The following is a 72,089-nucleotide window of genomic DNA, read 5'->3' on the forward strand; positions in this document are numbered from 1 at the left end:
CATCTTTACATATGTCTGCAGTCTCAGTGGCACCAACCCAACCCACTCTGTAGTGGTGGTCAATCACAGCACACACACACACACACACACACACACACACACACACACACACACACACACACACACACACACACACACACCATAGCTACAGCCAACCTGCTGCAGACAGGTTTAGGGCAAACATCACCACCCTGGATTACCATCAGTATAGGTGAATATGCACAGCACATGCACCCCTCCCCTCATCATCATGGATCAGATGCAAGCTGCCTAATCAAAGTTAACAAAAGCAAGGCCCCTTGGGACCTGATAACATTCCTGCCTGCATCCTACATGAACTCAGGCATATGCTTCCAGCTCTATTACACACTGCATGCAAGCAAAGCCTGAGTGCCACTGACATCCCATCTGCAAGGAACACGGCCACTGTCATCCCTCTACACAAACGTGAATGATGAATGTTGGTTTATGCAATGTACTGGCCCTCATTGGGGGGCACATGACACATCAGGACCAGGAGTACAATGCATGTTCATACAGTGCTGCCAGGTACAGGGGTATGACGTGTTTGTAAGTGGTGGCTAATGATAGTCCATATGCATGTGCTGGCTCTGTAAAGAACGCTGGGCAATGTCTGAGGTCCTATGATGTGTTTCCCTGTCTATTCCAGGTGCCATGCAGCGGCAACTGCCTTACACCGATGTGGAGACAGCAGCCATCACAGAAGCTGTAATCTTAAAGTATGTCATCCTTTCTGGACATAGCTGGCAAAATTTGCAGGAGAGGACTGCCCTGTCGGATGAGATTGTCCATAGAGTGAATATGTTGGGTCACCATGGACACTCATGCAATCAGGTCAGTCATAGAGCAACTGACCTGATACGTCATGCCCGGCAAAGGGCTGCTGCTGTAGAGAGGGACTGTACTGCTACTGGTGGGGGGCCAGACACACTGGCCCCACTTACAGTGACAGAGGAGCTCCTTGCCAACCTTGGGATACCCGCCACACAAACTCAAACATGAGAAACAGCAGTTGTGTAGGTGGGCGGCACCCAGGCAACAGGCGAGTAGCATCCAGGTAAAGCCAAAGTGCACATCAATGTAATGAGGTAGCATTCAAACTGTCTTTTACAGAGTCCCTAGATGCATATGTCAGTGCTAAATGGATTAGTGGGTGGGGTGTAGTAATGCACACAAGTGCACGTCTATGGTGAAGGACACCAAATTGTGTAATATCATAGTGTGTACTGTACCTGTGCAGAAACATAGCGTTCATCTTGTACCAATGTCTAATGTGAATCTGCTGACAATACCTCTCCATCGCAACTACATAGGTCCCTCTGGTCTGCACATTGGACAGCAGCCTGAATCCAGTAAGTATAGGGTTTCCCTGTTGTGTCTCACCAGTACCTCAGGCATGCTAAAGTTAATGCATATGACCATGCATACAACTGTTACACTCAGCCATTTGGCAATATCTGCATGTTTGCCTGTGGTATTGTTTACTGCATTGCGTCATGGTGGTTATGACAGAGGCCTATTTGCAGGAGATGTCACAAATTTGTAGCATTAAATCCAACAAACAAAACCTCCATTCGGACGGCAGGTGCAAAGGCTCAAAAAGGCAATCAAATTGTCAAAACAGCACTCAGCACACAAATAGGGGGAAAAAAGACTTTTAATAAGTCTCCACAGTTACTGACCAGTTTCGACCAAAGCCTTTTATCAATGTATAAGTACAACTGTGATCAATGATCTATTTATAGGCAATTATAAAGCTACCACCACCAATCAGATTGGACCCACAAAAATAAAAATGAAAATATTTTAACAGAACATAAAAATATATTACTAATATTATCACAAATGATCATTGAGACTGGGTGGGAATAATCCCCCAATCTCACTATCCAGGCCTTCTCTTTTTTATTAAGTGTATTATGCTAACCTGCCTTAGAGAATTTGGGACCACACACCTTGTCAATTATAATAAATTGAAATTCAGCAGTGACATGGCCAATGGCGTGTTTATATAATGCATTAGTAAGAACTTTGTTCCTGACACCATTGGTCGTGTCACTGCTAAATTTCAATTTATTATAATTGACAAGGTGTGTGGTCCCAAATTCTCTAAGGTTGGTTGGCATGATGTATTTAATAAAAAAGAGAAGGTTTGGATAGTGAGACTGGGGAGATCATTCTCACCTGGTCTCAATGATCATTTATGATAATATTAGTAATAAATTTTTATGTTTTGTTAAAATATTTTCATTTTTATTTTTGGGGGTGCAATCTGATTGGTGGTGGTAGCTTTGTAATTGTCTATAAATAGACCAATGATCACAGTTGTACTTGTACATTGATAAAGGCCTTTGGCTGAAACCATTCTGTAACTGTGGAGACAATCTGACATAGTTGGAGGTGTTTTGCAAGGGAGAGTGTGCAAACATTGGCAAGTCAAGATGTGCCATGCTGATAGACACCTTCCCACGTGGACTGCATGCTGTGATTAAATCAAAGGTTGCTTTAACAGAATATTGCTTTAAGGGTGTGCACACTCATGCAACCAGCCTAGTGTACCTATTTCAGTTACCAGATGTTACCTGTAACTGATGTGTATGTTCTTCAGTAGGATTGCGCAGGTTATATGTCATATAATGCCAGGCTGTGTACTACATGAACAACAAAATAAACTGGCACCTCACCTAAGTGTCATGTTTAATCATAGCCTCACCTCAGGCTTCATGCCCACTGAGTGGCGCACAGCTACAGTTATCCCGCTCCACAAGGGAGGATCCGCCTTGCATCCCGGGAACTATCGTCCCATCAGTCTGACAAGCCTGATCTGCAAGGGCATGGAACGCATTATCATGGAACTTATAAACAAAGACATTGGCAACCTTCAAACACTGGACCCCACCCAGTTTGGGTTTGTGAAGGGCTGATCTTGTCTCCTGAATCTGATTGACTTCTTCAGATCATTCTCCAGAGCTGTGGACGAGGGTAAGGTGGTCCACACAGCCTATCTGTACCTCGCCAAGGCCTTCAACACCATCCCCCACTCTGGAATCATAGATAAACTTACTAAGCTGGGCATAAATCCCTACGTCACTCGATGGGTTGCCAACTGGCTTACTGACAGAACCCAGACTGTAAAAGTAGCCGACTCCAAATCCAGCTCCAGACAAGTAACAAGTGGAGTACTTCAGGGTGCAGTCCTGGGACCACTCTTGTTTGGCATCTACTTCTCTGAAGTACAGGCCAACACTATGGGACTCTGGCTAACAAAGTTTGCAGATGACTGCAAACTGGGAGCCATTACTGAATCCCCAAATTATGTGGATATTCTACTAAAGGGCCTTACAGAAACAGATGCCTGGTGCCAGAGCCATGGGCTCAAGCATAATGCTAAGAAATGTATAGTTATCCCCTTTGGAAAAAAAAATGTACCCATGAATTACCACATAGGTGGCAGGACACTAAACATCGAAATTGTGATGAGAGACTTAGGGACACAGGTGGACAGTGGTCTCACTTTCGATAACATCGCCACAACAGTGAGGAAATCCTTCTATGTGGCACACCGCATCACTAAGGGCTTTTCATCCAGAAAAAGGAGGTCATTGTCCCACTGTACTCGTCCCTCATTAGACCCATTATAGAGTATAATGCCCCATTTGATATGTACCTCACAAGACATCTGCAACAGCTGGAAAGCGACAGAAATACCTCACTAAAAGAATCACAGTCCTAAAGCAGATGCCATATGCTGACCATCTAAAAAAACTCCAGCTATACTCTGTGGCATATCGTCTACTCAGAGGTGATCTCTGCTTAACATACAAGGCCATGTCAAACCCTGAGCTGTTGGACATGCTGCACTTAAAGAAATCCGAATCCCTCAGAGCCACACGCTCCAGGGATCTAAACCTTGTCATCACAATGAACAAAACATGCTGGAGGGATAGGTTCCTGACCCAGAGACTCCCCATACTCTGGAATAGACTGCCCATACATGTCAAGCAGAGTGCCTCAATGGCCCTCTTCAGAAGGAACCTTGATGATTGGATGGGAGATAGGAAATTCACCCCGGGGATCATGTCAGTTGCCCTGCTAGACAGGGGCCCAGAGAAGTAAATTTTGTGGGAAGAAATATCCAGGGAATTGTTATGGCTAGGCTTGCATAGGCCCTAGGGCCGATAGCCTAGTACCAACCTATCAACCTGTGAAATGATGGCAATGTTATGACCATATTTCTGAGGTCTCATGTGATATATCACAAAAACCTGGCATGTTAACAGGTGTGTGTACACTTATTATATCCACTGTAAGCTTGGGAAGTTGTTTGAGTAAACGGCTTTGTTTTAAAATACATGTACTGCAGGTTATGCAGTCTGCACCTCCAATTAGGACATTACGTAGTGGCCCCAATTCACAGGCCAACCCAGTAATGTAGCAGACAAACACGGGAGTTATGAGGAACAGACCAAATATATGAGCCACACGTAGACATTCAGCAAAACCCTGTACAGTTGGGGGTATGTTCTGTAAGAGTTGCCACAGTGCTATACAGGTGAACAGCAATAATTTACATAGGTGCAGTATGTGCTAGGTGAAGGGCTATCACTTGCTAACACCACTCACATATCCCAGAGGTGTATATCATTAGTAGTAACAGTAATTGGAAAGGGCTGCACTGCATGATGCTGAAGGTCCATCCAGGGTGTGTATGTTATTGTCTGACTGTGTGTCATGAATGCCCCCAGTCAGCTAATGTGAGGTCTGTGTAATGCCTTCGAGGTACTTCACGTGTGTGTGTGTGTGTGTGTGTGTGTGTGTGTGTGTGTGTGTGTGTGTGTGTGTGTATATACCAGCAAACCTTATAGTGCTAGTAGTAACTTACATATGTTGCTTTTCCCTCAAGGTGGACAAGGCGGCTGCAGTCCCTCCTGCTCTGATACTGATGCCAGTGTCTCTGCAGAATCTGACCATGATGATACTTCTATTGAGATACAAGTGGGGTTGTCAGGGGCCGATACTGTGCCATTGGTTGGCATCCCACTGTTGTCAACCCCATCCTCGCACACAGTCAGAATGCCCACACATACTCCATCACTAGTGGCCACAGATAATGGACAGTTGACGGGTGGTGGCATGGAAAAGGCTAGTGACGTGACTATGGCAAGTGAGGGTGCAGGCACTAGCAATAGCCAGAGCGCTGGCAAGGTCCCACACATGCAGATGGGCAGGGGTACTCAGAGGAGGATTGCAGCCTGTCATGCCCCTGTTGCAAGTACCATGGCAGCAGTCACCAGATGCATGTTTCAGGCTGTCATGGGGGCACAGACATGTAATGAACGTAATACCAGACATATACGCAGGGTTGTGGATGAGCACGTCCCTGATGTCCGTGGCAATATGAACTCACTGCAGCCATCTGTGATCATACTGGGGTCATGGATTGATGGTGGGGAGAGACCTTGGCACTCCTCGACAGTGTAATATCTGTGCTTGAGCGTTTGGCGGATGCTGGCCAGCAGACATGTGACTGTAGGGCAGCACCACGATCAGCTGAGAGTCTACGTGGCCATGCACCATCACATTCTCATGCTGGCAATACCACCAGCACTACTGAATGGGGTTTGCTGTCCACCCCACAATGCAGCAGGTCATGGGCATGTGATCCTGGCCTGTCCCAACAGGTACACTGATCCAGCAGGCAGCAGTCACCAGTGGGGAATATTACTGCATCTGGACTCGGCCCTGGTGGTGCCGCTGATACCCTTGGCAGGCCCAGTTCCCATGTCTGTGACCATTGATGGTGATCTCTACACTCTGCCATGTATTGCCCACAGCTACCCAAAATACCCCTGTGTAGGGAACCCACATGGCGTGACTGTGTGCATACAAACACACAGACATCACCATCAGAAAAGTCACCTCCACACATCACACTCACACCACTCCTGCACTGCTCATTTAATGAACACCCCCCCGAACACACATAACCTGAATCAGGTGCCATGGGTACTGATAATGATGACATCTGTGTAATGGCACAGGAAGGTATGCCAGGGTCCGCCATTGGTCAGCCGATTGACAGTACACAGCTGTCGACCCCATCAATGCGCACAGTTATCCAGCCAATACACCCTTTGTCACCAATGTCCCTAGGTGATGGACAGCATACAGTGGGCATTGACCAGGGTAATGTGGTATCTGTGGCACATGCCTCCCCACACAGCAGCCATGGGCATGGCCCAGAGATGGTACCACACAGACAGATGTCCAGGGGTTCTCGTGGGAGCATCCGTGGGCGTACTGCCCCTGTCAGACGTGCCCACAGAGGTCTTACAACCTCAGCTATGTTTCGGGCTGTCATGCAGGCACAGTCACGTATGGAACAGTACACCAGACAGGGTCTGAGGGAGCTGACAGCATGTCGCACAGCCATGACTAACAGTATGCGTGACATTGCGGCTGCCATCCGTGATTTCACCGATGTCATAGACAGACGTTGTGGGGACATATTAGACCGGTTCCACAACTACATGTCCATGAGCCAGGGCGATGGTGGGCGGTTGAGGCGTTGACGTGGCCGTATGCCAGCAACAGCAGCAGCTGGCAGTCGTCGCAGATGAAAACAGGGCCGTGGCCGCCCCCGTAGTGCCAGCAGCAGCCCCAGCAATGCTGGGTCTGTGCTGTCATCAGACCGCCCCAGGAGACCACGTGCACGTGGCTCTGGCCAGGCCCAACAGGGATCTGTGTCCAGTCAACGAACACCTGCTTCTGATGACAGTACCCAGTCTGGGTTGGTACCGGATACGGTCCGTAGCACCCCTGCAAGGCACAGGTACCATGTCCGTGGCCAGAGACAGTGATCTGTATGACATGGCAGGTACAGTCTGTGGCTGTCCACATACACCAGTATATGGCAGCCATGAGGTGGAACTGTGTGCATCCATACACACATGCAAATTGACAACACCTAGGGCTACCGCATACATGCACACACTGCATCAACATTGCCCCACCTTCTACTGCTGTCCCTCACCAACACACATACACATACATGTCAGTCGGTGGTATCGGTGGCTGACTCAGGCATACCAAGTTCACACCCTGTGCATATGATGAAACTGTGCCACCTCCTGCAATCTGTAACAACTCTGCAGGTACAGGTTAACATGTTGCTGATGCACAGGGTGACCACATAGATGTGTAGTAATCGTATCATGTTGTTAACAGTACTGTGTGCTGAATTAATTGTGGGTATATCACAGCATGCCTAATGCAGTAAGTGTGTGATTGTCATGTACTGTTGTCTACACCCATGGTAATTACTATAGTGTATCATCTGCACATGTTGGCATACTGGTGGTAATGATGTCAACAGAAGGCTACATACATAGGTAGCACAGGGGATAAGGTAATGAATGTAGTAATACGCAATAATGGACATGTAAATTGCAAGTGGCATGTTGCCCACACTGGACTCTGCAATGCAGATGTTTGAGGATGTTGATATGTGTGCAGTACTACATGACTGGTACAGGACACACAGGAGCACCCTAGCACTGCATGCTCACATCTCATAACATGCTAGACAGCCCCAACACACAAAACTAACTGTCACAGGAGGGAGAGTCCCCATATATGTCAGGGATACTGTGGTGGCAGGCCAGGTAGCATACATCCTACTAAGTATGGAACCACTGAGTGAAGGCTCAGTGTCTGTTATCTGACATGGGTTTCCATCCAGTTATTGTACATCCTGACAGTACATGGTGTGTACACTTGTGTGTGCTGAGACTGGACCCTAGCCATCTGACCCGTGTATTTCCATGTACATGTGCATAGTGCCTGCATATTTGCAGTGTTACCTACTGGAAGTGGTACAGCTTGTTTGTTGTACAATGGACTACATGCAGCCCTGTTTACTGTAGCTTTGTTTGCATGCATGTTTGCTTGCAATTACCCTGGAATACTGATCACACCTGCAATGCATAGTTATAGAGCTTCTGTGGACTCCTAGTGCCATCTGCTTAGCTTACTATATGTATGTCCATGTCCCACTTGACAGGATGTCACTGTTTGTCCTGTTCACATGTACATTGCCTGTGACACAGTGCATATGACTTACCTGGCATGTGTCCACGTGAGCAGTCATGTATGCTACTGCTAACTAATCACAGGCACTACACCTTCACATATTCATCTTCTGTTGAACTACCTGCTTCGCTAGGGATGGCCTGCACCTGTCACCCCTGGGCTTTCAGATATTGGCAAACGCTCTTGCTGCCCCCATAGTGCCTATGTTAGGCAAGGCTCAAATGACAAACCCACCTTCATAGGTATCACAAGGGATAAGAAACTAAGAGTAATGCTACTCAGTGCCAGAAGTCTAAACCTCCAGATGCATGCACCCGAAACTCTCCTTGGCATGGAGAACATTGATATCTGTGCAGTAACAGATGCCTGGTTCAGGGCTACTGAGAGCACACCAGCACTACCAGGTTTAACCTGGTTGATTTCTTTGAAACAGTCACCAAGGCCATTGACGAGGGGAAGGTGGTTCACACAGCCTACCTGGACCTTCAAAAGCCTTCACAACAATACCCCACTTGGGCATTCTAGAGAAGCTCACCAGCTTAAATATAAGCCCCTATGTCACTAGATGGATTGCACAGTGGCTCAAGGACAGAACCCACATGGTTAGAATTGCTGGAGCCATGCCAGACTCCAAACCAATTACGAGTTGTGTCCCACAAGGCTCAATCCTGGGACCTCTCTTGTTTGGTATATATTTATTGGAGGTACAGGCCAACACGGACGGACTGTGGCTGACCAAATATGTAGATGACTGCGAACTGGCCACCATAATCGACTCTCCAGCCGACACAAGCATCTTCCAAAGGGGCATCATAGAAACAGACAACTTGTGCCAGAGCCATGGCCTTCAGCTGAACACTGTTTAGAAAGGGAAATGTGCATCCTGTAGTCTGTTCACCTAGTTGCCAAAAGGGACATTTTCCTCACACACACTAACCCCCCTGTACTTATAGGGTGCTGACATCATCGGTGTTTAGAAAGGGGAATGTGCATCCTGTGGGGAGGCAGACGCCAAGCACACTCTGGCTAAGCTGTCATTCCCTAGGGCAAACAGCCTAGTGTTGTCCTCTACACCCATATGTTTAATTGTCAAATGCACATTATTTGTTGCTGATAGACTGTTTGCACATCTTTATTGCCATAGCATTCCCTGTTTGTATGAACAACTTGTGCATCTGTGGAAGATGTTTGCATGTGGGAGGGATCCACTATATCACGTATGTCTCTGTAGTCATTTAACTGTGTGCACTGGGCAGACTGCTGTAATGTGGTTGGTTCCTGGAATAACACATAAAAATACCAGATATGTGTGTCCAACTGCTAAACTGAGATTTGGCCTAAGTGTGTGAGCATGCCCAGTTCAGCCTTCCCATGGCATGTTGTCTGACATATGTCTCATTTATCAAAGTGTGTGAGCATGCCCAGTGTGAGCATTCCATATGTTGAACTCTGCAGCCCACCACATTTGTGGATGAGTGTGAACTTCAACAAATATCACCCGTTTATGGTTGTGTGTTGTGTGTCATGTTGTGTAGTTACTGTACAACTGCTTTGTGTGTGAACACAACAGGATTATACTGTGCCTGCAGTGTTTGCATGGGATACTTTGCATACAGTTGTCAACATCCTTTCACACTGACCTAACACTGTAGTACTGTATAGTGTACTGGTAGTACTTTGACTGTGGTGGACAGTATCCTGGGCTTTAGTGCTATCACTGCTTTACATTTGGATAGTGAGCACAACAGCCTGGTTAGGGGCCAGTTGTGTACATCTGACCATGTTGCATTCTGTTCAGATATGAACTACTTAAACCAGGCTTGTCCAACATTGGTAGTGTATTCCACAACATAAGTGTACATTTGCAAACACTAGCGATGTGCCCTAGTCCATGTCTAATGCTAGTTGGAGAGTGTGTTTGTCCTTCAACACACATTGTAAGTGGAGTTTGCCATGACATATGTCATGGTTAGTATACTGTGCCTCTGTCTACCTGTGACATGACAGTGATACCCAGGATAAAGCTACCATCTCCCATCCACTCATCAAGATTCCTATTGAGGAAAATTGATAAGTGACTCTATGGGTAGCCTGTACTGGGAGTTCACTCATGGGTGCGGGTGACTTCTGTGTTATGGATCATGCAGTACAGCTTGTCCTATGTAAGTCAGTGCTGGGGTTCAGGTCTCTCATGTGCATAGCTCACTGCCATTCAGATTGTACAAGGTGCAGCATGTTTATTGATACCAGCAACACAGGCAACACATGGCATCTGTGCAAGCTCTTTGATACTCCTGGTGAGGTACTGTTGGGGACTTTACAGTTGATGGAGGTGTCTGCTGAGGTACATCCCACAGGGGCTATTGTAGTCAATTGTACCGCTGATGAAGGATGACTGCAGAGCCACAATGACCTCCCCTTATCTAGATCTGACAACCTTCATGATTAGGTGGGTATATTTCTGTAAACACTACAGCACATGTTTGTCCAATGCAGGATATCTATCACCTTGTGTCCCCAGGTCTCTCATTGCATGTTAACTACATAATGGGTTAACACCTATGTGGTAATTGGTGGGCACTTACTGTATATCCACGGGAGTTGACTATACACTTTTCTGCAATTAGCTTGCTGACATGGCTATGGCACCAGTTGTCTGTTTCTATGTGGCCCTTTTGTGGGATGCTTGTGTCAGCTGGTGGATCATATATGGTGAGCAGTTTGTAGTCCTCTGCAAACATGTTCAGACACAGTCCTTCCATGTTTGCCTGTACCTATGGGACATATATACCAGACGAGGGAGATCCCAGGACCAAGCCTTGTGGGATGCCAGTTATATCTGGTTTGTAGTCTGACATGGCTGCAGCATGTCTGACCATGTCTGTTCTGTCCTTGGTTTGGTTTGCAACCCCTCTACTGACATAGGGGTTTATATTTAAGCTGGTGAGCTTATCTATAATGAACACGTAGGGTATTGTATAGAAGCCTTTGCAAGGTCCAGCTACGCTGTGTGGACCACATTGCCCTCATCAATTACCTTAATGACTGTTTCAATTGAGTCAAACATGTTTAGGGGCAGGATCTGCACTTAAGAAAGCCACACTGGGTAGGGTCCGGTGTCAGTAGGTCCCCAATATCTTTATGTCTGTGGTACATGCTGATCCTTTCCATAGCTTTGCAGACCGAGCTTCTCAGGATTCTGGGGTAGTAGTTTTCAGTATCCATTCAGGCAACACCTTTGTTGAGAAGGACCACTGTTGTTGTACACTGCTCTTTGGGTACATATTCTGTGGTAAGGCTGACATTGAGCAGTAGTGTGATTTGGCATTCCATTCATCTTGGAGTCCATGTTGCACTCAGCCCAGGACACCATCTCATACCATTGCTGCTGTGTTTTTTGCTTTGTAGATGCTGGCTGTTACCTCAGCATCTGCAATGTCAGGGGGCTAGCAGTCTGCTGGGATAGATATTCTGCATTCTGGGGGGGGGGGGGTTTGCACTGCACCTGTCAGGATGTATGTTGGCAGTATGTGTGTGTTTGTGATATTTGTGTGATTCAGAGCATATCTGTGAATTCCCAACACCATTCCTACCATCAGTTGTGAAAGCCTTGGGATTATCCTTAGTGTCCTGTACAATTTGTATCATCATAGGTTCATAGGTTCATACTAGGCTATCCACCCTAGGGCATTTGTTAGCCTAGCCTGAGTGTGTGTGGCTTTTGCCACCCCTTGCTATGTGAATATTATGGCCATTTATGATTTGCTTTGCTGTGCCTCTGTCTGGACATGACACAGTGAAGACCCCCAGTGTAACTCTACAATCATCCATCCACTTGGCAAGATTCCTGTTGAAGAGTGTCAGTGAGGGGCTCTGCCTAACATGGAGTGGGATTCTGGTCCAGGGTGTGGGGAGCCTCTGGATTATGTATCTGTCCCACCAGCACATCCTATTTTATTATTTGTTGAGGTTGACATCTCTCACTCTCACAGCTCCGATGGCTTTGAGTTTTCTGGGGTGGAGCATGTCCATTACTCCTGTGTTGGGCATGGCCTTCTACAACAGGCATGCAATGCCTCTGTGTAGTTAGTATGTGACTGCATTCAGCTGGGGTGCCTACAGCCAGGCAGCATACAACATATATTTGAGACCCTTTATCCTCTTGGTGAGGTACCTTTGAGGTCTTTCTAACTGCTGCAGGTGTCAGGTAAGATACATCCCATATGAGGCATTGTACTAGATTATGGGTGTGATAAGAGAACAGTATAGGGGCACAATGACCTCTGTTGACATAGATGTGAATCCTTTCCTGATACGCTGTCAAATGTAGACAGTCTTCCTAGCCACATTGGCAATGTGAGTGTCACATAACAGGTTACTGTCCACTTGTGTCCCTAGGTCCCTGATTACTCCTTCCATACATAATGGTTTACCACCTATGTGGTAATTTGTGGTACCTTGTTTGGTATTTGGTGGGACATTCATACTGTCCAGTGTCTTCAGGATGGCTGGGTGGGGTTCCTGTGTGTGAGAGTGTTGTCTGTAGCATGCTACAGACTGTACAGCAGTCTTGCCTACAGTTAGTTGCACATGGGTGGACTCCAATGCCTTGTGCATTGTCAGTTACCTGGACGTATGGGTGTCTGTGCTGAATATGGATACTCACCCTCCTTTTATGTTTTGTTCCAGGTTTTGGGGCCATGACACATGATATGTGGTATAACCTGGTAGTGCTGGGGTTCTGTCAGGAGGCTTGCATCAGGTTTCTGTCACCGCACAGACATTGATGTTCTCCATACTGGGGATGGCCTTGGGAGCATGCATATTGGGGTTTACACATCTGGCATTGGTCAGCATTACCCTTATGTTTCTTTCCACTTATGTTTTCTAGGGTGGTGGGTTAGTCTTTTCAGCCTTGACTACAAAAGGCTCTATGGAGGTGGCAAAGGCCTTATCCAATATCCAGACGCCCAGGGGTAACAGGTGCAAGCCATCCCAAGAACAGCTGCGTGGCTTGTCAAGCATGACATCCCAAGCAGACAGACATTGGATCCCATTGGAATGACACCAGTAAGTGTGCCACTTGCTATGACTGATCATTCCGTGTTTGTACTGTGGCATTATTCTTGGTAAGGGTAGGATGCTGCAAACGGTGAGTGTCATACCGGCCTGGACTACATAATCAGAGAGCTCATCTATGTCTCTTTTCATGTAGTCTAGGGAGGTACATCTCAGGTCATTCACACCAGCATGGACTATGACTGCATCATATTTCTACTTGCTTTGGACTGACCTGCATACTTCTGTTATGTGGCGTATTGTGGCAGCCTACAGGCAGCTTACTGTACCCTTTCCCTTGTTCAGTCTGGTGTGCGAGACAGCAGTGTGTCTGACTATGGAGTCACCTATTACAACTGTATCAGGCATGTTGTTTCTCCTTCTGGCCTGTGACTGTTTGGCACACCAGCTTTGTGTACCTTGTGTTGCATGTGCTATGTTTGGAGGTTGTTTGATTGGGTGTCTGCTTTAGAGGCCTCTGTTGGTGTGCTGTGTTTGTAATTTGTGCCTCCGGGAATGTTTTTCTGTGTTTATGTGTTTGGTTTGCAGTTGTGATAGGTCTATGTGGGACTGTGTTTGTGGTGTGTGTGGTTACCTTCTCCTCCTGACTAGTTTTGGGAGTACTGAGTTGAGGGAGCTGAGCCTCCAGTTTGGATAGATGGTTGCATCTCTCACATATATGTGTATTTCTTGGGTGTAGTTGGGGGTTGTCTGTGTACTTTGGGGCAGGTGTAACATTGCCTCAGGATTCACAGATTCAACTTGTTGTGGCTGGCCTTAGTGGATTGTATGTGTGGACATATTTTATTGCCATACTACTGATCAGTGATTACTTCATTTTTTATGTTTGCTCTATCATGTAGTAGCTTCCTCATTCTCTTGCATGGTTTGGTTATGGCTGGTGTCCACCATGCCAGATGCCTGCGTGTATGGCATTGTGTATTGTTTTAATTTAGGATTGCATAATCCAAGCATTCCTGGCAGTGTTCATGGAATGGCTGTATTACAGGTTCTGAGGTGTGGCCCATATTTTGCACCTGCACAGGACCTTTAATGGATTCCACATCAGTTTGGAGGAGTGCAAATATTGCTTTACACATGTTTTCCACTGTGGTTTTCTGTCCAGGGACTGTGGTCAGGATTTGTATATCCAGTGTGATTACTCTATGGTCTGGTTTTACCAGTGAGCAATACACTTCTCGTCTTGCCATCCAGTACCCATGTTGCTGATTATCACATCCAGTATGCTTACCCCTCTTTGTGGGAGTGGTACGTTGTTCCTGGGCCTTTTGGTTTATGGATTCTATGAACTTTTATCCTACACTGTTGGTGCTAGTATAATGCTCCCAGTCTATGTCTGGGTATTTTCAGTCACCCAATATAATGTGGTTTGGAGGACTTGATATATTCATGTATTCCAGCATAGGCCAGGTGCAGTTCCTGGTGTCGGGACAGTAGTCTGTAGCAGGCTATAAACTGGGGGGCAGTTTTAGCCACTGTTACTTGACCATGGCTAGTCCATGCTGCTTCTTGTTGTGGTACCAACATGGGGGTGTGGTTATCCTTGACAATTCTTGCTAGTCACCCTCCTTTTGTAGCTTGTTCCATGTTTTGAGGCTGTACAGCACAGTATGAGTTGTAACCTGGAAGTGTTAGGGTGCTGTTGTGAGCCTTGACTCAGTTTTTTGTTGCAGCACAGATATCAACATTCTCCATACTGGGTGAGTTTAGACTGCATGCATCTTGCTGTTTCGACTTATCCCTTATCTTATTCTTATCCCTTTTGATACCTATGGAGATAGGTTTGTGTGTTTGAGCCTTACCTATTCAGGGCACACTGTGGGTAACAACAGCCTTTGCCAGTATCCATACGGCCTGCACTGATAGGTGCATGCCAGTCCTAGCAGGTGGAGCATCATGTCATGCTCAGCATGTCATCCCAGACTGGCACACATTGGATCCCCTTTGACTAACTGCGATACTTCAGTCAATTATTGCACTTGATCATCTCATTGTCATATTGTGACATGATGCTTGGTGAGGGTAGGATGTTAGTCAGGGTCCTCAGGTGTGCATATAGTACATGGTGTTACATTACTTAACACATGGCATTCATGCCTCAGGTGGTGCTGCAGGGCTGCCTCTGTCGGATGCGCATATTACACTTCCCTGTACATGTTTGTGAGCAGGTCATGTCATTGTAGGCATCCATGTTATTATTTGAGTGAGTCAGAGGGGGTATCATTACCAGGGTTCCTACTGAGCCAGTGTATGTGCTATGCGTTGCCTCTTTGCCAAGGCCAGGGCATACTGGGCACGCCTCCTTCTGCCTACTGGGGCAGGCTCAGGTTGTTCCTCCTCTGAGTCACGCTCTGCCTGTGATGGCCTTGGCAATGGTGGGGGCTTTTTGGCCCGGCCCTATGCTGGTCCTGCTGCAGCTGTTTTCCCAAGATCATATTATGTAGCATAGCACATACCATGACAATTTGGGTACATGTAGTTGGTGTGTACTGCAAGGCTCCACCAGATGTGTCCAGACACCGGAACCGTGACTTGAGCAGCCCAAACACACGCTCTATTACATTACGTGTTTGTGCGTGTGCCTCATTATGGCATTCCTGTTCAGGTGTGTGTGCGTTTCTGATGGGTGTCATCAGCCACGGCTCCAGTGCATAACCTGCATCCCCCACTAGGTGTCCGTGCGGGATGTCCCCATTGGCAAATGTCTGGTACAGCTGCGTCAAATGCCAGATGTGGGAATCATGGTAGCTCCCAGGACAGCCAGCACACACATTCATTATTATGCTTTGGGCATCACACACGACCTGGCATTTGATGGAGGGGAAGCCCTTGCGGTTGATGTATGCCCTACCCCGCTCACCGGCTGGTGCTTTGATGCGTATGTGCGTGCAGTCTATTGCACCCACTACCTCAGGGTATTCTGCTATTTGCTGGAAGAGACGCATATTGCTGGCCAATACCTCACGGGCATTGGGGAAATATATATGATCACCGACATGTGCTGACATGGCATCCAGGAACTGGTGCAGTACCCTGGAGGCTGATGCCTGTGATATCCCATCATATCACCAGTTGGTCTCTGGAAGGTACCTGTTGCTAGTATTCTTAGGCCAACACATACCTTGGTTTCCACTAGGATGGGTTCCCCTCTGTTGGTTCTGTGTGTGAGGCGTGGCCTGCACAGCTCCACTATTTGCTGCAGGAGGTCTCTGTCCGCTCTATAGCGCTCTACTATCTCCAGCTCATGTAACCCGTGGTAGGTGACCCTGAGCCTGTACACTCTTCTCCGTCTCCTCACTGTGGGTTGTCTGGCACCATCTGCATTGTCACCACCCTCAGCAAGTCGCCTATGTCTCATTATGACAGCTATGGCAGCCCCTAACATTTCTGCTCTGAGTTCAGCTTTTTCAGTTTTCACTTCTAATAACTTACTCCTGTCTTGCAGTGTCTCTTGAGAGAAACATCCTGCACTGCTGTTTGCAGAGTTTTAAGTGCTGGGCTGGGCTACTATTCTGCCTGTGTAATTGCCTGCTTCTAATTGTTTTCACCTGCTAGCTCCAGCAGTATTCCTTGCTAGCTTCCTACTAGATCTGTTGCTTCCTTTTTCCTCTCTGTTTCCTCAGGGAGGAGCCGTGTGTAAACCAGCAGAAACATACTCACAGTGGCTTACACGTGCGCACACATGCTTACACGGTTCAGAATCTGCTTATTCAGATTAAAACGCATGCACACCCGCACAAACAGTGTTAAACATCTCCCAACACGCTCCCACATGCTCAGTCTGCCTTACACGCATGCACACTGCCTTACTCGCACTTCATGGCGCGCACACGTGCACATGCACACCCAGCAAGAAACTTCGGTGTAGGCAATAGTGTACACCTTCCATTTCTTGACTTTCTCATGCTTATCTAGTGGCACACCTCTTTCCATGATATCTGTCTGGCATCTGTCATGTAACTCTGACCTCCAATGAACTGCATTTCTTTCTACTATTCCCCCCTGTGATGTCACCTATCTCCTACTCTGTTCCTCCCCCTTCTGTAACTCTTACACTACTCAGACTGTGCTCATTTGCTATGTGACAGTGGAACTCAGTATCCTAACACTCATTTGCATCAGATTGCCTACTAATGCTTAGTTACATGTCTTAGACTCAGCTTCCCCCCTTAGCAACCACTACACGGTGGCCATGTTGGTTTTGGTCTGCTGGTCCCTGCATTGACATTCCATGTATTGCATAAAACCCACATTTGTGGGTTTATAACCTTCATTTTTATGTTTTATACAGCGCAGCTCGTTTGCGCGGGGCTGCGCTGGGTTTAAACATCGGGCTTCCTGGATCGCTAATCATCCTCATTTGCATGCTATTCGGCTGCAAGTGAGGTGATTAGCTTATCCACGCCCACTCCGTGTAAGAGACGTATTAGCTTGTCTGTTACACGGACTTTGGGCTGTTCCTGGATCGCGAAGGCTGCATGGAGTCTTACACTACTCTTAGACTCCGTGCAAGCCTTCGTGAATCCTGCCCGATGTCTTTGACCCAACTAAGTTTTTTAGTCGGCTTCCTGGTTTTGTTGCTTTAAAAGCAATCACTACAGTAACAGTCTTGGCAAGCACAACAGAAACTCAGATGGAAAAGAATATACCAGAGGCTGGTTGTCTGAAAATGCATGTTTCATTTTTGGGGGGACCAATAAATATTAAAGCAGTCAGCAAACATAACAGGTTGCTTATAAGGAGAAAGTAGGTGACTTTTCAGTTATTTGCTTTGATGACTGGCGTATCATGCTGTTTGATGAAGATGCAGAGAATGCTCACTACCATCAGAGAGAACACAACAGCAACAGCAGCAAGTGATGTACCCAAGGGATCCTCATAGGAAAAATATTCGACATATTTTGGAATGCAGAGATCCTTCTTGGCGTTTGACCAGTAATCTTCTGGGCATTTTATACAAATACCTGTAATGATACAAAATTATTAGTGAAAAGCAGAACCCACAGTGTGATGCAGTAGTCAGCCATCTTTACAAGGGTATTCTATATAATTCTGAATTAAATCATTAGGATGGAATATCTAGGTAGAGCATTGAACGTATTAAGGAAATTGTTTCAGGTGAAACTGAAGTCATGAAAAATGACATTATTAAAACTTGCATGAATTGTGGATGGCTTATAAATTAACATTCCAAAAAGGCAAATTAGTTCTAATTATACACAGACCTCTCAATTGTCCCTAATTTTTGGAATGTTCCTTTTTTATTTTTTTAGGCCTTATTTATCCGTGTGCATGATGTACCAATTTTTAGAGGCATGTCCCTATTTTATGATTTGATTTACCCCTTCACATAATTTTCCGAATCTCCACTCATCAGACATGATTGTTTAAGCTAGTACACAGAAAACTACACTACAAGACCAAAATAATAATAGCCTGTTTGTTAACCAGGTAGGCCCACTGGACACAGAGTCCCCTTCAGGGGTGACACTTATAGGCTCAAGCACCGAGAAATTTGTTTTTTCCCTATAAGAACTATCTCTGAAATTTCTCACAGTCCAGCACTGCTCAAGGAGCAACTGGTTTGCATGCTGAGCAGAATCGCCACATTTAGTTAGCTTTAAATAACACTAAAGCACCCAAACTTATAAGTACCCTCTTTACAATTTCCACAGTCACTCGCTGCTCAAGGAGCAACTGGTTTGTATGCTGAGCAGCACTGCTGCATCAGGTAGCTCAAGATTACACTACTTTAAGCAGGCAAACCTCCTCCATTTGCAAACACCCCTCATTTTTTTGTTTGTTTTGTTTTATGTTGTAAAACACATATTAAGGACCGGCAACCATAGATAGGCACTTTTCTGCTATATTTGTAGCCAGCCTGGTGGACGTGCACATCCTGAGCAAGTAGCAGTTGCCTCATGTTTACTGATGAGCACTTAATTCTGTAATAGATGAATAGAGTATGTGAGACATCTAGTTACACAATGTCACTGGAGGCGAGTCTCACAGACGCAAAAAACAAATAGGTTGTCAGTGAGACACACACACACACACACACACACACACACGCACACACGCACACACACACACACACACACACACACACACACACACACACACACACACACACACACACAGCACACTAAGAATCAGACACATAGATCCATATATGCAGAGGTGCTCAAATGTAACTTACCCAAGCCTCAAAGGTCTCCCAAACACAGTCCTCAGCAAGTCCACGTGCACAGAAGCAAGACAGCTCCCACCACAAGACATAAAACTATTCCATATAGCGTCTCATCTGTTGAGTCCATAAGAGATAAAACCACACAACCCAATATTTTGGTCATAAGAGGCTCCATTATGAGAAACACTGATGTCCCTCTTACCAGACAGAATAAGGAGATGGTCACAGTTAGTGGTTTATCAGAGGCCAGGATTCACCAGATTATGCAACCACTCAGATCACTAAAAATAAGTACCAGTATGACCTGAGACGTACCTCCCTGGAATATAACAAAAGAGAGGGATTTTTGAGCTCTCAGCATATGCGTTTCAGGTGGGTATGAGCCTAACATTGATCAGCATTCTGCCTTCTTCAAGGATGATGCCAGAATACCAACATAACGTTGTCTTTAATAAATTGATATCAAAGGTTCATAGGTTCATACTAGGCTATCTGCCCTAGGGCATTTATAAGCCTAGCCAGAGTGTGTTTGGCTTTCGCCACCCATTTTAAATTAATTTTGCTATGCCCTTTTTCGAGGTTAGTATACTGTGCCTCTGTCTAACAGTGACACAGAAGTGATACCCAGGGTAAACCTACGATCCCCTATCCACTCATCAAGATTCCTCTTGAAGAGAATCAGTGAGGGACTCTGCCTAACCTGGACTGGGATTTTATTCCAGAGTGAAGGGAGCCTCTGGGTTATGAATCTGTCCCTCCAGCATGTCCTATTTATTTCAGTGCTGAGGTTCAAGTCTCTCGAGCGCGTAGCTCGATGAGATTTGGATTTTCTGAGGGGCAGCATGTCCATTAATTCCGGGTTGGACATGGCTTTATACATCAGGCACAGATTGCCTCTGAGCAGGCGGTATGCCACTGAGTAGAGCTGGAGTTTCTTTAACCGGGCAGTATATGGCATCTGTTTGAGCCCTTTGATCCTCTTGATGAGGTACTTTTGGGGTCTTTCAAGTTGCTGCAGGTGTCTGGTAAGGTACATCCCAAAAGGGGCATTGTACTCAATTATGGGCCTGATGAGGGATGAGTAAAGAGGCACGATGATCTCCCCTGATTTAGATGTGAATCCCTTCATGATTAGGTGGGCTATATAAGATGTTTTTCTAACCACTTTGGCCACGTGGTTGTCAAATGAGAGATTGCTATCAACTTGGGTCCCCAGGGCCCTAATTACTACTTCCGTACTTAATGGATTACCATCTATGTGGTAATTTGTGGGCACTTTGTTTTCCCTAAAGGGATGACTATACACTTTTTGGCGTTTAGCTTGAGGCCATGGCTCTGGCACCAGTTGTCTGTTTCTATGAGGCCCTTTTGGAGGATGCTTGTGTCGGCTGGAGAGTCGATTATGGCGCCCAGTTTGCAGTCATCTGCAAACTTGGTCAGCCACAGTCCTTCTGTGTTGGCCTGTACCTCCGAGAAATATATACCGAACAAGAGAGGTCCCAGGACTGAGCCTTGTGGGACGCCACTTGTAACTGGTTTGGAGTCTGACATGGCTCCAGCAATTCTAACCATGTGGGTTCTGTCCTTGAGCCAGTTTGCAGCCCATCTAGTGACATAGGGGTTTATATTTAAGCTGGTGAGCTTATCTATAATGCCAGTGGGGTATTGTATCGAAGGCTTTTGCGAGGTCCAGGTAGGCTGTGTGGACCACCTTCCCCTCGTCAATGGCCTTGGTGACTTTTTCAAAGAAATCGACCAGGTTTAAGAGGCAGGATCTGCCCTTAACAAAGCCGAACTGGGTAGGATCCAGTGTCTGTAGGTCCCCAATATCTTTATTTATGAGGTCCATGATGATCCTTTCCATAGCTTTGCAGACCAAGCTAGTCAGGCTTATGGGGTGATAGTTTCCATGATCCGTTGAGGCACCACCTTTGTGGAGAGGGACCACTGTTGCTGTACGCCACTCTTTGGGTACATATCCTGTGGTAAGGCTGAGATTGAACAGTAGTTTTATGTTTGGGTTTAGCTCTTCTTGGAGTTCATGTAGGCAGCCGGGACACCGTCTGGTCCCATTGATGCAGTGTTTTTGCTTTGGAGAGGCTCTTACCTGAGCATCTGAGATGTCAGGGGGGCAGCACTCTGCTGGGATAGATATTTGCCCTTTTGGTGGGGAGGGGGGGGAGTTTGCTCTGAACCTGTCAGCTAGGATGTTGGCAATGTCTGTGGGTTCGGTGTATTTTTTGTAATTTTGGACTAATTCTGAGCATATCTGGGAATTCCCACCCAGGTTCCTAACATAACTAAAGAAAGCGTTGTGACTATCCTTAGTGTCCTGTGCAGTTTTTCTCTCGAAGCTGGCCTTAGACAATTTTATGAGTGCCCATTGTTTTTTGCTAACACTGATCAGAGATGCCTTCCCTTTTTGAGATTTTGCTCTATCGTGTAGTAGCTTCTTCCTTCTATTGTATAGTTTGTTTATGGCTGGGGTCCACCAGACAGGACGTCTGCCTTTGGAGGATTGGGTCTTGGTTTTATTTGAGATTGCATGATCCGTGCATTCCTGAAGGTGCTCATAGAATGCTTATATAAAGGATTCTGCGGTCTGGGCTGTATTTTCCACAGGCCCGGGGGCTTTGAAGGATTCCACCTCGGTTTTGAGGAGTGTAAAATTTGCTTTAGAGAAGTTTTTTACTGTGGTTTTCTGGGCAGGGGGTGGGGTCGGGATGTGAATATCCAGTGAGATTAGTTTATGGTCTGATCTTACCAGTGAGGGATACACTTCTGGTCTGGAGCATAGAGTCCCCATGTTGGTGATGATCAGGTCCAGTATGTTTTCCCCTCTTGTGGGAGTGGCAACAAGTTGTTCCATAGCATTTGAGTTTATAAATTCTAGGAACCTTTGAGCTAGGTTGTTGGAGCTAGAGTAATGCTCCCAGTCTATGTTTGGTTAGTTGAAGTCGTCCAATATAATGGTGTTTGGAGAGACCTTCATATTTTCCAGTGTTCTCAGGAAGGCCGAGTGGGGTTCCTGGGTTTGGGAGGGTGGTCTGTAGCAGGCTATAAACTGGAAGGCAGTTTTACCCACTGTTAGTTGCACATGGATAGTCTCTGATGCTTCGTGCTGTGCCACCAACCTGGAGGTGTGGGTATCTTTGACGAATATTGATACTCCCCTCCTTTTCTGGTTCGGTCCAAGTTTTGGGGCCGAAAAGCATGGCATGAGGTATAACCTGGTAGTGCTGGGGTGCTCTCGGGAGCCTTGAACCAGGTTTCTGTTACTGCACAGATATCGATGTTCTCCTTGCTAAGGAGAGTTTCGAGTGCATGCATCTTGAGGTGTAGACTTCTGGCGGTGAGTTGCATTACTCTTAGTTTCTTATCCCTTGTAATCCCTATGGAAGTAATTAACAAGCTTAATTACTGGTATCACTCCAAGGGGGTCCAATATTTGTTAGCTTGGGAGAACATGATTGACAGGCCAAAATGTTTTGCTAGGATGGTCTTTCCCTGTTGCCACATGGCTTTTGGACATTGGCCAAATCATTATCCACCTCTATAGTGCCCTTTTTCGGCATTGCCAAACAAATAAACTTTCCAACATAGCAAAATTGTCTCATGATAAGCTAAAGGTGTTACTGTTCAGTGGTAGGAGTCTCAGCAAAAAAACAGCACTCCTTGGAAGCTTTCCTCACCCTGAAGAATGTAGATGTCTTTGCAGTTACAGAAACATGGTCTGGAGCTGTGGAAAGCATAGCAGTAGTGCATGGTTACAACACCTTTCATACATACACAAAACTGGCTACATATGAAAGGACAAAAGGTAGAGTTGTTTCATTCTATGTAAAAGATAAGCACACCTCAAGGCTGGTCAAACAGTATGACATTTTTGAGCTACTCCATGTCAAACTAATCATAGGCAAAATCCCTTACCATATCCTTGCTGCCTATAGGTCCCCCACCATGGCCCAGAGAACCATACCTTATACCTGAATGTACTAGAGTCTCTTACCATTCAATTCAACACCATACCCATGGGTGATTTCAACTATCCCTCTACTAACTGGGAAGTTTACACAACCACTCACTTGCAATCTTAAAGATTTTTAGACTTTGGCAATGCAAATTCCCTGGAACGGCTAGTCTGTACTCCCAGTAGGGATACAGATATCTTAGACCTGTTACTCACAAGGAAGGGGAAGCATTGCATTCCCCAAGTGTGATGTCCTCACTGGTTAGATCAAATCACAAAGTAGTCTCCTTTGAAATAAATATAAAGCTGAAACCCCCATCTATCTCCAGAACCTTTAAAAACCTTTCTAAGGCTAACTACCTACTGTTACACAAAGGCATAGCTAATATATTAGCTTCCCTATACCCAGAAATTATGGAGGCCTATGCTGAGGTATACACAAAAGCGCCATGCAACCATATAAATAGCTGCCTAGAAAGAGCAGTACCAGACCAAAATAAACCTAGGTTAAACTGTAATAGAAGTAAATAAAGAAAATCCTGTCCAGAAGTAGGAGAGCACATGCACAACAGGGCAAAAACTTTCTCGTTAGTTTAAGCAAGCTACTTGAGAGATTAGTCCGTTCTTCAAAAAAGCCAACTTTGAGGCAAAACTAGCCTTCTTAAGGGCAACACCCAATAATGTGCAGAGTTATTTGGAGATGGTGTGACATCCCCCACTTAAAACCTAGATCAGTAATTAAGGAACCTCAATTCCCACCACTGACACCAGTGTGGGAGCGTCACGGAAAACACCAGAGCAGAGACCACACTAGAATAAAATTCCAATTTCCCTTAAGAGCTCAATAGGAACATGCTCTGTTTCCTGGGACTGGACTATATACCTCTGTCCACCCCAAATGTAATCCCTTATCCTACACTTCAGAGTGATGTGTCTCAGTTTTAAGACCTACAACTCACTCACACTCAAAATAAATTTAAATCTCACACACACTAAACACTTATGAGAAGCTTGACACAGATTTCCAGCTGTGTCCCCTCCCCAATACAAATGGTACAAATTGCCACCAGAGTCAGACAAGTCTAGACGCCCTTCAAAGCACGATTACTTGTTAAAAATTAAATATCAAAATAAATGATAGCTATGACCAGAAGCAGCCAGGCCTTTGAGGTGACCTGGGGAGCATCAAACAGGTATAATCACTCTCTAATCTTTAAAGAACACACTCACTATTCAGCCACAATGTAAATTAATGAAAACATTTAATAATAAGTAAAATGATTACAAGAATGTAAATCAGTAACTTTCAATAAACACCAGAATTCAATCACCAGAAATATAAAATTAAACTGTAAAATATAAATCCATCATCTTAGAAAAACTCTATCTAAATAACTAACCTTTCCTAATCTAAGTAGAGAATACTGTCCCTGATCTAATCTAAATATAACAGCAAGGGAAAGGCAGTCTTATAGTTTTGGTGAATCCTTTTCCTTGGGTGTCCACTGATTGCCACTCTTCACTAACTGCTGTTCTTCACAAACTGCTCATCACTAACAGTCTCAACTAACTATTTTAAAAATAACAGTCAACTGTTTGAAAAGGTTCTTTTTCCTGTCAGTCAGTTCAAATAATCATCTGGCAACCAGAAACCTTCTAATGACATCACCTACTGTTCAGCTGATTCTCTGCAGACAGTTTTTATTTTAGAATCTCCCTCACAAACATGTGCAATTAGAAATGTATCAAAACACTGAGAGATTCTTTAAACATTTTGTATAAACAGGGAGCTATTGAACATTTTAAAAGCTTATTTATATTTACTCAACATTTTAAAAACTTATTTACATTTTCACAATTAGACATACTGGCATACATTACAAGTTACTCTGAGAATATAACCAAATCTCATGCCAGACATGCTAACACAGATGACAGTGTTTTCACTTTTTCACAGATGGCATCATGTATACCCAGCTAGACGATATAGCAAATCTGCTGGCTAATAAAGTCAGCCTAAATTTCACCCCCATCACTTCCGGTTATCTCTCAGTAAATATACTCCATCATTCCTCTATCAGTTACCATAGAAGAACAGGTCCTCACTGCCCTCTCTAATGCTAAAGACATGGCCCCGAGGGGTCCCAACAATGTCCCAGGATGCCTCTTAAATAGCTTGAAACATGACTTATCAGGCCCATTAGGATCTCTATTTAATCACAGCCTCCAGAGAGGCTTTGTCCCTGGGGAATGGAGGACAGCAGTAATCATCACTGTACATAAAGGGGGACCATCAACAGATCCAGGAAATTACAGACCCATAAGATTGACTGGTCTCATATGCAAGGCCATTGAAAGAATAATCATGGACCTGTTTAAGAATGTCATACGAAATCTCCAAACATTGGACCCAACCCAGTTTGGCTTCATCAAGATAGCTTTCTCAATCTAGTGGACTTCTTTGAGAAAGTTACCAAGGCCATGGATGAGGGTAAAGCGGTGCATATTGCATACTTTGACCTGGCTAAGGCATTTAACACAATTCCCCACTCTGGTATTGCAGATAAACTCAAAACTGGGCATTAATCCCAGTGTCACCAGATGGTTAGCCAAATTGCTGACAGGACACATGTTGTTAGAATGGGGAAATCCAGATCCAGCAAGAAGCTAGTTACTATTGGTGGACCAAAGGGCTCAGTGATGGGACCTCTCCTCTTCAAAATTTACTTCTCTGAAGTCAGTGCAAATGTAGATTACCTTTGGCTGACCAGGTTTGCTAATGACTGCAAGTTGGGGGCAGTCATTTTCCTTTTCATTTAAACATTTAGCATTTAGCAGCGACCCTTATTTTGTTCTGATTGGTTAATTTTATGCAGTAATGTTGATTTCAAGAACTTGCCTAAATAGGTACTATGGGAAGGCAAGAGTCTTTGCCAGCAACCGAAAACCTAGGAGTGCCAGGTGCAAACCATCTCTGGCAGAGCAGGTTTGTCGATCATGGCTTTCCAGACAGACAGGAACCAGAGTCTCTTGAAATGGGAGGGTGGCTTAATGGTTAAGGTGTTTGCCTTACAAACACAAGCTGCAGGGTTTGAGTCTCACAAGGGATAATTTGCTAGGCTTAAAATGGCTTGCAAGGGCAGTTAGTTTAGTACTAATCTATGAACCTATGACACCAAAAATTAAGCCAATTATTGAAATTAATCATTTTTTTTGTTTATACTGTGGCATCATTCTAGATGAGGATAGTATGCTGCTCAAGGCTAGGGACATACCTGCCTGGGACACATAGAGAGCTCAACCATGTCTGTCGTCATATAGTCCAGTGGGGTACATCTCAAGTCTTTCACACCAACATGAACTATGATAGAGTCATAACAGTACTTGTTGCTGAGGGACCTGAGTGCATGCATGATTTGGTGAATCCTGGCACTGGACAGGCAGCTGACCGTGACTTTCTCCTTGTCCAACCTGGTGAGTGGGACATCCGTGTGTCTCACTATTGAGTCTTTAATGACAAGAAAACTTGTTTTTGAGTGTTATGCCTTACAGCCTTGGTGGCTGAGACACTGGTGTTGCTATGTTTCATAGGTGCTGGGCAGACTGTGTTAGCTGTAGCAGACTTATTGCCTCAATATGAGATAGTAACATCTGCCTGCTACCCTGAGAGATGACCCAGATAATGTACTTGAGATGACCATAACTGTAACTTTTCTCTTGATACCTTATGTCCTTTTTCCGCAGTGATAGTTAAAAGATGTACTGACACTGCTAAAAAGAATCTGATGCTATTAGTAAATCATCTACATTTTGCACTACCACAAATCCACCTGGAAATGTCACATCTTCTAAATTTTTTTTTAGAATTTGAGAAAATAATGAAGGAGATTCAGTCTTTCTCTGTGGTAACTGTGTCCATGTATACTGATGTCCCTTATAAGTAAAGGTGAACAGAAACTGACTTTCAGGGTGGATAGGTATAGAAAAGAATGCCGAACTCAGATCTATCACAGAAGACTATTTTGCTGTAGGTGGTATGCAACTCAGTATTGTGGCTGGATGTGAGACCACAGGAAAAGTTGGTAATGCTGCATTGTTTGCAGCCCTCACATCTTGCACAAACCTAAGTATCCTTTCCTGGCTTCTTTACAGGGAGAATAGGAGTATTACAAGGGCTTTTAGCTGGCAGTGTTATTCTTTGTCTTATTAAGGACTGAATTACAGGTTTGATTCCCTGTTCTGCTTCTGGCCGTACTGAATAGTGCGGAACTCTAGAGAGAAATTTGGATGGATTCAGTTTTATTTTTACTAGTTCTGCAAATTTAGTATACCTACTTCATTAGCATTCCAAACACACAAAGTACTACTAGGTGTCAAACACACAAAGTATTACTAGGTGTCAAACACACTACTTCATTAGCATGTGTAGCCCATAAGTTAGCAGGTACCTGCTGCAGCAGTTTTTAGCTGTCTGTATGCCTTAAACAGGCTGTTCCTCAGCTTTCACTGGGATTGCTAATACTTCCTCCTATGATGCTGTTGGAACATCCAGATACACCCCTTCTGGTGTACAGTAAATATTACAACCCAGTTTGCATAACGAATATCTCTCTAGCAAGTTTACCAGTAAAATATGGGTATAGGTTCTGAAACAGGATACGTAACAGTAGCATTTGTTACTCCAACTGCCTTTACTTTATGTTTTGATATTGGTATCTGACTATCTGAGGTAACTTTTAATACAGACCTAGTGGCGTCAGTGTCCACCAGGAAAGGAATTTTGTTTGAATGTATTTCTACCTTAATATAGGGTGCCTTTTGATCTGCTGACAGCAGAAGATTATGATTTATTTCTTTTTTCTTATTCTGACATTGTATGGTGATTCCTGACACCTCCTAATTTGAGGAGGTGGTGGAAGAAATGCAGCATTGTTATAATTTAGCTGACATTCATTCCAGGTGTCTTGGACTCTCTGCATTCACCTGTGTGGGTATTCTCTTCTCCAGTGTCCTGCTTCTCCACATTTGAAGCAAGATCCATCAGATGAGGTGGGGAACACTGCCAGCTCATTGTTGCCAACCAGCTGTACCTTGTTCCCCAAGACCAGCACTCTTAATAAATCCTCTAGCAGCCCCACCTTCCCCTGCTTCATCCTTTTGGGGCTTCTAACTGCCTTATTTGCAAAATTAACAGCTTATCCTCAGTATCCTTTTTTCCTGATACTCAATGCAGTGATTTGCAGCACTTAGTAAGGAAGGACTCCAAGTCTTTCCCTGCCAGTTTATAAGCATTTGCTTTATTTGCTTTTGTATAGGGTCTTGCAGACGCTGTACAAAAGCAGCTGCAATAGCTGGCTTAGCATGTTGTATAGGATCTGATCTCTCTGAATTTGTAACAAACACAACTCAAATAATTTGCAGCGGCTTCCCTTTTATTTTGCTTACATGCCTTTATGTTACACCAGTCTGTCCTAACTTGACACGCTTCTGTAATTTTATTTAACAATGCTGTCCTTTTTTCTATTAGTGCATTCCTTGTGAGAGTAAAATTTGTTATTTCAGCCTTTTCCAATAACAGGTTCATTATTTCATCTGAAGCGACTACCCAAAGCAGCTGGTTTAAATCTGTCAAAGTAGGGTTATAACATTCTATTATAGTTTTTAATTCCTATTTAAACCTTTAAAGGATCTTCTCGAACACTTTGAAAATGTTTGGACATAGTATGCAAATCAACAGGGGTCCAAGGGCGATGAACAAGCTGTGTATTATTAGCCACCAATGTTTCTCTAATGGGTGCCAAAAGATCCCCTCCAGAGGCATTGACCTCTTGTCTTACCCTATCGTGTGAGCATGTGTGGTGGACTGTGGGTGGATCAAATACTAATGCTCCTGTTAGAGAGGTAGAGGCTTGGAAATGAGAAAGAGAAGAAAAATAATAATAATAATAATAATCAGAAGAAACCTCCCTGACTGTAGGTGCCTGTTCTGAAGATGAGGGTTGAACAGGGGAACTAGGTTGAGATGTAAGAGTATCGGGCTGACCTGGTGTCTGTTAGACAGTTGTTTGAAATGCAGGGGTCTATGAAACAGCAGAATCTTGTACAGGAGCCACCTGTATCAGTAAATATGGGGGTGGGGATGCAGTAGCTGCTGGAGGATTACCATCATCGTCTGAAGTTTCTGCTTTTTTGCCGATCCCCAGTTTCTTCCAAACCTGCAAAGACAGGACAAAGGGTTCCCTTTTTCTGGTCTGTAATGCCTTCTTGACCTCTTACCTGTTGTAGCAACTTTGTATTAGTGTCCTCTAATCCCCTTAATGCTGATTCCTTTTCACTTTTCAGAGTTTCAGTTTGCCAAAACTAAAATCTGCACATTGTTCCCTACTTACCTTGTTTTTCTTTTTTTCCATAATACCCTTCAAATCTACTAATTTATTCTTATCATAAGTTCCATTTAATGGAAATACTTCACCAGAGCAATTTTTAGTAAGCTGAAACCACTCATTCAAATATTTATTTTGACACCCATGCACTGGTCCAGTAATCAAGAAGCTTCAATCCTCACCATTAACACCAGTGAGGGACGTGCACATTGGGAGGATAACAAGTACACACACACAGTAAAGTGCAATTTCCCTTCAGAGCGCACAGAGAGTACAGTCAGTCTGGGGCTGGTTTCTCCCTCTCTCTCTGGATCCCCAGTAAGACTCCCCACTGACACAGCTGGAGGGTTAAGATCTCAGCTGAGGAGTCACACCAAAACCTCCATCACTCTCTCTGTCCAACCAGTGCTTCATGTCCCTGCCCAAGTAGCTGACACACACACAGTTTGAGATTTGAGTTATATACAAACACACAGACACTCCTGGGGATGACTGGCACAGGTTCACTAGCTATGCCCCCTTCTGCCCAGACTATAAGGTAGTACCAGCTGCCACCAACCACCCTTATCAGCTACTATAAAGCTCTTTACAAAGGGTGACCAATTCTACAGTTTAATGTTTCTATTATCCAAATGGTAAGTGTGTCCAAGACTTTAAGGCTATTTAAGAGTGGCCTGTACAGTATTACCAAATACATGCAAGTACTCTCAGAGCTTAAATATCTCTAAACAAAACCAGACACAATTAAATGGTTCATATATATTTAATAATAAATAATCAAAGCACAAGACAATACTCAATAACAACACCTTGACAACAGAGTTCAGAGTCACAGGAAGTACTCTAAAACAACATTGCAGGACAGTCTCACATAAATACAGAAAACATATAGACTGATCTTACTATCTTCCTATATATCTCTAAGAGAGATACTATGATAAAAGTCTTACTTACAGAGCAAGACAAATGCTGGTGATATGTTTACAGGCCCAGAGACAAATACAAAATGCCTAGATTTTCTCTCTGAGATAGTTCTTAAATTAATAATACACAATCTGAAGTAGGCAGACTTCATTTGTCTGCAACCTGTGGGATTCGGATCCGACATCGGATCCGAGCCGGCAGTTCAAAAGCTTTAGGATCCGAGCTCCTAGCTCCTCCCTTTACCCATAATCCCCTGCCAAGCCCTGACTGACCTCAGATTTCGTTTACCGCGTTTCAAGTAGCTGACGGATTTTGCGAGCTCCTATTAGCAAGTATTTTCTAGTGTATTTTGACAGGAAAATTTCCTTTTTTTCCAAAAATTTAACTAGTGTGAGTGTCATTAGGCTTTCTCCTCCCTTTAGTTTAATTTTTTTCTCGGGTTTAGCATAGTTGTGTGTCTGTTGGTGTGTGTTTTGTTTTAGGCCTGTTAGGGTGTAGACATGTCAGAAGCCCCTAAGGCTATATTTTCTAAATGTACCGAGTGTGGCCACAAGCTTTCTCCAGCCGATGGCCACACTCGGTGCGTTAAATGTCTGGGGGTTGAACACCTGTCATCTGGTTGTACCATATGTGCAGGGTTCAACCCCCGGGCTTTAAGGGAGCGGAGGTCGAAGTTGGTTCTGGCGGGACTTCTCCCTCCTGAATCGGCTATGGCCTCTTCCCCTGCTAGTCAGCAGCTCTCTCCGGGTAAGTCGGTCTCCCTTCCTCCGGCAGGGACTCAACCTCCCACCAAGAAACTGGAGGATAAGGAGACCAGGAGGGACAAGGAGAGGCATAAGGAGGGGCACCACAAGCGGCGGGCCGAAACCTCTGTCTCGGCCACCCCGTCTAAGCCTGCCTCTCCTTTGCCTTCTAGATCTCCTCCTCCTCGTCTCCATTCCCCCCGGTTCTCTCCTGGACCCGAGGAGGTGGAGACTAGACCTCTATCGAAGTCACCGAGGTGGCACTCTAGGTCCGCCTCGGTGGCCTCATCCAGGTCAACATTTTCAATGTCAAACGCTGATATGGACCGGATGATGAGGCGTTTCATCCAGGCCCAGATACAGATGGGAGTGCTCCTGGCCCCCCCCCATCCGGGAGGGGCCTCGACCACCTTTTTCTCCCCCATAGCTCCTTTTCCGATCCGACTCCCGGGTTCGGAGCCGTCGGAGCCAGGCAGAGTTGGACCCGGGGGTGGGTCGGATCCGATTGGTCGGCGCACCTCGGATCCGATCCATCCCTTGAGTGCTTCGGGTACTTCGGACCCGACCTCTCGGAGCCGTGGGCCGAGCCTCGGATCCGAGACAGCTGGTGTATCTTCGACTCCGTCTAGGTCAGAGCACACCAGTCTCTGGGATCCGACGGTGTCGGCACTGGCTCTGATCCATGCGTCGGATCCGAGTGGAGGTCGGCTCTTGGGTCTTAGAGAGGTTGGCTCCCCCTCGGCTTTCGACCTTGTGGAAAGGGCTCTGTCGAGGTATCCGGACCCCCGGTCCCTGTCTGAGCTCCATCCCGCACTCCCTCGCAGCTGGGCCAGGCTCCCATCAGCCGGTCCCAGGGACAGCCCGCCTCAATGTCCCAAGTGGTTCCCTTGGAACATCTGGTTGCTGGCGAGGACTTCTCGGACAGTCCCCCCGAGGAAGTGCCTCGTAAGCGTAAGTGTAAGAGGAGGCACGTGGACTCCCCTGATTCCATTACCAAAGACACAGACTTGGAGGAAGGGGAGGGCTCCCCAAGATCACCCCCAGAAGACGTCTCCTTTGGAGACATTATGGAAATGTTAAGGATCGGGGGGGTGGTCTGCCCCCAAGGCCTCCTTGGACGAGTCTGTGTTCTTGGAGGCATTTGAGGTGGGCCCATCTACCTCTTGGGTGTCCCCTCCTGCCGATCCTCTGGTGGACCTTATTGCCACCAGAGCGTGGAAGGACCCGCCACCGTCAAGCCTGTTCCCAAACGTCTGGACCGTATTCTTAGTCCCCCAGCGGACCGCACGCATTGGAGTAAGGGACCCCCAGTAGATGCCATGATGATGGCTGCAGCCACAAAGAGGGAATTAGCTCAAGAGAGTCCCTCCATGCATCCCCCGAGCAAGGAGTCCCGCTCGATGGATCGCATTGGGAAGCGAGTCTTTAGTTCAGCAACCTTCTCCCTGAGGGCGCTGAACTACATGGCACATGTGATAAGGATAGAAACCAGGAAGCACCACACTAAACTGTGAACAAGTCGCTGGTAATGTCAGCTCAAATGAACGATGCAGAAAGTAATGCAGTAAGTAACGTGAAGATAATCCGCTATTAATCCACTGTTGAAATACACTGCCAAAATACCGGTAACAACACAAAATGCTTTATTCCACAAACAAATAGACGTTAAACGCTACCAGCGTTTTTCGTTCTAAGTAATATTAGAACTTCTTCAGACAATAACCAGATAGTTACTCACAGTTTTTATACGTGTTCTACATAATTAAAACAATTAATTTAATTGATTAAGTGATGCATCTGCTTTTGCTCCAACTCTTAAAGCAAAATTACATATATATGCCATTCAAAGAATACGCATAACACTGTGACCATAAGGGAAACTTATTAAAAATGTATAAAAGAAAAATAAAAGCTACTATAAAAACCCTATTAAATACAGCCTTAGTATTTTTTATTACGATTTAAAAACATACTTGTTTTTCTAAATTTTTCTAATATGACTAAAATGAAATAAACAGTAATACTAATGTAATGAACAATTCTAAGATAGTTCTAAGATAGAGGGACAATTCAACCAATAAGTGGCTAAAAATCATATCAATTTACCTCATCAGTTTTTTAATTTTTAAACTACATGCGATTAAGCAAAACTCATTTATGCCTGGTTCTCTATTAGCTGCCAGGCGTAATTGCCAGGCTAGTTCTTTTTTCTCCAGCTCCAATTTTAAGTAGTGATCATTTACAAACCTATGATCATCATGGAATGTGTAAATTCGATCTATGCCCATAAAGATGAAAGAATGGTTAGGGTTATTAACACAGTGCCTAGCCAGGGCATTCTCGTTTTTACCCTTGGCAATTGCATACAAATGTTCATACATCGTGTCAAGCAAGCGTCTATCTGTTTTACCCACATAAAATGATGGGCATTGTGCACATTGTGCCAGATAGACAATTCCTTTAGAGTTGCATGTGTATGATTCTTTAACAGTATACCTGGTTGTCCTAATTGTGAAATGGTCTGATGTCATTATGTGCCTACAATACTTACAAGCACCACATTTCTTAGTGCCCCTTCTGGCATGCATTGGGGTCGGTTTCAACTCAAGGAGTTTTTTCATATTAGTGGCTCTTCTGAATGTTACTACAGGGTTAAGGTTTAGGGTTGTTGCAACATTCTTGTCTATTGATAAATAGAACCAATATTTTCTAACTGTTTTAACTATTTCTGTAGCCTCTGGGCAATAGGTGATGGTAAATGCTGTTGCAAAGTTCCCGTTATTACAAATGTTTTTTACCATAGTTTGGTCTATGCTCTCTGTTACTCCAATCCCCAAGTTCTCAGCATTAGGTGTAATGTCATTACTCATGCTATATACCTCCATACTTACATTACCAGACAGTATTGGTAAGTAACACCCCTTCTCCCTTTTCTCCACCACTTCCTGAAAGATGTTATCTAAAAAGGAGGCAGGGTACCCTCTCCTCGAAAACATCAGGTGTAATAATCCACATTCTTCCTCAAAGTCTTCTTTCAACGTAACCATTCTTACTATTCTCACTAGTTGTCCCTTCACCACAGCTTTCTTCTGGTGAAGGGGGTGCATACTAGTGAAGTGTAAGAAGCTGTTAGAGTATGTGGCCTTTCTAAAGATTTTTGCCGTATAGAATCCTCTATTTTTACTTAACTCAACGTCCAAGAAATTGATAGAATTTTCCTGGAAGTTTTGAGTAAACTTTAAAAAGGATGTTGTTGAGTTAAAGAAGTTTACAAGAAGATCAGCTTCTTCACTATTACCTTTAAATAAGATAAAAATGTCATCCAAAAACCTTTTATAAGTAATAAACTGGTTACCCCAATGGCTGTTAAACACATAGTTATTTTCCCAATGTGCTAACACCAGGTTCGCAAAGCTTGAGCCAACTGGTGAACCCATTGCCACTCCTATTTTTTGAACAAAAATATTATTTTCAAAAGTTACAAAGTTATTTTTCAGAATAATGTCAAGTAGCTGTTCCACTAGATTACATTCATTATCACTAGCCCCTTTAGTTCTAATAAGTTGTACTACCCATTCTACTCCCAAATCATGTGGAATACAAGAATATAAATCAATGACATCCACTGTTAAGAAGTTGCTTTTATCATCATATGGAATGGACTGCATGTTTTGCAAGAAGGACCATGAGTCCTTCAAAATTTGGTTTTCCATAGTGACAAATTTCTTTAAAATTTTGTCCACTAGTTTTGCACAGGGGTATGTGATTGATTGACGTGCATCCACTAACGCCCTGAATGGTGGATTTAAGACATTTTTATGCAGTTTTGGGATCCCAAAAATTTTTGGGATCTGTGGGGCCAACATGGTCAAGTATGTATGTTGTTCCAAGGTTATAAAACCATCTGAGAATAAATCACTAATAAACATATTGATCCTACGGTGAGCTAGGTTCAATTCATTTCTACTCACCGGTGTGTAAGTACTACTGGCCAAAAGGGCCATCATAATGTTAGAATAATCCTCATTATGCATAACTACCAGTCCCCCACCTTTATCTGGCTTCATAAGCCTCAGAGGTAAATTTCTAAGGAGGGTCAACAGGGTTTTTTCTTCATCAGATATATTAGACTTAAGTTTGTTTTTAGATGAACGTTTCAAAATGTCCCTAAATTCATTCTCACAAAGATATTCAAACATACCTATAGTGCTATTCTGTGGAGGGTTAAAGGAACTTGCTGTTCTTAACTCACTACTATTATATGATGAGTTCCCAAACAATACGTTCAAGTTCAGTTTACGAATGAACAACTTAAAGTCAATCAACAGTTCAGCAATATCACATTTTTTCGATGGCACAAATGTAAGACCCTTAGCAAACAGTTCTACCAATATATGATCAATAACACATTCTGTAAAATTGTAAATGAAAAAGTCCCCTTCATTGTTGTGAAGCGTTTCACACAGTCTTAGTCTGGATATTTGCTGTTGCTGCGAGTGTTGTATCTCCGCTTGCCCCCCTGGGCTTGGTTCACATTCCAATTGCCCCCCCCCCCTCTGAAGTTTTTTTTGAAACCCTGTATTCTGCTTTTGATTCTGATCAGAACGAAAAGGCTGGTTAGGGTTAACACCATTTGTTACCCCTCCAAAAATGTCATCATCATTAATAGAACATTCTGCATCAAGTACAAGACCTGTATTTAAATCAGCTGCTACATTCCTAGTAGATTGATTCCTTCTTTGATCCTTTTGCATATTTTGGTCTAAAAAACCTTTATTGTTATGTGAAGGGTTTTGCGCTACTGGTGGTTTAGGGAAGGCTGTCCCTTCTCTATATGCTTTCAGGTCTCTTTGTAGCTTTTTAATTTTATTCTTCTTTAGTTTGACCATTTGTTGAGCAATACTTGTAAAGGTTCTATCCACCTCAAACTGGTATCTATTAAAGTCCAGGTCTGACTTGATGTCTTGCTCTAACACTGTCACTTCCTTTGCTATCAAGTCAAGGGAAACCTTATAATGTTTCACCATACATTGTAAAATTTCCAGTCCTTGTTTGTAGGGACAGCCTTCCCTAAACCACCAGTAGCGCAAAACCCTTCACGTAATTATAAAGGTTTTTTTAGACCAAAATATGCAAAAGGATCAAAGAAGAAATCAACCTACTAGGAATGTAGCCGCTGATTTAAATACAGGTCTTGTACTTGATGCAGAATGTTCTATTAATGATGATGACAGTTTTGGAGGGGTAACAAATGGTGTTAATCCTAACCAGCCTTTTTGTTCTGATCAGAACCAAAAGCAGAATACAGGGTTTCAAAAAAACTTCAGAGGGGGGAGGGGGGGCAATTGGAATGTGAACCAAGCCCAGGGGGGCAAGCGGAGATACAACACCCGCAGCAACAGCAAGTATCCAGGCTAAGACTGTTTGAAACACTTCATAACAATGAAGGGGACTTTTTCATTTACAATTTTACAGAATGTGTTATTGATCATGTATTGGTAGAACTGTTTGCTAAGGGTCTTACGTTTGTGCCATCGAAAAAATGTGATATAGCTGAACTGTTGATTGACTTTAAGTTGTTCATTCGTAAACTGAATCTGAACGTATTGTTTGGTAACTCATCATATAATAGTAGTGAGTTAAGAACAGCAAGTTCCTTTAACCCTCCGCAGAATAGCACTATAGGTATGTTTGAATATCTTTGTGAGAATGAATTTAGGGACATTTTGAAACGTTCATCTAAAAACAAACTTAAGTCTAATATATCTGATGAAGAAAAAACCCTGTTGACCCTCCTTAGAAATTTACCTCTGAGGCTTATGAAGCCAGATAAAGGTGGGGGACTGGTAGTTATGCATAATGAGGATTATTCTAACATTATGATGGCCCTTTTGGCCAGTAATACTTACACACCGGTGAGTAGAAATGAATTGAACCTAGCTCACCGTAGGATCAATATGTTTATTAGTGATTTATTCTCAGATGGTTTTATAACCTTGGAACAACATACATACTTGACCATGTTGGCCCCACGGATCCCAAAAATTTTTGGGATCCCAAAACTGCATAAAAATGTCTTAAATCCACCATTCAGGGCGTTAGTGGATGCACGTCAATCAATCACATACCCCTGTGCAAAACTAGTGGACAAAATTTTAAAGAAATTTGTCACTATGGAAAACCAAATTTTGAAGGACTCATGGTCCTTCTTGCAAAACATGCAGTCCATTCCATATGATGATAAAAGCAACTTCTTAACAGTGGATGTCATTGATTTATATTCTTGTATTCCACATGATTTGGGAGTAGAATGGGTAGTACAACTTATTAGAACTAAAGGGGCTAGGGATAACGAATGTAATCTAGTGGAACAGCTACTTGACATTATTCTGAAAAATAACTTTGTAACTTTTGAAAATAATATTTTTGTTCAAAAAATAGGAGTGGCAATGGGTTCACCAGTTGGCTCAAGCTTTGCGAACCTGGTGTTAGCACATTGGGAAAATAACTATGTGTTTAACAGCCATTGGGGTAACCAGTTTATTACTTATAAAAGGTTTTTGGATGACATTTTTATCTTATTTAAAGGTAATAGTGAAGAAGCTGATCTTCTTGTAAATTTCTTTAACTCAACAACATCCTTTTTAAAGTTTACTCAAAACTTCCAGGAAAATTCTATCAATTTCTTGGACGTTGAGTTAAGTAAAAATAGAGGATTCTATACGGCAAAAATCTTTAGAAAGGCCACATACTCTAACAGCTTCTTACACTTCACTAGTATGCACCCCCTTCACCAGAAGAAAGCTGTGGTGAAGGGACAACTAGTGAGAATAGCAAGAATGGTTACGTTGAAAGAAGACTTTGAGGAAGAATGTGGATTATTACACCTGATGTTTTCGAGGAGAGGGTACCCTGCCTCCTTTTTAGATAACATCTTTCAGGAAGTGGTGGAGAAAAGGGAGAAGGGGTTTTACTTACCAATACTGTCTGGTAATGTAAGTATGGAGGTATATAGCATGAGTAATGACATTACACCTAATGCTGAGAACTCGGGGATTGGAGTAACAGAGAGCATAGACCAAACTATGGTAAAAAACATTTGTAATGACGGGAGCTTTGCAACAGCATTTACTATCACCTATTGCCCAGAGGCTACAGAAATAGTTAAAACAGTTAGAAAATATTGGTTCTATTTATCAATAGACAAGAATGTTGCAACAACCCTAAACCTTAACCCTGTAGTAACATTCAGAAGAGCCACTAATATGAAAAAACTCCTTGAGTTGAAACCGACCCCAATGCATGCCAGAAGGGGCACTAAGAAATGTGGTGCTTGTAAGTATTGTAGGCACATAATGACATCAGACCATTTCACAATTAGGACAACCAGGTATACTGTTAAAGAATCATACACATGCAACTCTAAAGGAATTGTCTATCTGGCACAATGTGCACAATGCCCATCATTTTATGTGGGTAAAACAGATAGACGCTTGCGTGACAGGATGTATGAACATTTGTATGCAATTGCCAAGGGTAAAAACGAGAATGCCCTGGCTAGGCACTGTGTTAATAACCCTAACCATTCTTTCAACTTTATGGGCATAGATCGAATTTACACATTCCAAGATGATCATAGGTTTGTAAATGATCACTACTTAAAATTGGAGCTGGAGAAAAAAGAACTAGCCTGGCAATTATGCCTGGCAGCTAATAGAGAACCAGGCATAAATGAGTTTTGCTCAATCGCATGTAGTTTAAAAATTAAAAACCTGATGAGGTAAATTGATATGATTTTTAGCCACTTATTGGTTGAATTGTCCCTCTATCTTAGAACTATCTTAGAATTGTTCATTACATTAGTATTACTGTTTATTTCATTTTAGTCATATTAGAAAAATTTAGAAAAACAAGTATGTTTTTAAATCGTAATAAAAAATACTAAGGCTGTATTTAATAGGGTTTTTATAGTAGCTTTTATTTTTCTTTTATACATTTTTAATAAGTTTCCCTTATGGTCACAGTGTTATGCGTATTCTTTGAATGGCATATATATGTAATTTTGCTTTAAGAGTTGGAGCAAAAGCAGATGCATCACTTAATCAATTAAATTAATTGTTTTAATTATGTAGAACACGTATAAAAACTGTGAGTAACTATCTGGTTGTTGTCTGAAGAAGTTCTAATATTACTTAGAACGAAAAACGCTGGTAGCGTTTAACGTCTATTTGTTTGTGGAATAAAGCATTTTGTTTTGTTACCGGTATTTTGGCAGTGTATTTCAACAGTGGATTAATAGCGGATTATCTTCACGTTACTTACTGCATTACTTTCTGCATCGTTCGTTTGAGCTGACATTACCAGCGACTTGTTCACAGTTACATGTGATAAGGATGCAGCGAGACCTGATTAAGGAGTACGCTGCATCCTCCCTAGAGTCCATGTCGGCGGAGGACAGACAGGTGTACTCCACCCGTATGGCCACTCTCAGAGCGGTTTCTAATACTTCTATGCGGCTACTGTCTCACGCAACTGAGGGAGCCGCTAGAGCTAGCGGATCGGACCTTGTTATGAGGCGCTAGGCCTGGCTCCGCCACTGTGACTTCGCAGAGCCCTTCAAAGTGACCTTCGCGAATGCCCCCTTCGATCCTTCGATGGTTCTGCCCTTTTTGGCAAAACTGTTCGCGAAACGCTTGTCCAGAGCGAAAAGGACGGGAAGACGCTGTCTGCCGTCGGAGTCCGCTTCTCAGCTCCCCAGAGGTCCTTCTCGAAGAACCAAAAGGGACAGAAGAAGATGTGGTTCCGGAAATCGCAGCAATCCCAACCTGCTCCGGACAACCAGTCCTTCCGTGGCAGAGGAGGACAGGGGGGTTGCCGTCCTAGAGGCAGAGGGGCTCCTAGGAACTTTGGGTCCAGAGAACCTTTCTCTGACAGACCCACGCAGCAACCCTGATGGGTTGCCCAGCTGCCCATCTCTGGAGGCAGTCAGGGGGTGGTTTTCGAGGCACCTGACAACATGGGAGTTAATCACGTCAGACCGTTGGGTGCTTCGGGTGATATCCAGAGGCTATTCAATTCCCCTTCGCGGTATTCCCAGATCCCAAAACCTCCCCGATGTAACACCCGATCAAAGGGAGGCGGCAGCTGTCGAGATCGGACAGCTGCTAACAAAAAGAGCCATCCAACGCGTCCCCCAAGATCAGACCGGATCAGGATTTTACTCCAGGTTCTTCTTGGTGCCAAAGAAGACGGGGGACTTAAGACCGATCTTAGACCTGTCACAACTGAACCTGTCTGTACCCAAGCAAAAATTCCAGATGGTCACCTTACAATCTATCCTCCCCCTCTTGCGGGAGAACAATTGGATGTGCTCCATAGACCTCAAGGACGCGTACTACCACATTTTGATGGACAGACGGTCCAGGAGGTTCCTTCGCTTCCGGCTGGGAGCCAGTCACTACCAGTTCAGGGTCCTTCCCTTTGGTCTCACCTCTGCCCCCAGGGTGTTTACCAAAGTACTAGCAGTGGTAGCGGCCCACCTGAGACTCCAGGGAATTCAGGTGTTTCCATACCTGGACGACTGGCTCCTCACAGCTTCATCAAGGCATCTGCTGTGCTCAGCCAGGGACTATTTCCTTCACATAGCCCCTCGGCTGGGATCACCATAAACAGAGAAATCTTCACTGGCCCCCACACAGCTTATAGATTTTATAGGAGGAAGATTGGACACAAGAAAAATGCGAGCATTCCTCACTCCAGATCGACTGTCCAACCTGAGGTGTCATATCACGGCCATCTTACAACCTGCTCCGACGGCAGCTTTGGTCCTGAGGGCCCTAGGTTCAATGGCGGCAGCCATTCTGCTTCTTCTTCATGCTCGACTACACATGCGGATTCTTCAATGGACCCTCCAGGTCCAATGGTCCCCGCTTTACCTTCCTCTCAACAGCCCGATAGCCATCAGCAAAGCATGCAGGAACTCCCTGTTTTGGTGGCTCCAGTCGACGGAACTCCTAACAGGGAGACCCTTCTGTGCTGCATTCCCCCTAGCCACAGTGACCACGGACGCTTCTCGCCTTGGATGGGGGGGGGGGCATTCAGCAGGCAGAATTGTCCAAGGTACGTGGAACAGTTCAGAGACCTCACTGCATATCAATGTCCTGGAGATGAGGGCAGTGTTATTAGCATTGCAAGCACTTCACAGCCTTCTCCCTGCAGGGACTATTGCTATCCAGACAGACAACATGTCGGTAGTCTGGTACATCAACAAACAGGGGGGGAACCAGATCCTACCCCCTTTGTCGAGAGGCCATGAGAGTCTGGGAATGGGCAATCTCCACCAACCGCTTTCTTGTGGCAACGCACATTCCGGGAAGGTCCAACATCCTAGCGGACAAGCTCAGTCGCACCATTCTTTCCCCTCATGAATGGTCTCTCAACCCTGTAGTAGAGAAGCAGATTTTTGCCGCCTGGGGGCAACCCTGTTGCGATCTTTTTGCTTCTCCCTCAAATGCCAAATGTGACAGTTTCTTCGCTCTACTTCCCCCATTCGGGGAACCCCCGAGAGACGCCCTGGTGCATGCTTGGCCTCCCGGTCTCCTTTACGCTTATCCTCCACTGCCTCTAATGCAGAAGCTTCTACAGAAAGCCAACAGCTTGGGGAGCAAAATGATTCTCATTGCCCCGTTCTGGCCTCGTCAACCATGGTTCCCTTTTGTGAGGTCTCACAGAGTGAATCCGCCCTGGATTCTAGATCCGATTCCGGATCTCATTTCCCATCCTCAAGTGCTTCCAGTTCCCAGCCTTTACACTCTGAAATTGACAGCCTGGCTGCTCCAGTTCCATCCCTGATAAGGACTCCCGGTATCTCGTCACCTGTGAAAGCCAACTTAGTGGCGGCCCATAAACCTTCCACTAGGAAGGTTAATCGAAGCAAATGGAAGAGATTTTCTATTTGGGCAGAACAAAACAACCTTGATCCCTTTTCTGCACCACTTTCAGCGGTACTGGACTTCTTGACATACCTTTTCCAACAAGGAGCAAGCTCTTCCACAGTAAGGGTACAGATGGCAGCTATTTCTCATTATCATGTGGGTCATGACTCAACACCTCTCATGGCTGCAAAAATTTGTAAAACCTTTCTCAAAGGTGCTTTCCTTTTGAGACCTCCAGTTAAGGAAGCGGTTCCACCTTGGGACTTATCTTTGGTCCTGCAGGCCCTAACCGCTTCCCCCTTTGAGCCTGCAGCCTCTGTGGATTTGAAGTACCTTTCTTAGAAAACTGCCTTCTTAGTAGCCTTCTTAGTCAGCTAGAAGAGTTTCTGAACTTCAGGCTCTGTGCGTCAAACCACCGTATCTCTCCTTTTTTCCTGATAGGGTCTTCCTCAGGACCAATCCTTCTTTTCTGCCGAAGATTTCTTCAGAATCCAATATCAACCAATCTATTAATTTGCCAGTTTTCTTCCCCAAGTATAAAAACAAAGGAGAATATAAATTGCATTCTTTAGACGTTCATAGACAACTGCGCTTCTATATTCACAGAACAGCTGGTCATAGACAATCCGATCAACTGTTTGTCTCCTTTGCAAAATTCGCACTGGGTAAGGCAGTCTCTAAGGTCACCCTGTCAAAGTGGATTTCTAATTGTATCTTGCAGGCTTATGACACCTCAGGAAGGCCAGCACCTCAGAGAATTACAGCGCATTCGACCAGGGCAGTATCTACTTCTGCTGCCTTTAAATCTAGAGTGCCATTAGATGATATCTGTGCAGCAGCCACTTGGACCTCATCTCATACTTTTATTTCTCATTATAAAGTGGACGTTGTTTCCAGAGGGAGAGCATCCTTTGGCTCTGCGGTGCTCCGGAACATCCTTCCATGACAGCCGCCCAAGATTCAGGTAGCTGGGGACTCTGTCCCACAGGTTGCAGACAAATGAAGTCTGCCTACTTCAGATTAAGAAGTTATGTACTCACCATAACATTCCATCTGAGTAGGTGACTTCATTTGGATGCAACCATCCCCCCCTCCATCCCCCTGACCTTGCATAGCAATATGAGTCCTGGTTCCCCAGGAGTCTGTTATACTAGTATTCACAGGGCAAACTCAATCTGAGGTCAGTCAGGGCTTGGCAGGGGATTATGGGTAAAGGGAGGAGCTAGGAGCTCGGATCCTAAAGCTTTTGAACTGCCGGCTCGGATCCGATGTCGGATCTGAATCCCACAGGTTGCATCCAAATGAAGTCACCTACTCAGATGGAACGTTACGGTGAGTACATAACTTCTTATTATTGCTGGGTTAGCTAGATGATATCACTATTTGACACCTGCCTCTAGTTCCCAGGCTAAACAGATACCAACAGAATTTAACATGTCTCTATGAAAAATACTTCTCTCTTTGAAGCTGACACTTATCTCTTAGAATATTGCCTGAAACTGGAAGTTGTAAAACAATTATTTTGTTTATTTATTTTACATTTGTTGACCGGGCTAGTCTAACTGGCTATATGTCCATTTTCAGTAGAGGCCCACACATTTACATTTTAAACCTAGTAATTATTTCTGTCTTAAGACAATAGAAAGAAAAAGAAACTCTAACTGCAGACATTCTGTCTTCTAGCTGTGGTAAACACAATTGTAAAACTCTTTACTTATTTTCTCAGAGTTTGCAAGTTAACTCTGTATGTCCCAAATTCTACTTTGAAAATATACATTTGCACAAGAATATAGTCCATATACATTTCTGCTCTTTTCCAGCAGAGTGCACTGTGGTAACATTTTTGAAGCTCAGCAAATAACATACGGATTACTTACATTTGTAGTCAAGCCTATCGATCATATTAATATTTACAATGACACAGAACTATTTACAAATGTCTTGCTAGCTGGGCTGGCAGCCTTCACACCCCCCCCCCCACCCCCACGAGAACTCAAAGTAGTTTTTCAAGTGACCCTTGAGAAACATTGCTTGAAAGGGGTGAGTCTATCTGGGAATACCTTACCCCATTCCCTGACTTGAGACCACATCTGCATTGGCATTGCTAACCCCACTGTGGCACTGCACTGACATATCATATGCTTGCAATCCTAGGCTCCACCTTAATATCTTGGCATTGTGCTGGCTGGCTCAATGTAGCCATGTTAAGGGATTGTGGTCTGTAACTACAGTGAATTTTCTTCCATACATATAAGGCTGAACTTTCTGCAGTGCCCACACTATGGCTAGACATTCATTTTCTTCAGCTGAATAACATTCCTCCCTGGGTTGGAGCCTACGACTGAGAAAAAACACTGGGTGCTCTTCTCCCACTGAAGAAATCTGGCTAAGTAAAACCCCCACCCCATGGTTTGAAGTATCCACCTGCACAATAGATTATTTGCTGTAATCTAGACTAGCACAGGGGGTCCTCCCAAAGCTCCTTTAAGCTTCTGGAAAGCCTGCTCACATGCTGGGGTCCATACTACATTATCTGGCCTGTTTTTCCTTGTCAGGTCTGTGAGGGGAGCAGCAATGGTACTATAACTGGGGACGTACTTTCTGTAGTACCCTGCTGTCCCTAAAAATACCATCACCTGCTTTTTGGTAAGAGGTGTAGGCCATTGCTGAATGGCTTCCACTTTGGCAGGTTCTGGCCTGATCTTACCACTCTCCACTCTATGTCCCACGTAGGAGACCTCTGCCATATACACTTGACATTTTCTGGACTTAATGGTCATCCCTGCCCTCTGTAGTCTGCTCAGCACCTCCCTGACATGTTAAAGGTGCTCTTGCCAGGAATGGCTATAGATGGCAGTATCATCTAGGTAAGCAAGGGCAAAATCTCCTGCTCCTGCTAAAATAAGATCTACAAGTCTCTGGAAAGTCGCTGGGGCATTTTTCATCCCAAAGGGCATTTTTGTGAACTCATACAAGCCAAAAGGAGTCACAAAGACTGATCTCTCTCTGGCACTGAGGGTCTAGGGCACCTGCCAGTAACACTTGGTAAGATCAATGGTGGTAAGATACTTAGCCTCACCCAGCTGCTCTAGGGCATCGTCTGTTATTTAGTTTCCTGTAGTCCACACAGAACCTGGTGCTGCTATCCTTCTTTGGTACCCGCACCACTGGGGAGTTCCGGGGACTGCTGGACTCCTGAATTACTCCTAGTTCCAATATTTCCTTTATCTCCTCCCTCAGAGTCTGACTCTCTCAGGCACCCTATAAGGGACCAGCCTAATAGGCCTTTGTGGTCCTGTATCCACCTGGTGCTGCACCAGGTGGGTGCATCCTGATTTCCCAGTGAACATGTCCCCAAACTCCTGTAACACTGCTCAGATTTCTCGAATCTGGGTAGGAGATAGCTGCTGGGACATTGCTACCCCTTCCACTGAGGTGTCAGTCCAAGCCTTACTGAGGAGATCAGTCAACAGATCTCCCTCAGACTCCTCCTGCAATCCACTGCAAATAGTCAGCACAAGGGCCTCCCTATCCTGGTAAGATTTCATCATGTTAACATGGTACAATTTGTGTCCCTGCCACCTGCCTAGCAGTTCTACCATGTAGTTAACATCACTGACCTTCCTTACCACCTTGTAGGGTCCCTCCCAATCTGCCTGCAGCTTGTTATGTCTGACAGGAATGAGAACCATTACCTGCTGCCCTACAGCATACACTCTAGCTTGAGCATTCCTGTCATATCAGACCTTTTTCTGCTGTTGGGCTTTTGCCAGGTTCTCCTGGGCCAGGCCCATGAGTTCCCTGAACCTTGTCCTGAGGTTTAGGACATATGCCACAACAGACTTCTTGTGGGATTCTCACGCACTTTCACACTCATCTGGAATTAAATGTAGAGATCCCCTCACCCTATGCCCATACAACAACTCGAAGGGTGAAAAACCTGCGGATTCCTGGGGAACCTCTCTATAAGCAAACAACAGATGGGAAAATATTTGTCCCATGCCCTCTTAAGCTGGTCTGCAAATGCTTGTAGCATGGTCTTGAGTGTAGAGTTTAACCTCTCAATAAGACCATTCATCTGGGGATAGTAGGGGGTGGTCTTTAGGTGCTTCAACCCACAGTACTTCCACAGACAAGCCAGCAGGTCTGACATGAAATTGGCATCTCTGTCAGTCAGTATTTCTTTTGGGAAACCTACCCTGCTGAAAATCTCTAACAAAACATTTGACACCTTTTCTGCCTCAGTGGAGGATAGAGCCACTGCCTAAGGGTATCTTGTAGCATAATCTACTACCACTAGGATATACTTTTTCCCTGTGTAACTTGGGGTACTCAGAGGATTCACAATATCCATAGCTACCCTCTGAAATAGATCCTCAATCAAAGGCAAAGGCATCAAAGGAGCTTTTACCTTGTCACCTGCCTTGCCTACCTTTTGGCACTGCTCACAGGTCCTGCAGTACCCTGTTATATCCCTGGAAATCCCAGGCCAATAAGAGTTCTGCCTAATATGTCTCTTTGTATGTTTTATGCCCATATGACCTCCAAAGAGAATATCATGGGCTATGGCTAGAATTGCGAGATGGTAGGCTCTAGGCACTACCAACTGCTGTATTCTCTCACACTGTAGCCCTCCCTCACGGGTCCACTCTCTGTACAGTAATCCTTTGTCCCATTATACAGATTCCCCCTTCCCTTGAGAATCAGGTGTCTCACTAGCTACCTGCCTCAGGCCTTGTAGTGTAGGGTCTGAGAGCTGAACCTGTCTCAACTCTCTCTTTGTAACCCTTCCTAGCTCCCCTTCTGCAGGAAGTCTAGTATCCTCTGACAGTGGTGCCTCACTGTCATCCTGGGTACTACTACTCAACTCTGCCCTTGCTGTCACTGTCCAAGGGACCATCAGTACCCACAAGCAGCTGTGGCTCGCCTTCAGTCTCACTGCTACAGGGTAGCTCCCTCCTTGAAGTAACCACTTTATCATTCCTGGCTGCAAGTGTGCGGTCTGTCTGGGTCTCCCACCTGGCTACCAGACCCACATGTTTGTCTCCAAGCCTGACTGCATGTAACTGCATGAACACATAGTACTGCATTATCAAAATCTTTCCCTATCAGGACATCTGCAGGGATATCCTCAAACACACCTACTTACTTGCTTCCTTTTCCACCCTCCCAGTCAAGGTGAACCCTAGCCAAAGGTATTTGGAATGGGGTCCCTCTTAAATTTCTGACTGGAGTAGACTGCCCAAGCAAGAAGTGCTCCTCTGTAACCATTGCAGGCTTCACAATGGTTATGTCAATGGCTGTGTCTCTCTTAGCAGTGGTCTCTTTGCCATTCACTAAGAGAGGATATAACCTCTTGTGGTAATTTGGTACCCTTGTTGTTTCGAGACAACTTACTGTTTTCATTTTGTCATTCCCACTAACTGGCTCTCCCACATTTTGTTCCCCACCTTGCCTCCATGGACATCTGTATGCTACATGGCCCCACTGGTTGCATTTAAAACATTTAACCCTAGGCGCTGGATGTGTACCTGGCCTAGTGGCTTCCCCTGCTACTGGCAGATTCTTTTGGGGCAGTCTGGGCTACCCACCATGGGTTCCCTTATACCCATGAGCAGCACTGGGTGTCCCTTTCCTGTGCAGTGATGTCCTGCTTGATAGGTATAGGTCTCCCTTCTTCCCCAACTCATCCACAGTAAGGCATTGTCTATTAGCTTAGCTAACCAGATCATCATGTCCTCAGGCAAAGTACTAAGGGCTTGTTCCCTCACCAAAAGGTCTAACAGCCCTTCAAAAGTGGTGACCTGACATTCAATCACCCACTTATAAAACTAAGTGCTTAGCTCAGCAACATATTCACAAACACTTTCAACTGCCTTGCGTCTATGCTCATGAACCTTTTTCCTATAAGCTTCAGGTGTTAACTTAAAAAATTCTAGCAAACAGTTTTTTTACAACATTATAATTTAAGCAGTCATTATCAGACAGTTTGGAAAGAACAGATCTGATATTAATCTTTGTTCATTCTTTACTGATGGGTTACCGTTTCCGTCCTCGGAACCGAGCAGGCATATATCAAGCTTGCATCAGCCAAAAACTCTCGAGCCAAGATCCTACCCAGAATGCTCTGCTCCCTGTTACCTTAGATCTTGTTTGCCGCTTTGCTGTACAGCCGTGTCAAGCCACTCTCTCTCAGCAAAGTTTCTGTATTGTTAGTGATTTAAATGTTTTCAATAAGTTACTATTTCTATACTCCTACCCTAGCATATCTTTAAGGCTTTCTTCCTACAGTTTCTTTCCATTTAGTACCCTTTTTCTTACCTTTGAGGCAATTCTTCATTACCATTGTTGGTAATCCTTCCTTTCTCTCTTCTTACCCTTCTGGGTAGCCTTCTTAACTCTTTGGTACTGTCGTTTTTCTCCACATCATTATGTCGGGCAAGAAAAGTAGTGTTGGTTTCAAACAGTGAAAGGATTGTGGTCATAAGTTACCACTTTCTGATGACCATGACTTATAGTCTATTGCTTGAATGTCTCCCACCTTTCAGTGGATCCCCCGTGTGGGATTTGTAGAAATTTTTCAACCAGGACTCTCAATGAAAGAAAAAAAAAGTTAATCCTGAAAGGCCTCCTTAAAACTCTTTTCTACAAGGCTGCCTCTGGATCAGAGGGCTCACCCCCTCTTGCTAAACCCCGTAAGAGGAATTCTTCTTCTTCCTCTTTGAGGTCGCTCACTTCATCTCCCTCTGGAGATCACAGGGAGTCGACTCATAAGAAGGTTAAAATTTCCAGTCCGGCACTGCCATCTGTGACCCTTTTGGCTCCAGGCACAGCACCTCCCCAGTTGACTCTTGCTCCAGCTATGTCCTCTTTATCGCCACCTGCACCGGAGTTCACCATGCAGACATTTATGGCTCTGACAGTTTTGTCGCAGCCTTTACTGCCACCGTCTCTGCAGGTACAGTCTCCTTCGGCACCATTGGTGCAATCTCCTTAGGCCCCGAGTTTGACGATACTGTCCTGTAAGGTGCAGACACCTTCGTCACTGACATGCTCTTCGGTGCAGTCCTTTTCAGCACCATTGTTACTACCGGTGCAGACATCTTCCTTGACGGCACCGTAGTCCTCATTGCAGACTCTTGCCTTTACGGTGCAGACACCTTTGACTTCTATGGTGCTGCCTTCGTCGGTGCAGACTACCTTGACTCCTCAGATCAGACACCCTTGGTTCTGTGCTCTGCACCACTTGAACTAGCAAGGACCAAGTACTTTCCTTCTTTGGATCCATATGCTGGTAGCCAATACAGCCCTTTTCTAGAAAGGCCAGAATCGCCTTCAGGTTTCTCTGGGAGGTCGACCAGGAGCCTCTTGAACAAGATGTTTTGCACCTTATTGACCATGTGCTTGTGGCCAGGGGTGTCTCTTAACCGCCTAAAGCTACGTTTCCTATTTCAGGTGAACGTATTTCTCCACAGACTCCAATGTACACTCCTCCATTCACTTCGGCACAAGCATCGAAGACCCTTCCTCCGACAGCAGCTTCCCTTCCTCCCACCCCATTTGTGGACCTCACTTTGGAGCCGGAGTCATCCTTGTGACCCTTGGTACATAAGGCATCGGGTTGTTTTCAGGCTAGTGGCTGTGCCGTGGGGGAGGGCATTCTTGGTTCCATGCCGATTTTTTTCTATGGCACCCTCCAGGAATTCTCCCTCCCTCATGCTCCACAGACCTCTTGAGACTCCTAGTCTGGGGGTCGGCTTTTCAGAGCAGGGTGTTACCCCGGTTCCAAGGTTGTCTTGCTCGATTCTGGGTTCCCATCCCTTTTTGGGTGGTCTGGCCTTCCAGGCCATGGAGAGGGCGCTTTCCTTTGCTGGCAAACTCCCCCATGTCGGAGTCCACTCCTCCCTCTGTGCCACAACTGTCACGAGCCACAACCACTGGACACCGGGCACAAGGGCTTCAGGTTTCTCCCCCTCAGAAGACGTCCCCCTCTTTGCAATCTTCCCCAGAACTCCCCACTGAGGAAGTACCTCGCAAGGGTTCATGCAAGAGGAAGTACATGGACTGCACTGAGGAGTCTTTGACCGAAGATACGGACTTTGATGATGGGGAAGGATCCCCACAGTCACTCTCTGATGAGGTGTCCTTTGGTGACATCCTTGAAATCCTAAGACAGAGAGGTGACTGGAAGTCCTTCAATCCTTCCTCAGAGGAATCCGTATTCCTGCAAGCCTTTCGTGCCCAGCCCCTATCTCCTGAGTTAGCCCTCCGGCCAATGAATTTGTCCAGTTCATCGTCCAGCATGCATGGAAGGCTCCTGGCACCCTGGAAGCTATACCGCAAAGGCCTGACAAGATCTTATCTCCCCCAGCTGGGCATCCCCATTGGTCAAAAGGTCTTCCAGTAGATGCCATGGTGGTGGTGGCTGCAACCAAGAAAGATTTGGTAGAAGAGAGTCAGACTGTCATTCCACTCAACAAGGAGTCCCGGGCGATAGACAGACTCAGGAAGCATGTGTTTGCTTCATCGACCTTCGCCGTAAGGTCCTTGAACTATTTGGCACACTTTACAAGGTTCCAGAGGGACCTTATTAACCAACTCTCTGAAACCTTGGCAGGAGCTGTTTCTGATGAGGTCCTTGACAATGTAACTTCTCAGATAGCAACCCTAGAATCCATATCCAATTCTTCCATGAGTCTTATTTCACACGCAACGGAAGGAGTGGCTAGAGCGACAGGTACAGGTATAGTCACGAGACAACATGCCTGGATGCGCCTTTGAGACTTTGCGGACCCCTTTAAGGCTTCCTTTGTGAATGCTCCCATCGAGGCCGCTTCTTTGTTTGGCCATAAAGTTAAAGATACGCTGGCAAGTTGCAAATAAGATGGCAAGACCCTATCTGCCATTGGTATCAGATACTCCACTCCTCAACGATTCTACTTCAGAAGTCACAGTAGTGGGAAGATGTGGCACAGAAAATCACAGGGCTCTTTCCGTGATGCACGTGCCGAATTTTACCCTAGAGGCAGAGGGGGAACTCCAATGGAAGATGCCCCTTTCAGGGCAGAGGAGGTCCGTGAAACTGGGGTTCCAGAGATTCTTTCTCTGGCCAACCCTATCAGTCAGCGCTTCTGAAGCGTTGCCTGACTGCTCACATCTGGAAGCGGCCAGAGGTCATTTTTCCTTGTACCCAACTGCCTGCCGAAATATAACCACTGATTCTTGCGTACAACAGATAATATCCAGAGGCTGTTGCATCCCCTTTCATCTCTGTCCAACCTCATCCAGAGACTTACCCGATGTTCCACCCAGTCAAAGGGAAACAGCAGCACATAAAATCCAAAAGCTACTCCAAAAAAAGAGTCATCAAATGGTCCTCCCAGACCAGATAGGATCCGTTTTTTCTCAAGGTTCTTTTTGGTGCCAAAAAAGACAGGGGACTGGAGACCGATTCTGGATCTCAGCACACTGAACAAATTTGTAAAAACAGAGAAATTCCGGATGGTCACGGTTCAGTCTATCCTTCCTCTTCTGGAAGAAGATGATTGGATGTGCTCTGTAGATCTTCAGGATGCGTATTACCATATAAAAATGGACACGCACTCAAGAAGATACCTCCTCTTGCACATATGAGCCAAGCACTACCAATTTCGTGCACTACTCTTCGGTCTCTCTACAGCCCCCAGAGTGTTCACCAAATGCATGGCAGTGGTCATCGCTCACCTACGACTTCAAAGATTCCAGGCTTTTCCATACCTAGACGACTGGCTCCTTACTGCCCCCACCAAGCATCTACTGGAAGAAGCCCTAGACTACACTCTCCTCACAGCACATCGCCTGGGAATCACTATAAACACGGAGAAGTCCAACACGACCCCAGCACAGTCGTTAGAATTCATCGGGGCCTTGTTGGACATGAGGAATTGCACAGCATCTCTTCCGGATCACAGACTTCAAAGAATAAGTCAACAAGTTTAGCAGCTGCTTTGTCACCACAAGTCTCCTGTTCGGTCCATATTCCAACTCTTGGGGTGAATGGCAGCCTCGATCACCATTGTTCCTCTGGCCATATTCTACAAGACTTCTCCAGTGGTTGCTCCTCACTCAGTGGTACGCTGTACAACACCCCTTGTCTTTTCAGATAAGTGTAACTCAGAGATGCCAGCAAGATTTGCTCTGGTGGACGTCTCAAAACCCCCAACAATGGTCTTGCCCCTTCAGCCCCCATCAGACGAAAGCCACTGTGACCACGAACACTTCCCTGATGAGGTGGGGTGGGCTATGTCAAGGAAACTCAGTCCAAGGCACCTGGTTGGAGACAGAGGCCCTTTTGCATATCAGTGTCCTAGAACTGAGGGTGGTGCTACTAGCGTTGCAAGCATTCCATTCCATCCCATCCTTCCGTCAGGGACTATTGCAATCCAATCAGACAACATGTCAGTGGTCTTGTACATCAACAAGCAAGGGGGCACCAGATCTTATAGTGGATACGCCGAGTGGCCTTGAGAATATGGCAATGGGCGATAGCTTCCAACCGCTTTCTAGTTGCAGCCCACATTCCTGAGAGCTCCAGTGTGATAGTGGACAAGTTGAGCAGGTGCATTCTACAACCTCACGAGTGGTCCTTCAACCCTGTGATAGCTCCAAAAATTTTCAACTGCTGGGGCCAGCCTTGCTGAGGCCTATTCACCTCCCCAACTAACTACAAGTGCAGCAACTATTTTTTCCTGATCCCCCCTCGGGGACAGTCAACGAGAAATGCTCTAGTCAATGCTTGGCCCTCGGGTCTACTTTATGCTTATCCTCCTCTCCCCCTCAGTTGAAAAGCAAAGTGATCCTCATTGCTCCATATTGGCCTCAACAAGTTGGTTTCCCTTCCTCTGGCCTCACCTACTAGATCGACCATGGATCCTCAATCCACTCCCAGCATTGATCTCCCATCCACAGGGTCTGACTCAACCCAGTCTAACAACCCTGAAGCTGACAGCTTGGTTTCTCCACTTCCTATGATTGCCAGGCAAGATAACCTCTTGTCCCCGGTGTGCAATATTCTTATCACAGCTCATAAATTGTTCACTAGACTAATCTATCTCAGTAAATGGAAAAAGTTTTCATTATAGGCAGCGAATAAACAATTAAACCCCTTGTCAGCCCCAGTTTCGGTGGTTTTAGATTACTTATCACAACTTTTCCAATCTGGGGTGTCAGCCTTTACTATTCGTATTCATTTAGCTGCCATTTCAAATTTCTACATTGGTTTTCAGGATTTTTCACTCATGTCACATAGACTCTGTAAGACTTTCCACCTAAAACCTCCCTTTAGAGAACCAGTACAACCTAGGGATTTGGCCTTGGTTTGACAAGCCCTAACAGCTCCCCCCTTTGAACCTGCGTCTTCATGTGATTTAAAGTTCCTCTCTTGGAAAAATTTGTTTCTGGTTGCAATCACATTGGCCAGACGCTTGTCAGAACTTCAAGCCTTATGCATCAAACGTCCCTACCTTATCTTCCATAAGCATAGAGTATCACTGAGAACTAATTCTTCCTTTTTACCAAAAGTGGTGTCAGAGCGGTCTATCAAGCAGTCTATTGATGTCCCAGTATTTTTTCTTAACCACTCTAACAAGGGAAAGTATTGCCTGCACTCCCTGGATGTTCATAGGCAAATACGATTTTATCTGAACAGAACAAAATCTACCCGTAAATCAGACAAAATATTTCTGGCCTTTTCTGGACCAAGATTAGGTCTTCCTGTCTCAAAAGTTACATTGGCTTCATGGTTGAGAAAATGCATTACCTTTATCTACAACAAGAACAATATTACCTTGCCTCAAAGAGTGAAAGCACACTCTACAAGGTCTATGGCATCATCAGCAGCTTTCCATGCTAGGGCTTCCCTCAGTGATATTTGTTCAGCTGTGACTTGTGCCAAACCTCATACTTTTATCCTTCATTACAAATTGGATTTGGCCTCCAGAGGTAGAGCTTCTTTTGGCTCCATGGTGCTCAGGAATGTCCTTCCATGAGGGCCACCCAGGGTTACAGGTAGCTGGGGACTCTGTCCCATCAGTAAGGAATGAACGAAGATTAACAACGTCAGATAAAGAAGTTATGTCTTACCATAACGTTCCATCTGTGTTGTTGATCTTCGTTCATTCATTACTCCCCACCCTCCTTCCCACTCCGTAGGTTCCTGTTTAATTTCATATACTCCTTTATTGTAGGTCTGCTATGACCAGATGTAGCCTCTACTTTTGTCTGTCAACTTGCAAATTCGATCTAAGGTAACAGGGAGCAGAGCATTCTGGGTAAGATCTTGGCTCAAGAGTTTTTGGCTGACGGAAGCTTGGCATAAGGCCGGCTTGTTTCCAAGGAAGGAACCAATAACCCATCAGTAATAAATGAATGAAGATCAACAACACAGATGGAACGTTATGTAAGACATAACTTCTTTTTACAGTTTTACCATGGAGTAGGGGGTCAGGAACTGTACCCAGAGCCCTTGGTCAACATCATACTGTTTACATACCCTCTCAAACATATGAATGAAACTATCAAAATTATCCTCTTCTGTAAATTGTGGAAGAAATTTACTGACCTTTGTTGCTTCTGAGGTTCGATTACTCCTTCCCCATTACCTCCATAACTCTGGCGAAGAGTCAGCATCTCCTTTTCCTATTGCCTCTTCCTCTCCTTCTACTCAGCATCCAGGCATAGCAGTTTCTCATTTTCCTCAGTCTCTACATGCCTCAGTCTCTCTGCTGCTTCAGTTTCCAAATACTTGGTCTCCAACTCAAGTCTCTTTAACTCCAGATGGACTTTTAAGTCCTCTGTGGAAAAGTTGAGCTGTCCATTCTCTGAGAGTTGTACATCACCACGGCCAGTCTGATCGTCCTCCTGGCTGCTATTCTCTGATCATACCTCGAACTGTACCAGATTGCTCAGGTTTTTACCAAGTTTTGGGGTTCAAATAATGGGGTGCCACGATTCCCAAGTGGCACCCCTTCCTTCCTGATTTTTTTTTTTAATTATTTTTTTTCGCACTTTTGGAGCTGACTTCATCACGTGCGTGATGACGTCAGCTCCATCAGCCTGTCGGAACTGAGCTGACTGCTTTTGCTTAAGTCTTTGGAAGTTTTGGAGCCGTTAAGTTATGGAAATTACTGCTTTTACCTCTGAACTTCTTTTTCTGCATGAAGTTGATTAGAGCTCAGGTATTTCTTGCTTTATGGAAATTATTGTATTTCTTTGCTTTTAAAACTGAACTGCATTCTGCCAAAGCTGCTCAGGTATTTCTTTGCCTTTCTTCTGAACTGAAGCTGCTCAGGTATTGCTTTTGGAGCCTTTATGTATTTGCCTTTCTTCCTGTATTTAAACGAACAGACTGCTATTTCTTGCCATGCTTGAATAAGGGGATGTGTGTGATCGTGTGTGTGTGTGTGTGTGTGTGTGTGTGTGTGTGTGTGTGTGTGTGTGTGTGTGTGTGTGTGTGAAGCTGAACTGAATTCTGCCAAAGCTGCTCAGGTATTTTAGAGCTAATAAGCAAACTGTATTTCTTTTGCCTTTCTTCCTATATTTAAGCAAAGAGAGTGCTATTTCTTGCTGTGCTTGAACAAGGGGATGTGTGTGTGTGTGTGTGAAGCCGAACCGAATTCTGCCGAAGCTGCTCAGGTATTTTGGAGCCATTAAACAAACTGTATTTCTTTTGCCTTTCTTCCTATATTTAAGTGAACAGACTGCTATTTCTTTCCATGCTTAAACAAGGGGATGTGTGTGTGTGAAGCCGAACTAAATTCGGCCGAAGCTGCTCAGGTATTTTGGAGCCGTTAAGCAAACTGTATTTCTTTTGCCTTTCTTCCTATGTTTAAGCAAACAGGCTGCTATTTCTTGCCGTGATTGAACAAAGGGATGTGTGTGTGCGAAGCTGAACTGAATTCAGCCGAAGCTGCTGAGATATTTTGGAGCCGTTAGGCAAACTATATTTCTTTTACCTTTCTTGGTATATTTAAGCGAACAGAGTAATGTTAAGTTGTCTATCTCGCCTTCATTCTTGCTGGATGGGTTCGGAGCCGATCCTCGGCTCTGACTCGGCCAATACTAAAGCTCGAGAGCTAATTCCACCAGCTCATGGCTCCCCTATATCCCACAATGCTAGGCAGTAACTACCCAGATCTCGTTTGCCGCTTAGCTGACGAGGTGCTTTTCTACCGGCTCTGGCAGGTTAGTGAAAAATTATTCTATTTTCACAATCTTTAGACCCCTATTACTTTCTTAGTATAACTTTTAGTTTTAATTATCTTTTTCCTTGAATCGATTCACCTCTTTTGCCCATAATCCCTTCCTTTATTTTCCTTTAACTTTAGGCCTTAGGCTCCTTCCCCTACTTCTCCTAGTCCTTTAGTGTGACTGGAATTTAATATTTTCTTAAAGGCCTGTCTGTGTGTGTGTGTGTGTGTGTGTGTGTGTGTGTGTGTGTGTGTGTGTGTGTGTGTGAGTGTTTTATTACTTAGGCCTTTAGTATGTCTAAGGACTCCAAGGTCTCAGGCTTCAAGAAGTGTGACTCATGCTGTCAGAAAATGTCTCTGACAGATGGTCACACTTCTTGTGTGTATTGCCTGGGACTTTTGCACCTGCAGGACTCATGTGCTGTGTGCCATGGTTTCAGCCCTAGAGTCCTGCAGGAACGCAAAAATAAATTGATTTTGCGTGGCTTATTAAAGCCTGAAGGCCCGCCGACCCAGTCTATGTCGGGGAAGCCATCTAAGACTTCCAGACAGTCGGCTCCGGCTTCAGAGATGTCCTCTGGAAGCATCAAAACTGCTTCGACATTGGCTCCGGCTGGAGCAGATGTTTCCAAGCCTCAAACTATTACCTCGGCTCCGGCCGGAGATGAGGCTGATAAGACTCAGTTGGCTCCGATACTCTTATCGGAGCAACCTTCGAGAAAGAGATCTAGGTCTCCCTCCATCGGCTCCGTTCACTCAGCACCAGGATCCCCTCTTCTTTTGGAATGGAGCCATAGATCACATTTCTCACGGTCTTCCAGGCTATCTGACCATGATTTGCAAAGGGTAGTGAGTAGACTTCTCAAGTCCGAGGCGCTGGCCCAAATGCTTCATAGCCCGACTCATCAGTCAGCGGCTATTTCTGTCCCTCAATGTGTTCCTCCTCCGACTCCTTTGAGCTCGGAGCCGGGGCTCATCGGAGCCATGACTGTCGGCTCGTTGGATCCGATACCTTCCCTTTCGGCTCCGTCGTCTGCTCCGATCTCCTCTTTGGAGGGATCTCGGTGCCGAGCTTCCCTCGTCGGCTCTGAGGGGGCGAGTGGCATCGGACCCTTGTCCGACCACGCTCTCCCTCTCGGTGCTTCGGCACTGGTGAGTTCGGCTCCGACATCGGCTTCGGAGCCGTCCCTGTCGGTGCCGGGGGGGACCTGGTCTCTTCGGAGCGGGGACCTCCGGCCTTGCCCGATAGGGGTGCCTTCGAGGTCATGCGGAGCATGCTAGAACCAGTGTCTGCCCCACAGTCAGCTCCGTCAGCCCCTCCATCCTCAGTGCCTGCGGTGATTTCTACCCACCCCCTTGCTTCAGACCGCAGAGAGCCAACTCCTCAAGTTTCCCCATTGGGAATTTCCTCCTCTTCCGAGGCCTCTCCTGACCTGGTAGGAGAACCCCCTAGGAAGAGGCAGTGCAAGAGGAAGCACATTGACTCCCCTGAGTCTATCACCTCTGACACTGACTTAGAGGAATCTGAAGGTTCCCCTCGATCCCCCTCTGAGGATGTCTCCTTTGCTGACATCCTTGAGATCCTGAAACAGAGGGGGAACTGGCCAGCCCTTAACCCTTCAGAGGATGAGTCAGTGTACCTTGAGGCGTTCGGCTCTCGCCCTTCTACCTCCTGGGTGTCCCCTCCCTTTGACCCCCTTATGGAAGTGGTGGCAAGGAAGGCTTGGATGGCTCCTGATTCAGTGGAACCCACCCCGATGAGGCCGTGTAAGTTTATTACTGCCCCTAGAGATAAAGATTTTTTATCTAAAGGTATCCCCGTCGATGCCATGGTGGTGGCCACGGCCACTAAGAAGGAGTTAGCCGATCCTTCGGTACCTGTCCATCCTCCTAATAAGGAATCTAGGACCATGGACAGGTACGGTAAGCAGATGTTCTCATCAGCGACCTTTTCAATGCAGTCGCTGAACTACTTATGTCACTTCACTCATCTCCAGAAAGATTTACTCAAGGATATGAGTGAAGAGGTAAAGGATCCAACAGCTGAGGGGTTCCAAGACAGAATGAACTCCCAGTTGGCAACCCTGAACTCCATCGTTAACTCCTCCATGCAGCTTATCTCATATGCTGCGGATGGGGCGAGTAGAGCCGCAGGCACAGGCGTTGCCTTACGATGTCACGCCTGGATGCGGCTGTGCAACTTTGCAGACCCTTTCAAGGCGTCCTTCACCAATTCCCCCTTTGATGGATCATCCTTGTTTGGTCCTCAGGTGAAGGATACATTGACTAGGTGCGAGGTGGAAGGTAAGACTCTCTCTGCCGTGGGAGTCCATTTTTCTACCCCTTCTAGGCCTTATCCCAAAGGTCAGAGGGGAGGAAAAATGTGGTTCCGCAAACAAACCCAGGGAGTCTGATCTGACGCACAAGGTCGATTCCCCTCTAGAGGCAGAGGGGGGAATAACAATAGAAGCCGCCCTAGAGGCAGAGGAGGTCCGCAAAACCAGGGTAGCAGAGAAACTTTCTCTGATAAACCCTTTCAGCATCCCTGAGGAGCTGCCCGGCTGTCCACCTTTGGAGGCAGTCGGGGGAAGATTATCCCTGTATCCAATAGCCTGGCTTTCCCTTACACAAGACAAATGGGTACAATCGATCATATCTGAGGGTTACAAAATTCCCTTTATTCACATTCCATCCCAACCCAAAGGATCCCTTCCAGACGTTCCACCCAGTCTAAGGGAACAAGCAGCACTAGAAATTTCAAAGCTGCTATCAAAAAGAGCTATCCAGTCAGTCCCAGCAGACCAACAAGGATCCGGAGTCTACTCCAAATTCTTTTTGGTACCAAAAAAAACAGGGGACTGGAGACCCATACTGGATCTCAGCAACTTAAACAAGTATGTCAGCAAAACAAAATTCAGGATGGTCACGCTACAGTCCATTCTACCCTTCTTGGGTCAGGACAATTGGATGTGCTCGATAGATCTTCAGGACGCGTACTACCATATCAAGATGAACAGATGCTGCAGGAGATTTCTCCGCTTCAGGCTGGGAGCCAGTCACTACCAGTTCAGAGCCCTGCCCTTTGGTCTCACTACAGCCCCCCGAGTGTTTACCAAATGCATGGCAGTGGTCGCGGCTCACTTGAGACGTCAAGGATTCCAGGTGTTTTCATATTTAGACGGCTGGCTCCTTACTGCCACCACCAGACATCAACTACTTCTATCCAGAGACTTCACTATCCAAACTTGCCAAGCTCTAGGCATTTCAATAAATTTAGAAAAATCTGCCTTGTCGCCTTGTCAATCAATTACCTTTATAGGCGCCACATTAGACACACTCAATCTTTCAGCCAGACTTACAGATCAGAGAGTGTCAGACATCCGCAAACAAGTTTACCTTTTCTTACAATGCAACAAAGTCAAAGCCAGACTAGTTTTGAAGGTATTAGGACTCATGGCAGCAGCTATCCCCCTTCTCCCCTTAGCTCGCTTCCACATGAGGATCCTCCAATGGATGCTGTTTACTCAATGGTCCTTCCAACAGCTCCCAATGTCCCACACCATATTGATAACTCAATCATGCAAGAATCAACTGTCTTGGTGGATCAGATCACCTCAGGTTCTCCAAGGAAGACCCTTCACTCACCCTCCCCCCAGTCACCACGTTGGCAACAGATGCCTCCCTGATCGGGTGGGGGGGGCGTTATCAGGGCAGGACAGTCCAGGGCACATGGCAACCTTTCGAGTGCCACTTGCACATAAATGTCTTAGATATGAAAGCTGTGCTTTTAGCGTTGCAAGCCCTTCACGACTCTCTTCCCAGAGGGACTATTGCAATTCAGACGGACAACATGTCCGTAGTGTGGTGCATCAACAAACAAGGCAGAACCAGATCATACCCCTTATGTCGAGAGGCACTCAGACTTTGGCAATGGGCGATCTCTTCTCAGCGTTTTCTGGTAGCAACGCACATTCCCGGGAAGTCCAACGTGATTGCAGACAAGTTGAGCAGGGCAATTCTCATGCCCCACGAGTGGTCTCTGAAGAAATCAGTACTGGAAGAAGTGTTCCAACGATGGGGCCAGCCTTGCTGCAATCTTTTTGCTACTCCCCAAAACAGCAAGTGTCACGACTTCTTCACTCTCTTCCCATTACCAGGCCATCCCACCAGAGATGCTCTAGTCCACGATTGGCTCCGGGGACTTCTGTATGCTTTTCCCCCTTTTCCACTGATAACTCAATTAATTCAGAAAACCATCGCCTTGAGAGTGACAATGATCCTCATTGCCCCTTACTGGCCTCAACAGATATGATTCCCATTCCTTCATCGTTACCTTTTGGAGCAGCCTTGGCATCTGGACCCAGTGCCAGATCTGTTGACCCACCAATCGGGCCAGCTGCACCAATCTCTTCATTCTCTCAACCTCACAGTGTGGTTTCTCCGATTCCGACCTTAGCCAGGCTTCCCTTAATATCTCGCTCGGTCCGAGATATCTTGATAGCCTCTCATAAATCTTCTACCCGGAAGATTTATAATAGCAAATGGAAACGCTTCTCCTTTTGGGCAACATCAAAAAATATAGATCCCTTCACTGCACCTAGCCAGTCTATTCTAGACTTTCTAGCAGAACTCTTTCATTTAGGCTCTTCTTCATCTACCATTAGAGTTCAGTTGGCTGCTATATCTAATTATCATGTAGGTGTCTCGAGTCTAGCATCATGGCTCACAAGCTCTGCAAAGCCTTTTAAGGGTTTTCTTCTCAAACTTCCAATCAAAGATCCCCCGCCTCAATGGGACTTGAACTTGGTTCTGGCATCCTTAATCCTTCCCCCTTTCGAACCAGCGGCTTCATGTTCTCTGAAGTTGCTTTCATGGAAGACACTTTTTCTAGTAGCCATAACTTCAGCGAGAAGGGTATCTGAACTCCATGCTCTGTGCAGTCGCCCTCCTTACTTAGTGTTTCACAAAGATAGGGTATCCCTCCATACTAATCCATCCTTTTTACCTAAGGTTTCCTCTCAAACAAACCTAAACCAAACAATCTCTCCGTCTTTTTCCCTAACTATTCCAACAGGTTGGAACAAAAGCTACATTTTCAGGATGTTCACCGCCAACTTAGATATTATTTAGACAGGACTAAACAATTCAGGAAATCTGATTAGCTTTTTCTATCGTATGCGGAAAGGAAATTGGGCCTTCCAGTTACTAAAGTTTCCCTTTCTGGATGGCTCACCTCTACAATTACCTTCATCTATGAGATCAGACATCAAAAACTACCTTCAAGACCTAGAGCTCATTCAACTAGAGCTTTAGCTACATCCGTAGTTTTTCAGGACAGGCTGCCAATAGATTCCATTTGTGCAGCAGCCACTTGGGCTTCTCCTCATACCTTCATTTCACATTACAAATTGGACATGGTCTCCAGAAACCGTGCCAACTTTGGTTCCACTGTTCTCAAGAGTCTGTTCCGATAGGCCACCCGGGATAAGGTGCTAGGGACGCGGTCCCATCCAGCAAGAATGAAGGCGAGATAGACAACTTAACATTAAGAAGTTATGTACCTACCATAACGTTCCATGTTAGTTGTCTTCTTCTTCTTCTTAAGGCCCCACCCTCCTTCCCCAAGCCTGGACAGACCGATAGGAATTCATTTTGTGATCTTCCTCTGGAAGAGTTTCATTCCCACACGTTCTACCACCTCTATTTCCCCTTTTGTTAGGTCTGGGATACCTTACACTCTGGTTTATATAGAGGTGGGTTACCCTTCTCCATACTATGGAGACTAGAATTGCTTGGTCTAGCTATCAAACGAGATCTGAGTAGTTACCGCCTAGCATTGTGGGATATAGGGGAGCCTCGAGCCGGTGGAATTAGCTCTCGAGCTTTAGTATTGGCCGAGTCGGAGCCGAGGATCGGCTCCAAACCCATCCAGCAAGAATGAAGGCGAGAAGAAGACAACTAACATGGAACGTTATGGTAGGTACATAACTTCTTATTTCTTGCCGTGCTTGAACAAGGGGATGTGTTTGTGTGTGTATGTGTGTGTGTGTGTGTGTGTGTGTGTGTGTGTGTGTGTGTGTGTGTGTGTGTGTGTGTGTCTGTGTGTGTGTGTGTGTGAAGCTGTGCTTGAATAAAGGATGTATGTGTGTGAAGCCGAACTTAATTCTGCCAAAGCTGCTCAGGTATTTTGGAGCCGTTAAGCAAACTGTATTTCTTTTGCCTTTCTTCCTATATTTAAGTGAACAGACTGCTATTTCTTGCCATGCTTGAACAAGGGGATGTGTGTGTGTGTGTGTGTGTGAAGCCAAATTGAATTTTGCCAAAGCTGCTCATATATTTTGAAGCCATTAAGCAAACTGTATTTCTTTTGCCTTTCTTCCTATATTTAAGCGAACAGGCTGTTATTTCTTGCCGTGCTTGAACAGGGGGATATGTGTGTGTGTGTGTGTGTGTGTGTGTGTGTGTGTGTGTGTGTGTGTGTAAATGCCCCCAACTGAATACACCTGGTGGCCAGAGGTACTCTCAGGCTCAAACCCTGTACCTTGGGTACAGGTAAAAAGAGCCTAAAATCTCTAGCCACCGCCACTTGTGAATTTGTGCCTGATATTTTTGTTTTTGTTCTATTTCTCATTAAATCTGTGGTTTTCAGGATTTTTTGGCAAATCACTGAAGGACTGAAGTCACTAAATAATGACAGGAATTTGAATTTCAAACTTCATATTATTTTTGATAACACAAAACCTTTTATTGTAGCAATTTTCTAAGTTTATAAGATCAGTATTTGAAATTTGTCCCTATTTTGGGTGTGTATTCCCCCATTATTGGCTTTGCCTGGGTTTTTTGTGCTAAGAGGTTGAGAGCTATGGTGAGAAATGAGAACTGAAGTCACTAAATGATGGACATTTAAGTTTCAGTCTTCCCGTCTTTCTGGAAACTGCTGAATTGGGATAGTGGTATGATGTAATGTGATCCTATCTCGCCTACATTCTCTACAGATGGGTTCAGAGCCGATCCTCGGCTCCGACTCGGTCGCTATACAATAGAACGCAGTCTCTTATTGGCTGAGTTACCTCGTATCCCAGGATGCACCACTACTGCTTCCCCAGATCTCGTTTGCTGCTTCTTAAGCTTAGACGTGGTCTCGGACTTGGCTGAGCTAAGTGCCTCTTAGTGACATTATTTTCTGTCAAATTTTGTGCTAAAACTTACCCAAAAGCTGTTTTAACAGCTACTTGTTGTGTGACTGTGTATTTAGAGTTTTTTTTGGTAAAAGTGTATTTTTGTGGCAGTGATCCCGTTGAGTCAGAAGGGCCTTGCCCTATCCTAGGCGTTTTAGTTAGAGTCTAGGCTGTCGTTGTGTAGTTTTTGTGTAGTTTTGAAGTTTAGTGGTAGATAGCCATGTCGAAGGAACATAGACCATCAGGTTTTAAAAAAATGTTCCAAATGTAATTATAAAATGTCCATTACGGACGACCATTCTTTGTGTGTATACTGTTTGGGCCCGAAGCACCTCCAGGAATCCTGTAGCGTTTGCCACGCTTTTTCCTCTCGCGTGCTCCAAGAGAGGAAAAATAAGTTGATTTTGAAAGGGCTTATTACCCCTTCCTTTGAGGAAGCCCTATCTTCTTCTTCTTCCCCTTCGAGGAAGAAAAATCTTGCTCCGACCAGCCCGTCGGATCCGCAGCAAAAGTCACAGCAGGCTTCTCCGTCGGCTCCACGGACTTCGGAGCCGAGGGCGGAATGGTCTGCCTCGATGTCTCCAGCCTCGACTCCTCTGGCTTCGGAGTCGAGAGCTCGGGCGTCGAGGCGAGTCATCTCCATCGGCTCCACTGCCTTCGGAGCCGATGAGGCTTGCCCGCTCAGACTCTTCCCCTTTGGTGCCGAAGTCCCCATCGGCTCCGAGGGAAATTGCAGTAGTAGTGGAATCTCCCTCGGCGCCGATACTTCTCGAACCCATACGGAGCTGGTCCCCCAGTCTTTCGGAGCCGGCGGAGAAGTCGACTCGGACCCGGTCGGTCTCTTCTCGGTCATCAAGGATGTCTGATTCGGATGTGGACAGGGTGCTTCAAAGGCTTTTTCAGTCTCCGGTCTTTCAAAAGTTGATCTCGGCTCCAGCCCAATCGGCTCCGGAGCCGGTTTCCCATCCTGCTATCTCGGTTCCTCCTCCAACAGCTTTGGCGCCGTTGGAGTCAGTGTTGGTGGAGCCGATGGAGGTTGTCGGGTCGATTCCGACCCTAACTCCAACCCGCCTTCGGTCGGGTTGCACTGTGGACCTCCTCTGTCGGCCCCGGGGGGATGCTTTGGGACCGATCCTTTCGGTTCCGAGCCTCCCTCTCGGTGCGTCGGCTGTGGGAGTTCCGACTGCTGTTGTGGCCTTGGGGGTTGAACCATCCCAGGACTCTGGGGGCCCCACCTTCAAGGCCATGAGGAGTGCCTTGGCCAAATCCTCTCTGGCCACTTCTACCATCTCACCACCACCTTCCCTTTGCACGGAGACTGGCTCCTTTGCAATCCCCCTGTCTCACGACAGCGGAGCCCTTGGGCCTGAGGTTACCCCCATTGGGGGTTCCCTTCTTCTTGGAGGTCCCTCCGAAACACTTTCGGAGGAACCTCCGAGGAAGAAACAGTGCAAGAGGAAGCACGTCGACTCCCCTGATGAGTCTCTCACCTCGGATACTGACCTCGATGATGCGGAAGGGTCCCCCAAGTCGTCCTCGGATGATGTATCCTTTGCGGACATCTTGGAAATCCTTAAGCAACAAGGCGACTGGCAGTACAAACCCCCTTCTGCTGAGGAGTCGGTTTTCCTCAAGGCCTTTGGGGCTCAGCCCTCCACCTCCTGGGTGTCTCCACCTTTCGATGAGCTTCTGGATTTGATCTCTCGAAGGGCGTGGGAACACCCGGACTCTGTTGAACTGGTGCCAGCTCGCCCCAATAAATTCCTTTCGGCACCCCCTGATAAGGACTTTCTTTCAAAAGGTGTGGCTGTAGATGCCTTGGTGGTGGCATCTGCCACCCAGCAAGATGTGGCAGAGGCTTCAACGTCCGTCCATCCTCCTAATAAGGAGTCTAGGAGCATGGCTCGGTACGGGAAGCGTACCCTTACTTCAGCGACCTTTACACTAAGGTCTCTGAACTACTTGACGCATTTCACGAGACTGCAGAGGGATTTGGTCAAGGAGCTTTCGGATACCCTCTCCGGTAACTTACCTGAGCAGTTGGCTCAGACGGTTAACTCCCAGTTGGCTACCCTGTCCTCGTTATCCAACTCGTCCATGAGGCTCATTTCTTATGCAGCCAAAGGAACGAGCAGAGTGGCAGGAACAGGTGTTGCTCTACGGAGACAAGCCTGGCTACGCCTGTGTCACTTTGCGGAGGCCTTTAAGTCTTCCTTTGCCGACGCCCCCTTTGATGGGTCCTCTTTGTTTGGACCCAAGGTAAAGGACACTTTGACTTGCTGCGAACAGGAGGGTAAGACTTTAACTGCCATAGGGGCCCAGTTTTCCACTCCCTTCAGACCTTATCCCAAGGCTCGAAGAGGAGGGAAAATGTGGTTCCGTAAGTCTCAAAAGCCTTACTCGTCGCAGCAGAGCGATTCCCCTTCTAGAGGCAGAGGAGGGGGAAATTTTTCAGGGAGACGCCATCCCAGAGGCAGCGGAGGCCCCCGCAACACTGGAGACCGCGAGTTTTTTCGTGGCTCCTCCTCCTTCCAGCATCCCTGAAGGAGTACCCGACTGTGCAGCTCCGGAGCCAGTCGGGGGTCATTTTTCGAGGCACCTAAAGGCCTGGGAACATATCACTCAGGACCAATGGGTGCTCCGAATCATCGCCGGAGGTTACACCATTCCCTTCTGTCAACCCCCCCCACCATCCCAAAGAATCCCGGACCCGCCACCCAGTCAACGGGATCTTGCAGCCAGCAAAATATCAAAGCTGCTTCAAAAAGGAGTCATCCAACCTGTCCCCGCAGATCAGGCCGGATCAGGGACTTACTCAAGATTCTTTTTGGTACCAAAAAAGACCGGGGACTTGAGGCCCATTTTGGATCTCAGCAAGTTAAACCGATTAGTGAAAAAGTCCAAATTCCGGATGGTCACCTTGCAATCCATTCTCCCGCTTTTGGGGAAAGGTGTTTGGATGTGCTCCATAGATCTCAAAGACGCCTATTATCACATTCTGATATATCAGGCGTTGAGGAGACACTTGCGCTTCAGCCTAGGAGACAGTCATTTCCAGTTCCGTGCACTGCCCTTTGGTCTCACCACAGCCCCCAGGGTGTTCACCAAATGTTTGGCGGTGGTGACTGCTCACCTGAGAAGTCTAGGACTCCAGGTGTTTCCATACCTAGACGACTGGCTCCTAACTGCCACCTCCAGGCATCTACTCTTGAAAACTCTAGCAGCCACTATCTCCCTAGGCAACTCCTTAGGAATCACCTTCAATTGGACAAAATCCGTATTACTGCCATCACAGCGTATTCTGTTTATTGGTGCAGAAATAGACTCAAGGCAGATGCGAGTCTATCTTCCTGCGGAAAGGATAGCAACGCTGCAGTCTCAGGTTCGGGCATTACTCCTCAGACGTCGTGCTCCAGCGAGAATGGACCTGCAGCTGTTGGGTTCCATGTCAGCCACCATTCGTCTGGTCCCCTTGGCAAGATTGCATATGAGGATACTCCAGTGGCTCCTGTCAGTCCAGTGGTCTTATCAAGACCTTCCCCTCAGTTACCACATATTGATCACAGGGACGTGCAAACAAGATCTTCGTTGGTGGCTTCTTTCCTCCAACCTGAATCTAGGGCGACCCTTCATTCCCCCACTCCCCTCGACCACGTTGACTACGGACGCCTCCCAGACAGGGTAGGGGGGACATTATCTGGACAGGTCGGTCCAAGGCACGTGGCGCACTAACGAGAGTCTTCTCCACATCAATATCCTGGAAATGAGGGCGGTGCTTTTAACGTTGCAAGCACTGCACGATCACCTCCCCCAGGGTACAATTGCCATTCAGTCCGACAACATGTCGGTAGTCTGGTACTTAAACAAGCAAGGAGGGACCAGGTCTTACCCCCTTTGCAGAGAGGCCATGAAGGTATGGGATTGGGCGATTGCTACCAAACGTTTCCTAGTGGCAACACACATTCCGGGGAGATCCAACGTGATAGCCGACAGACTGAGCAGAACTATTCTCTTCCCTCACGAGTGGTCCTTGAACGACAGAGTGGTAACTCAGATTTTCACAAGACGGGGAGCTCCTTGTTGCGATCTTTTCACAACTCCTCTCAACGCGAAATGCCAGCAGTTCTTCTCTCCAACCCCAGTTCCGGGGGAGATCCCCAAGGATGCTCTAGTCCAAGCTTGGCCCCCCGGTCTGCTATACGCTTTTCCACCGGTTCCCCTTCTCCCCAAGATGATTCAGAAGGCGATTCGCTTGGAAAGCAAAATGATTCTAATCGCCCCATACTGGCCTCGTCAAGTCTGGTTCCCCTTTCTTCACAAGTATGCATTGGAGGGTCCCTGGTTCCGGGACCAAGTCCTCGACCTCTTGACGCATCAGTCAGGACAGCTCCATCAGTCCCTCCATTCATTGAAGCTAGCAGCTTGGCTACTCCTCTTCTGACCATAGTTAGGAGCCATTCTTTCGACCCTGAAGTCATGCATATTTTGTCCTCGGCCCCCAAGACTTCTACTAAAAAGATGTATAGCAATAAATGGAAGAGGTTTGCTATTTGGGCCCAACTCCGAGGATTAGACCCTATGACAGCCTCGGTGTCAGAGGTTCTGAAGTTTTTAGCTTCCCTGTTCAACCAAGGTTGTTCGGTGTCTACCATCAAAGTTCAATTGGCTGCTATTTCCAATTTTCACGAGAGCGTAGAACCACCTTTAATGAGCAACAAGTTGTACAAAGCTTTTATTAAAGGAGCTTGGCTTCTACGGCCCCCTATATCTCATGCTGCACCACCGTGGGACCTTAACATGGTGTTAGGTGCATTAACCTCACCTCCCTTTGAGCCGGCAGCAACCTGTGACTTAAAATTTCTTTCTTGGAAGACTGCTCTTCTAGTTGCTATTACATCATCCAGGCGAGTTTCAGAACTTCAAGCCCTATGTGTCAAACCACCATACCTGTTTTTTCACAAGGATAGAGTATCTCTTAGACCAAATCCATCCTTTATACCAAAGGTTTGTTCTAACTTTTGTTTGCAGCAATCACTGGAATTACCGTTTTTTTCCCTAAGTATTCAAACAGAGCTGAGTATACCTTTCACAGCTTAGACGTACACAGACAATTACGTTTCTATTTGGATAGGACACACCAAGCACAAAAATCAGATCAACTGTTTGTGTCTTTTTAGGATAGTAAATTGGGCAAATCCATCACGAAAGTCACTATTGCCAAGTGGATCAGAGACTGTATCAGTCATATTTATCGCATTTCAAACAAGGAGCTTATAGTTCCAGTGAAAGCTCATTCTACCAGGGCTATGGCCACTTTGGCAGCCTTTCATTCCAAGCTCTCTATTAGTGACATTTGTGCGGCTGCTACGTGGTCTTCTCTACACACCTTTATTTCTCACTACAAATTGGATGTGGCATCTAGGGGGCGAGCTTCCTTCGGTTCCACGGTTCTCAGGAGCGTTTTCCAGTGAGCCACCCAGGAATTAGGTGCTAGGGACGCTGTCCCATCTGTAGAGAATGTAGGCGAGATAGGATCACATTACATCTTTTAGTTATGTACTTACCATAACTTTAGATGTATGGGATCCATCTTGCCTACATTCCTAATAACCCACCCTCCTTCCCCCTGCCTTGTAGGCCAGAAGAGACCGGACAATCCGAATTCAACTTTTTCCTCTCTTGAAACACCTGGCAATGTTATAACAACAGTCTATTTGTGTGTGCATGTGTGCGGACAAACAAGATCTGGGGAAGCAGTAGTGGTGCATCCTGGGATACAAGGTAACTCAGCCAATAAGAGACTGCATTCTATTGTATAGCGGCCGAGTCGGAGCCGAGGATCGGCTCCGAACCCATCTGTAGAGAATGTAGGCGAGATGGATCCCATACATCTAAAGTTATGGTAAGTACATAACTAAAAGTTTCTCTGACTATAGTGCACTGGGTCCTGAGTTCAAGGCTTAGCAGTGAAATGCGTGGTGGCAACACAACATTTTATTCTAGTAACTTTCCAAAATTATGCATGCAATGTTTAAAATGTGTCCCTGGTTTTTAGCTCCCCCCACCCAAAAAAATAAAAAACTGAAATTGAAAATAAGTGTGAAAAGCTGTGCAGGTTGCCTATGGCTTACACTACTGTCATTCTATTTTTATATATATGTGTGTGTATGTATTGTGTGTGTGTGTGTGTGTGTGTGTGTGTGTGTGTGTGTGTATGTGTAAGTAGACTTTTATGATGGAAATGTTCTGAATTGGGCAGTTTTGTCATTATTGGTTCATTCATTTTGTTTCATTGCCTACTGGAAAAATGTTCAATCAATAAATTTTAAAATGCGCTATAACTTAAGTCTAGTATAAGTGTGCTGTATTATACAAGGAATATAATTTAATAAAATCGGGAAGGTGTATCAAAGAACGCATGTATGTTTCCTGTTTTGTGTGCAAGGCAGGGGCCTATGATTTGAAAACAACCCAAAGGTAATCTTTATCCACCACTGGGCAGATGTATTTTCTTTGGATGTGGTGTGGGTTTCAATGCTGTTTCAATGAATGAGAGTTTCAAGGGCAGAGAACGGAAGTTTTAATGCCAAGTCTATTTTCATTGTGAGACAGTGTTGCTTTGTTTAGCAGATATCTATTAGTGTGTGTGTATTGTGCTATAAAATGTAAAAATACAATCCAAATAATCATTGTAGAAGTAAAGCAGTATGTACACGTTAGTGTTTATGGTAAATGGGGTGAAATAGCCAGGTAATGGGACAATGGAATGGCTGCAAGGGAACTCTGGTGCCATATTTTGGTTGTATGTTCTTCAGTTTGTGTTTGAAAGTTGGTATCCCACAATTCCATTGGAGTGGGTGGGGTTATTTTATTATGTATGCAAATTTTACGTTAATCAGTGTACAGATTTGTACCTATTTTTCATGGGCCTTGTCCAGATTTTTGATGTTTCCAGGTTGAGGTATGTCTCTGATGTCTGCCTTGCTCAGGTTTTCATGCACCAGTCCTTTAGCCTGGAACATCTCAGCCAGCTTGCTCCTTGTCAGCTTGCCATACTCCTCTGCTGACATGTTTGCCTGCTCTCCCTGAATAACTAAGCTAACAAAAGAAATAAAACAGTTGCGATATGAACTCTGAATGTTCACTGCATGGCTGATTTAGAATACAAAAATACCTTCAGTGATCACCATACACAAGCTACAGGAATTCAGTATCCACACCACTCCAAGCCAAATTAATATGTCATGTGGCTAACTCAGTACTATCAACCAATTAATATTTGATGTGGCTATCCCGCCACTGCCAACAGTTAATATGTGACGCCCCTGCACTAGCCCAGTAATCAAGGTGCCTCAATCCTCATCACTAATACCAGTGAGGATCGTGCACATTGGGAGGATGACAAGTGCACACACAGTAAGGTGCAGTTTCCCTTAAGAGCACATAGAGATCACAGTCAGTCTGGGGCTGGTTTCTGCTTCTGTCTCCAGATCTCCAATAAGACTCCCCACTGGCACAGCTATAGGGTTAAGATCTTAGCCGAGTGGTCAAGCCAAAACCTCCAGCACCCCCTCTGTCCAACCAGTGCTTCATGTTCTTGCCCAAGTAGCTGACACACACACACACACACACACTTTGAGATTTGAGTTATATACAAACACACAGACACTCCTGGGGAAGGCTGGTACAGGTTCACTAAATATGCCGCCCTTCAGCCCAGACTATAAGGTAGGACCAGCTGCCACCAACCACCCTTATCAGCTACTAAAAGGCCCTTTACAAAGGGTGACCAATTCTACTATATAATGCTACTATTATCCAAATGTTAATTGTGTCCAAGACATTAAGGGTATTTAAGAGTGGCCTGTACAGTGTTACCAGATACATGCAGGTACTCTCAGAGCTTAAATATCTCTAAACAAAACCAGCCACAATTAAAAGGTTTAAATGTATTTAAAAATAAATAATCAAAGCACAAGACAGTACTCAGTAACTGAACACAGTGACAATAGAGTTCATAGTCACATAAAATACTTTAAAACAACATTGCAGGACAGTCTCTCATAAATACAGAAAACATCTAGACTGATCTTACTATTTTCCCAACTATGTCTAAGATAGATACTATTATCTAAGTCTTACTTACAGAGCAAGGCAAGTGCTGGTGAGATGTTTACAGGTCCAGAGACAAATAAAAAATGCCCAGACTTTCTCACTGAGACAGTTTCTTAAATTAATAATACACATTACTGCTGGGTTAGCTAGATGACATCACTATTTGACACTTGCCTCCAGTTCCCAAGCTAAACAGATGCCAACAGAATTTAACATTCCTCTATGAAAAATGCTTA

This window comes from Protopterus annectens, chromosome 1.part1 (genome assembly GCF_019279795.1).
Source record: "Protopterus annectens isolate FY-2018-M chromosome 1.part1, PAN1.0, whole genome shotgun sequence".
NCBI lineage: Eukaryota > Metazoa > Chordata > Ceratodontiformes > Protopteridae > Protopterus > Protopterus annectens.